The sequence below is a fragment of the Triticum aestivum genome, chromosome 4B, assembly GCF_018294505.1.
Source record: "Triticum aestivum cultivar Chinese Spring chromosome 4B, IWGSC CS RefSeq v2.1, whole genome shotgun sequence".
NCBI lineage: Eukaryota > Viridiplantae > Streptophyta > Magnoliopsida > Poales > Poaceae > Triticum > Triticum aestivum.
Window position 1 is genome coordinate 16,177,108 of NC_057804.1, and position 72,089 is coordinate 16,249,196.

General features: G+C 45.5%; 1 protein-coding gene across 2 annotated transcripts; it reads left to right on the forward strand.

Annotated features, from left to right (window-relative positions):
- Window positions 1-42,766: 42,766 nt before the first annotated feature.
- Window positions 42,767-46,178, forward strand: LOC123094224 (transcription factor NAI1). 2 transcript variants are annotated; one of them, XR_006445773.1, is made up of 4 exons: window positions 42,767-42,961; window positions 43,113-43,728; window positions 43,823-45,037; window positions 45,696-46,178. XR_006445773.1 is itself a non-coding variant. In XM_044516278.1 (3 exons), exons 2-3 carry the CDS (start codon window positions 43,147-43,149, stop codon window positions 44,348-44,350), a joined length of 1,110 nt encoding a protein of 369 aa, XP_044372213.1. In that variant the 5' UTR covers window positions 42,767-42,961; window positions 43,113-43,146; the 3' UTR covers window positions 44,351-46,178. The 2 variants fall into 2 exon arrangements, 1 of the variants encoding a protein (XP_044372213.1); XM_044516278.1 differs by having other exon boundaries at window positions 43,823-46,178.
- The last annotated feature ends 25,911 nt before the right edge of the window (window positions 46,179-72,089 follow it).

Consider the following 72,089-nt stretch of genomic DNA (forward strand, 5'->3'; position numbering starts at 1 on the left):
CAATCCCATATTGACATATTTTTTATGACTCCTCCGTATATCTTTTAAGATCCTCAGTCCGGCTTTTCTTTCCGAACACCGAACTGAGCATCAGGGGCTACTGTCTATGCAGTACTATTTTACATATATCAAAATTCTTACCTCAAAGCCTGTTAGAAGGCTGCTGCAGGCTTCGGTCAGCCCGCTCTTGGCGAGCTGAACCTTCTGAATCACCACACTCATAACAGTGCGGTGTTCCTCTTCGATGGAGGCGCCATTGAGCGCCTCCAGCAAGCTATCCGGCGCCTCCGGTTGGACGGAGGCTATCGGCGTCATGGTCTTGCCCTTCTTACAAAGGGGCCGCCCGCCGGACTCCGGAGCCACTATGGGTTCCGGGGCCGAGTCCGGTGCAAAGTCCGGGAGGTTGTCCTGCGACACCTCCGGGGCCTCCTCCTCCTGGTGGGTCCCATCCCGGGATCCCACTTCGGCATCATCCGCATCACGGGGGGTGGAGGCGGTCGGAAGAGAATCCATATCCGACGCCCCTAAGGACCCGCTCGACGAAGCGGGAAGATCATCCTTGGGCGGACTGCAGGGTTGTATGCGGCATTAGAAAGACATTACGTGGCGAAAAGAAAAACCATGAAGTTATTTGGTAGTCCGGATACTTACGATCTCGCCAAGGGCTTGGCCCTTGGAGGCCAGTCCTCGTCGTCGTCACTGGCGTTGGCAGAGCAGTCCGGGGAAAGAGTTTTTCCCTTCTTGGACCCTTCGGCCTCCCTCGTTGGGGAGGCCTTCCTTTTCCTCCCTCCCCCCGCTGGGGGAGAGGCTTTCTTCTTCTCCTCCTCACCTTTGTGAGAGGAGTCAGCCTCGGAGTCGTCATCCGATAACACCTGAAAACGGGAACTCTTCTGAGTGCCCGTGGCCTTCTTCTTGGCCATCTTCTCTGGCACCACGTGGGGTGCCGGAGCCAGCAGCCCCGTTAGGCGGGCGTCCACTGGGTCCTCTGGTAATGGGCCCGGACAGATAGTCTGTTCGGCCTTCTTCAACCAGCCCTGTCAAAGGAAAGGGAGTTTAGATCCCGCATAGAGTCAAACTATGGAAAACAAGCATCCCGTAAAGGACAAAATCGCTTACCTCGTCAGCCGGACGCTGCGAGCTGAATCCGCGATCTTCAGTAGCGGATGCGGGAGCCTCGGCGCCCTTGAACAGCACCTTCCAGACATCTTCGTACGTAGTGTCGAAGAGCCCGCTCAAAGTCTGGTGCTGCGCTGGATCGAACTCCCACATGTTGAAGCCCCATCGTTGGCACAGGAGGATCCTGCAGATGAGCATGACCTGGACTATGTTGACAAGCTTGAGCTTCTTGTCCACTAGCTTTTGGACGCAGGCTTGGAGTCCGGTCAGCTCCTCCGAATCACCCCATGTCCGGCCGCTCTCTTTCCAGGAGGTGAGCCATGTGGGGATGCCAGATCTGAATTCGGGGGCCGCTGCCCGTTCGGGGTCACACGGCTCGGTGATGTAGAACCACCCCGATTGCCACCCCTTGATGGTTTCCACGAAAGTGCCCTCAAGCCAAGTAACGTTGGACATCCTGCCCACCATGGCGCCTCCGCACTCCGCTTGGCTGCCCTTCACAACCTTCGGCTTGACACTGATGGTCCTGATCCACAAGCCGAAGTGGGGCTGGATGCAGAGGAAGGCCTCACACACAACGATAAACGCCGAGATGTTGAGAATGAAATTCGGGGCCAGATCATAGAAATCTAGGCCGTAGTAGAACATGAGTTCCCGGACAAAGGGATGGAGTGGGAAGCCCAGTCCGCGGAGGAAATGGGGAAGAAATACTACCCTCTCATGGGGCCTGGGGGTGGGAATGAGCTCTCCCTTGTCGGGGAGCCGGTGCGCGATGTTGCTGGACAAATATCCGGCGCTGTGCAGCTTCTGGATCTGCCCCTCCGTGATGAAGGAGGCCATCCACTTGCCTCCCGCTCCGTACATGGTTGGAGGAGGTTGAGGTGAGATGTGCGGAGTTGGGCGCTGGAGCTCGAGTTTGCGGAGATGGATAAGCCAAGGAGGAAGAAGGCGCGGGTAAAAGGGTTGGATCTTTATCCCCTTATATGGGCGGACGGAAACATGCGTCCCCACCGGCCTGCTAAAACTCATTTATCCCCCAAGTGCTGCAATCAATGGCCCGGTTGGGTTACCCACGTCCGTATTGATGGGAATCCCGGAATAAGGGGAACACGATCTCTACTTCGACAAGACGTGCCAAGGAAACCGCTTCGCTAAACACGCTGAGGTGGTACAATAAAAACAATTCGAGTAAAGGCTTGGTAGTGGTGTGACGTCACGCCGCGGAATACGTCAGCAGATTGAACTTGTGTAAATATTATTCTCTATACGGTGGTGTGTGGAATTTATTTTGCAGAGCCGGACACTATCCTGGTGTTCACAATCTTCTATAAATTATTCGGAGGAGGAACCCGCCTTGCAATGCCGAAGACAATATGCGCGCTGGACTCATCGTCATTGAAGCCTGGTTTAGGGGCTACTAAGGGAGTCCTAGACTAGGGGGTGTCCGGATAGCCGAACTATCATCATCGGCCGGACTCCAAGACTATGAAGATACAAGATTGAAGACTTTGTCCCGTGTCCGGATGGGACTTTCCTTAGCGTGGAAGGCAAGCTTGGCGATACGGATATGTAGATCTCCTACCATTGTAACCGACTCTGTGTAACCCTAGCCCTCTCCGGTGTCTATATAAACCGGATGGCTTTAGTCCGTAGGACGAACGACAATCATACCATAGGCTAGCTTCTAGGGTTTAGCCTCCTTGATCTCGTGGTAGATCTACTCTTGTAACACACATCATCAATATTAATCAAGCAGGACGTAGGGTTTTACCTCCAGCAAGAGGGCCCGAACCTGGGTAAAACATCGTGTCCCTTGTCTCCTGTTACCATCCGCCTAGACGCACAGTTCGGGACCCCCTACCCGAGATCCGCCGGTTTTGACACCGACAAACTACTTTCCAATTCGGGAGAAGGTACAATTACCTCATCAAGTTCTACTTTCCTCCCACGCACTTCTTTCGAGAGAAACTCCTTCTCTAGAAAGGATCCACTCTTAGCAATGAATATCTTGCCTTCGGATCTGTGATAGAATCCTTTGATTATCCTATGAAGATGCACTTCTCCAATTTGGGTTCGAGCTTATCAGGTTGAAGCTTTTTCACATAAGCATCGCAGCCCCAAACTTTAAGAAACAACAACTTGGGTTTCTTATCAAACAACAGTTCATATGGCTTCGTCTCAATGGATTTCGATGGTGCCCTATTTAACGTGAATGCAGCCGTCTCTAAAGCATAACCCAAAAAAGATAGCGGTAAATCAGTAAGAGACATCATAGATCGCACCATATCCAATAAAGTACCGTTATGACGTTCGGACACACCATTACGCTGTGGTGTTCCAGGTGGCGTCCATTGTGAAACTATTCCGCATTGTTTCAAATGAAGACCAAACTCGTAACTCAAATATTCTCCTCCTCGATTAGGTCGTAGAAACTTTATTTTCTTGTTATGATGATTTCCACTTCACTCTGACATTCTTTGAACTTTTCAAACGTTCCAGACTTATGTTTCATTAAGTAGATATACCTATATCTGCTCAATTCATCTGTGAAGGCAAGAAAATAATGATACCCGCCACGAGATTCAACACTCATTGGACCGCATACATCTGTATGTATTATTTCCAATAAGTTAGTAGCTCGTTCCATTGTTCCAGAGAATGGAGTTTTAGTCATCTTACCCATGAGGCATGGTTCGCAAGCACCAAGGGATTCATAATCATGTGATTCCAAAAGTCCGTCAGCATGGAGTTTCTTGATGCGCTTTAAACTAATATGACCTAAACGGTAGTGCCACAAATAAGTTGCACTATCATTATCAACTTTGCATCTTTTGGCTTCAATATTATGAACATGTGTATCACCACGATCGAGATTCTACAAAAATACACCACTGAACAAGGGTGCATGACCATAACAGATATTACTCATATAAATAGAACAACCATTATTCTCTGATTTAAATGAATAACTGTCTCGCATCAAACAAGGTCCAGATATAATGTCCATGCTTAACGCTGGCACCAAATAACAATTATTCCGAAGGTAGCGTGCTAACGGCGATCACATCGACCTTGGAACCATTTCCGACACACATCGTTACCTCGCCATTAGCCAATCTTCGCTTGATCCATAGCCCCTGTTTTGAGTTGCAAATATGAGCAGCAGAACCGGTATCAAATACCCAGGCGCTACTGCGAGCATTTGTAAGGTACACATCAATAGCATGTATATCAAAATATACCTTTCACTTTGCCATCCTTCTTATCCGCCAAATACTTGGGCCAATTCCGCTTCTAGTGACCAGTCCCTTTGCAGTAGAGAAGCACTCAGTTCCAGGTTTAGGTCCAGACTTGGGGTTCTTCTCTTGATCAGCAACTTTCTTGCCATCCTTCTTGAAGTTCCCCTTCTTTCCTTTGCCCTTTTCCTAGAAACTAGTGGTCTTGTTGACCATCAACACTTGATGCTCCTTCTTGATTTCTACCTCCGCAGCCTTTAGCATTGCGAAGAGCTCGGGAATTGTCTTGTTCATCCCTTGCATATTATAGTTCATCACGAAGCCTTTATAGCTTGGTGGCAGTGATTGAAGAACTCTATCAATGACACTATCATCAGAAAGATTAACTCCCAGCTGAGTCAAGTGGCTATGGTAGCCAGACATTATGAGTATGTGTTCACTGACAAAACTATTCTCCTCCATTTTGCAGCTATAGAACTTGTTGGAGACTTAATATCTATCAACTTGGGCATTTGCTTGAAATATTAACTTCAACTCTTGGAACATCTCATATGCTCCATGACGTTCAAAACGTCTTTGAAGACCCGATTCTAAGACATAGAGCATGTCACACTAAACTATCGAGTAGTCATCAACACGCGTCTGCCAGGCATTCACGATGTCTGCAGTTGCTGGCGTAGGGGGTACACCTAGCGGTGCTTCCAGGACGTAATTCTTCTGTGCATCAATGAGGATAATCCTCAAGTTATGGAGCCATTCCTGTAATTGCTACCATCATCTTTCAACTTAGCTTTCTCTAGGGACGCATTAAAATTCAAAGGAACAGTAGCACGGGCCATTGATCTACATCAACATAGACATGCAAAAACTATTAGGACTAAGTTCATGATAAATTAAAGTTAAATTAATCATATTACTTAAGAACTCCCACTTGGATAGACATCCCTCTAGTCATCTAAATGATCACGTGATCCAAATCAACTAAACCATGTCTGATCATCACATGAGATGGAGTAGTTTTCAATGGTGAACATCACTATGTTGATCATATCTACTATATGATTCATGTTCGACCTTCAGTCTCAGTGTTCCGAGGCCATATCTGCATATGCTAGGCTCGTCAAGTTTAACCCGAGTATTTTGCACATGCAAAACTGACTTGCACCCATTGTATGTGAACGTAGAGCTTATCACACCCGATCATCACGTGGTGCCTCGGCCCGATGAACTATAGCAATGGTGCATACTCAGGGAGAACACTTATACCTTGAAATTTAGTAAGGGATGATCTTATAATGCTACCGCCATACTAAGCAAAATAGGATGGACAAAAGATAAACATCACATGCAATCAAAATATGTGACACGATATGGCCATCATCATCTTGTGCTCATGATCTCCACCACCGAAGCATCATCATGATATCCATCGTCACTGGCACGACACCTTGATCTCCATCGTAGTATCGTTGTCATCTCGCCAACTATTGCTTCTACGACTATCACTACCGCTTAGTGATAAAATAAAGCAATTACATGGCGATTGCATTTCATACAATAAAGCGACAACCATATGGCTCCTGCCAATTGCCGATAACTTTGTTACAAAACATGATCATCTCATACAGCAATTTATATCACATCATTTCTCGACCATATCACATCACAACAATCCCTGCAAAAACAAGTTAGATGTCCTCTACTTTGTTATTGCAAATTTTACGTGGCTGCTACAGGCTTCTAGCAAGAACCGTTCTTACCTACGCATCAAAACCATAACGATTTTTCATCAAGTGTGCTATTTTAACCTTCAACAAGGACCGGCCGAAGTCAAACGATTCAACTAATGTTGGAGAAATAGACACCCGACAGCCACCTATGTGCAAAGCACGTTGGTAGAACCAGTCTCATGAACGCGGCTATGTAATGTCGGTCCGGGCCGCTTCATCCAACAATACTGCCAAATCAAAGTAAGACATTGGTGGTAAGAAGTACGACTATTATCACCCACAATTCTTTGTGTTCTACTCGTGCATATAACATCTATGCGTAGACCTGGCTCGGATGCCACTGTTGGGTAACATAGTATTTCAAAAATTTCCTACAATCACGCAAGAACTATATAGGTGATGCATAGCAACGAGAGGGGAGAGTTTGTCCATGTACCCTCATAGACTGAAAGCGGAAGTGTTTAGTAACGCAGTTGATGTAGTCGAACGTCTGTGCGATCCAACCGATCCAAGTACCAAACGTATGATACTTTCGCATTCAGAACACGTTCAACTCGATGACGTACCTCGTGCTCTTGAGCCAGTTGAGGACGAGGGTGAGTTCCGTCAGCACGACGGCATGGCAACGGTGATGATGTAGTTACCGGCGCAGGGCTTCGCCTAAGCACTACGACGATATGATTGAGGTGTGTAATTGTGGGGGGGGGGTCACCGCACACGGCTAAGAGAAATTTTGGTGTGTTCTAGGGTGCCCCCTGCCCCCGTATATAAAGGAGGGAGGGGGAGGCCGACCGGCTCGATCTAGGTGCGTCAGGAGAAGGGAGTCCTACTAGGACTCCAAGTCCTAGTAGGATTCCACCTCAAGGAGAAGGTGTAGGACCTTGAAGTATGTCCAGAGGGGGGGTGAGGGAGTCCTGGACTAGGGGGTGTACGGATAGCTGAACTATCATCATCGGCCGGACTCCAAGACTATGAAGATACAAGAATGAAGACTTTGTCCCGTGTCCAGATGGGACTTTCCTTGGCGTGGAAGGCAAGCTTGGCGATACAGATATGTAGATCTCCTACCATTGTAAGCGACTCTGTGTAACCCTAGCCCTCTCCGGTGTCTATATAAACCGGATGGCTTTAGTCCGTAGGATGAACAACAATCATACCATAGGCTAGATTCTAGGGTTTAGCCTCCTTGATCTCGTGGTTGGTCTACTCTTGTAACATACATCATCAATATTAATCAAGCAGGACGTAGGGTTTTACCTCCATCAACAGGGCCCGAACCTGGGTAAAACATCGTGTCCCTTGTCTCCTGTTACCATCCGCCTGGATGCACAGTTCGGGACCCCCTACCCGAGATCCGCCGGTTTTGACACGGACATTGGTGCTTTCATTGACAGTTCCTCTGTGTCGTCACCGATAGGCTCGATGGCTTCTTCGATCATCATCAACGACGCAGTCCAGGGTGAGACCTTTCTCCCCGGACAGATCTTCGTATTCGGCGGCTTTGCACTGCGGGCCAATTCACTCGGCCATCTGGAGCAGATCGAAAGCTACGCCCCTGGCCGTCAGGTCAGATTTGGAAGTTTGAACTTCATGGCTGACATCCGCGGGGACTTGATCTTCGATGGATTCGAGTCACAGCCAAGCGCGCCGCACTGTCACAGTGGGCATGATCTAGCTCTGCAGCCGGACAGTACCCTGGAGGCCGCGCTCGAGCCCGCTCTTATCTTCAATTCGGAGCTGGCTGTGCAGATCGAGGACGGATGGCTAGACACCGCCTCGGGGTTGCAACCTCTGCGGCGATAGAGCCGAACACTAATCTTGTCCCCCATGAAGCCAGTGACTCCAAGGCGCCGGACTCTTTGCCAGACTCCAAACCTCCCGCGCCCCCTCCAATCGAATCCGGTTGGGCGCCGATCATGGAGTTCACCACCGCGGACATCTTTCAACACTCACCTTTCGGCGACATCTTGAGCTCGCTAAAGTATCTCTCATTATAAGGAGGGCCCCCGCCGGACTGCGGTCAGGATGGTTGGGATGCGGACAACGAAGAAATTCAACGCCCACCCACCACCCACCTAGTAGCCATTGTCGACGATCTAACCGACATGCTATACTTCGACTCCGAAGACATTGACGGTATGGACGACGATGCCGGAGACAACCAAGAACCAGCGCCTATAGGGCACTGGAAAGCCACCCCAACTCACGACGTATACATGGTGGGTACACCAAAAGGAAGCGATAATGAGGAACAACGGGACATGGCGAAGGACAACTACCCCAGCAAACAACCAAAACGGCGACGCAAGCACCGCCCGAAGCCCCGCCTCGATAAAAACCGCACCCATACAGACCCGGACCTAGAGCAGGGCAAAGCAGTGGACGGCGAACACACCACCAAGCATTCATCCGAACACGGTGAACTGGACAAGCAACCCATCCCCGGCAAAAACAAGAGCCTAGACGATCTCACGCTGAACACATCACCAGAGCATAAGAACCTTCATAAAAGGCTCGTCGCTACTGCAAGAAGTTTGAAGAAGAAAAAGCAGAAGCTCAAAACAGCAGAGGATGCACTCAGAATGAGATGGAGCAAAGTACTCAATACCGCAGATAAATATGACGCTAGTCGCCAGGCAAAGAGTTACCCGAAGCGTAAGCTATTGCCCGAATTAGACGAGGAGGCCTTAGAGCCCCCGCGGTCAAAAAAGAAGGAGGCCGCCTGGCCGGATAGACGACCAAATGACAGGCTAAGACCAGCAAGGGGCTCCGCATACAAGCTGGCACACGATCAGCATAAAGATCCTTGGAAAAAGGATGACCCGGTCAGCTCTATCTACGGGCCAAAAAAGAAGACTCCAGGAAGCAACACAACCCGCCAAGCGTTTGAAGACAACGGCACACCCAAATATAGGGGCGCCGCACACCCACTATGTTTCACCGACGAGGTACTGGATCATGAATTTCCAGCGGGATTCAAACCCGTAAACATAGAGGCATATGACGGAACAACAGACCCCGGAGTCTGGATTGAAGATTATATCCTACACATACATATGGCCAGAGGAGACGATCTCCATGCCATAAAATACCTACCCCTCAAGCTCAAAGGGCCAGCTCGGCATTGGCTCAAAAGCCTCCAAGAAAATACCATTGGAAGTTGGGAAGAGCTCGAGGATGCGTTTCGAGCAAATTTTCAAGGGACTTATGTCCGCCCTCCGGATGCAGACGATTTAAGTCACATAACTCAACAGCCCGGAGAGTCAGCACGCAAATTCTGGAACAGGTTCCTCACCAAAAAGAACCAAATAGTCGACTGTCCGGACGTCGAAGCCTTAGCAGCCTTTAAACACAACGTCCGAGACGAATGGCTCGCTAGACACCTCGGCCAGGAAAGACCAAGAACAATGGCCGCACTAACAAGCCTCATGACCCTCTTTTGCGCGGGGGAAGACAGCTGGCTGGCTAGATGCAGCACCAGCGACCCGAGTACATCCGAAGTCAGGGATGGAAATGGGAAATCACGACGCAGAAAAGATCAGCGCAGGAATAAGGAAGATGGCCCAAATAGCACGGCGGTCAACGCCGGATTCAAAAGCTCTCGGCCGAATACTAAAACACTGCCCCTCAAGGACAACAGCGACGAGCTATCCAACCTAAACAAAATTCTAGATAGGCTATGTCAAATACATAGTACCTCCGGGAAGCCTGCAAACCATACCCACAGAGATTGTTGGGTCTTCAAACAGTCCGGCCGACTTAACGCCGAACGCAAGGGGCTCGACACACCAAGCGAAGACGACGACGAACCCCACACGCAGCTTGCCGGAAAACAGAAGACTTTCCCACTAGAGGTCAAAACAGTGAACTCACTTCATGTGATAACACGAAAACACAGTGCGGCACCTGCCATACCAGGACACCATCCGCAGAATGGGGATAGACCCTACCAAAATTCGTCGTAGCAGCACTTCCTTCAAAGGAGTGATGCCAGGCCTTTAAGCCAATTGAACATGCTCTGTACCACCAGAGGTTGTGTCTGGTTCATCCGACAACCTCCGTCGCGAAAAGCTCACTCTCCATATCGCCCCATTTCACAGTGGCTTTCAAGCACTATTGGGACGCGAAGCTTTCGCCCGCTTTAACGCAATAACACATTACACGTCTCTTACGCTTAAAATGCCCGGTCCACGCGGCATAATCTCATTAAAGATTAACTCTGAGTGTTCCTAGACCACGGAGAACGTGAGGCCGCCTTGACAGCCACACACTAATCCGACCTTGCAGGTCAAAGCCCCTAAAAACAGGTCATTCAGACCTCGGACATGGTTAGGCGAGTCCGGCGTAAATAAACAAGGGGCTTCCCAGCCGCATACCCCTTTACAAGGGGTTGCACGTATAAACGATGAGATCCAATAAAGCTCAACTTTATTCATCTTCCAAATTATACTTTATTTTCAATACATCCTTTGCACGATATTTCTTCCAAACTAAGTCCTTCTCTTTTATAGATGAAGCACGTGCTACACCGTCCAGGATACAGCACAACGGAGACACAGGCGCACACGTGCAGCAGGGACCCGTTGCAAGGATTCTTTTCAGATTAAGACCCTGCGTAAACCTTTCTTACTGTCTCTTGTTGATACACATCCCCCGGTTTTCTACCATAACCGAGGAGGAGGCTGGCGTTTTGGCATCGGCTGCGTCAGAAGTTCCCGCCTGTACCTGGACACTAGGGGCTTAGGGCATTGTTCTGCCCGATATCATAAAGACCGAACACCTCAGGGAGTGTTCGGCGTCTCGAGTTAGGCCTTATATGCATCAGCTCTGAATCATGTCTTTGGTCAAATGTTGGGTTTGAACGGCTCCTGTGTTTTGCTGCCTTACGTTCCGCTCCTTCGGCTAACGCGGCACTAGGAGAACTACTGCGATTGTGCCCCGGTTCGGCCGGGCGAGCACCTCAGTAGAGAAATCCGAAAACTGACTGTCATGATATAGCGAGAGACTGGTCAACCACTCGATCGACTATTGGAATGTTTAGAATTCCTCCGCTTTGATGAAGGACCGCTTCCCGGTCAGGTACATACGCGCCCCGAGTTCAGAGAGCGCGGTGCCTCTAGGGGCTATATAGTAGCCCCACCTTCGAGCTCCTATGGCTAAGTGAAAGTGATAAAGCATTATAGTCCGGTTGCCTAGTTTGCTATGCTATCACCTCCTTCAAAGGACCAAGACGTTGGATTAAGTGTGAAAAAGCGCTTTTCTTTTTTGCAAACACCCCTGCACCATGTGCGTGGGGGCTGAAGCCAAAGACTGCAACTTTCAGGTTATTCATACATATACGGCCGCACAGGAGATAGTTCAATACTTGAATGCACAAGTATAAAAAGCTATTGCATTATAAACATGATCTCACAAATCATACACGTCATTTGAACATGACATCTTTCGAGCACTGCGACTCTATTAAACGAGCGCCCTGCAGGACTTCCTCAAAATAGTGCTCGGCGGGTACTCGGCTCTTGTCCGAACCCCGGGATGCAACAACGGTGGCATCCATGTCCGCCCAGTACATCTTCACACGGGCGAGAGCCATCCGTGCACCTTCTATGCATGCCGACCGCTTCATTACCTTGATATGCGGCACCGCCCCAAGGAATTGCTGCAACAAGCCAAAATAATTGTTAGGCTTGGGCCTTTCCGGCCACAGATGAGCGACCACATCCGTCATGGCAAGTCCGGACAATCTATTCAGCTCAGCCCACTCAGCCAGCCGATCAGTCAACGGAAGTGGATGCTCCGGACTATGGAATTGAGACCAGTAAAGCTCTTCCATTTCGTGATCCTTCTAGCTTCGGAAGTGCACGACTGCGTCCGCCGCACTCGCCGCCAAATCCAAATAAGGATCCTCCGCACCACACAACTGGCCCAGCTGAGCATACTTCGGATCCGTGAACTTCCTACGCAGAAGAAAGGGCTTTCCATTCACAATGTCTCCGGCTTGACGCAGTTCCTCCTTCATAGCCCGCATCTCACTCCGGGCATCCTTGACTTCGGCGGCGGCCTTCTTCAGGCCCTCTTGCTCCACTTGGCGTTCTCCTTCAAGAACCTCACAACGGTCGGTAGCATCTTTTAATTTCAAGGCCATTCCAGCCAACTCTTCCCTGCTTTGGCAGTGAGCAGCCTTTTCGGCTTTTAGCTCTTCTGCTGCCTTCAAGGCAGCCGCATCACTTATCCTCGCTTGCTCCTTGGCTCGAGCAAGCTATGCTCGAAGATCTTCCACAGCAGCGGCGCCATCTGCATCAAGCATACAAATTGTAAGGAACAGGCACTAGCTCCCTTACTAGGCAACCGCGGAGCAACCACCTACCTTGCGACTCTTTAAGTCGTTTATTGACCAGCGCGATGTCCGCATCCTCAACATCAAGTTGCCTCTTCAATTCGGCAACTCCATCAGTCCGGCTGGCCACCGAATGCTCCGTCACCTGCATAGGAAAGGCGACATTCTATAACTGAGATTATGATCCTTGGCACGCTATCGCTTTCAACAGCATACCAAGTCTCAGGGGCTACTATCTATACAGGGCACACTTCATGTGCAAAACTGTCAAAAGGTATGTCATTTTTTGCGTACCCCAAACCCCGTCAGCAAGCTTCCGACGGCCTCATACAACCCGCTCTCGGCGGATGAGATCCTTTCAATCACCGTACTCATTAATGTGCGGTGATCTTCTGAGATAGACGCCCTCTTGAGCAAATCCTGCAGGGCTGATTCCTATGGGGAGACTATGCAACCGGGGCTCTTCCCGGCACAGGACCTTCCGGTGCCGATTTCTTTCCCCGCTTTGAGGCCTTGGCCTCCGGGTCTTCAGAAGCAGTCCTCTTCTCCCCCTGAAAGGAGGGACTCTCGACTCCCCCCTTACTAAAAGCCTCCTTGGCGGAGGTGGTAGTTTCCCTGTGCCCCCTTCGCTCTCCTCCGAAGGAGCAAACTCCAACATTTTCACTAACACAGGATCTGGCGTGGTCTCAGGGAGGGGGGCCGGACACCCTATCAGTTTTGCTTGCGCTATCCACTCCTGTCCAAGGGATAGCTGGTTAAAAGGCAAACCCATGATAAATAAATGGACAATATGTCCGGACATAGGGCTACTTACTTGAGTATCCGGGCGATTGCAGCTTAGGCCGGCGTCCTCGGTCAACTCCGGACGCATCTCTTGCGATCCGAAGAATAGTTTGTACATCTCCGTGGGTGTCAAACCCATGAAGTGTTGGAGAGCTCGTGGCCCCTCTGGATTAAATTCCCACAGGCGGAGGGGGCGACATTTGCAGGGCAGAAGGCGCCGGATCAGCATAACCTGTGCCACTGCGACCAGATTAATCTCCCTTTCTTGGACGCCTCGAATCCCGTCCTGCAACAGGGGTACGTCTTTAGACGGCCCCTAGTTAAGCCCCTTGTTGACCCATGACATCAGCCGTTGTGGAGGGCCCGAGCGGAAGACGGGTGGCGGCTTCTGCCTGCTGCCCCTTGGAGCGATGATATAGAACCACTCTTGTTTCCACAAGCCGAGCTCCTCCTGAAAAGAGCCCTCGGGCCATGGAGCATCGGCCCTCTTGCTTATAACCGCCCCGCCGCACTCTGCCTGACACCCCTCAATCATCTTCGGCTCCACGTTGAAGGTTTTGAGCCACAAGCCAAAGTGAGGGGTAGTGCGGAGGAAGGCTTCGCAAATGACAATGAATGATGAGATGTGGAGGATGGACTCTGGAGCCAAGTCATGGAATTCCAGCCCATAGTAAAACATGAGCCCCCTCACGAAGGGATCCATCGGGAAGCCTAAACCCCGACGGAGGTGAGACACGAACACGACGCTCTCGCCGGGCTCGGGAGTAGGAATAACTTGCCCTCGGGCAGGCAACCTGTGCGAAATTTCGTAGGTCAAGTACCTGGCGTCTCTCAGCTTTAGCACGTCTTCTTCCGTGACGGAGGGGGGCATCCACCGGCCTCATAGGTCGGAGCTGGACATTGTCGAAGGTCGAAGGTACCCGAATCTGTAGCCCTGGGTGTTGGAACTCGGGAGCGAGGGGCGGATTCGATTGAGGATTGAAGAAAAAGAACAGGCCTTGGTCTCATTATAAAGAGGAGGAATACCAAGAGCCATCCCCGTGACCGTTTGGAACCCGCCTTCGATGGAGGGGGCGTGGCAACGGGCACGGTTGGGTTACCCACGTCCGTATTGATGGGAATCCCGGAATAAGGGGAACACGATCTCTGCTTCGACAAGACGTGCCAAGGAAACCGCCTTGCTAAACGCGCTGAGGTGGTACAATAAAAACAATTCGAGTAAAGACTTGGTAGTGGTGTGACGTCACGCCACGAAATACGTCAGCAGATTGAACTTGTGTAAATATTATTCTCTCTCTACGGTGGTATGTGGAAATTATTTTTGAGAGCCGGACACTATCCTGGTGTTCACAATCTTCTATAAATTATACGGAGGAGGAACCCGCCTTGCAATGCCGAAGACAATATGCGCGCCGGACTCGTCGTCATTGCAGCCTGGTTCAGGGGCTACTGAGGGCGTCCTGGACTACGGGGTGTCCGGATAGCCGAACTATCATCATCGGCCGGACTCCAAGACTATGAAGATACAAGATTGAAGACTTCGTCCCGTGTCCGGATGGGACTTTCCTTGGCGTGGAAGGCAAGCTTGGCGATACGGATATGTAGATCTCCTACCATTTGTAACCGACTCTGTGTAACCCTAGCCCTCTCCGGTGTCTATATAAACCAGATGACTTTAGTCCGTAGGACGAACAACAATCATACCATAGGCTAGCTTCTAGGGTTTAGCCTCCTTGATCTCGTGGTAGGTCTACTCTTGTAACACACATCATCAATATTAATCAAGCAGGACGTAGGGTTTTACCTCCATCAAGAGGGCCCGAACCTGGGTAAAACATCGTGTCCCTTGTCTCCTGTTACCATCCGCATAGACGCACAGTTCGGGACCCCCTACCCGAGATCCGCCGGTTTTGACACCGACAGGGGGTAATTAGACTACTTGACCAATAAAAAAACTTAACATTTTCCCAATTTTAGAGTTTGGCAGATTTTAACAATCTTTGGACAAGTCAAGCAATCATCACATAAATCAAGCAAGCATGCAAAGAGTATATAGGCAGCGGAAATTAAAGCATGCAACTTGCAAGAAAGTAAAGGGAAGGGTTTGGAGGATTCAAATGCAGTTGGAGACACGGATGTTTTTGGCGTGGTTCTGATAGATGGTGCTATCGTACATCCACGTTGACGGAGACTTCAACCCACGAAGGGTAACGGTTGCGCGAGTCCACGGAGGGCTCCACCCAAGAAGGGTCCACGAAGAAGCAACCTTGACTATCCCACCATGGCCGTCGCCCACGAAGGACTTGCCTCACTAGCGGTAGATCTTGACGAAGTAGGCGATCTCCTTGCCCTTACAAACTCCTTGGTTCAACTCCACAATCTTTGTCGGAGGCTCCCAAGTGACACCTAGCCAATCTAGGAGACACCACTCTCCAAGAAGTAACAAATGGTGCGTTGATGATGAACTCCTTGCTCTTGTGCTTCAAATGATAGTCTCCCCAACACTCAACTCTCTCTCATAGGATTTGGATCTGGTGGAAAGAAGATTTGAGTGGAAAGCAACTTGGGGAAGGCTAGAGATCAAGATTCATATGGTAGGAATGGAATATCTTGGCCTCAACCTCATGAGTAGGTGGTTCTCTCTCAGAACATGTAAGTTGGAAGTGTAGGTTTGTTCTGATGGCTCTCTCCACGAATGAAGAGGAGGTGGAGGGGTATATATAGCCTCCACACAAAATCTAACCGTTACACACAATTTACCAATCTCGGTGGGACCGAATCAACAAACTCGGTCACACCGATTTAGTAAACCTAGTGACCGTTAGGATTTTTGGTGGGACTGAAATGCAACTCGGTAGGACCGATATGGTTAGGGTTAGGGCATAACGTAATCTCGGTAAGACCGATTACACAAACTCGGTAAGACCGATTTTGGTAATTAGCTAACCAGAGAGTTGGTCAGGTAAACTCGGTGGGACCGATTTTCTCTTTTCGGTGAGACCGAAATGTTACAAAAGGGAAACAGAGAGTTTACATTTCAATCTCGGTGGGACCGATCGCTCACTTCGGTTAGACCGAAACGTTACGAAGGGAAACAGAGAAATTACAATCCCATCTCGGTGAGACCGATTTGCCTAGGGTTTGTGGCAGTGGCTATGAGATTTGAACTCGGTGGCGCCAGATAGAAAGAATCGGTGTGACCGGTTTTGGCTTTAGCTTTAGGTCATATGTGGATGTGATAAAGTAGTTGAGGGTTTTGGAGCATATCACTAAGCACATGAAGCAAGAGGCTCATTAAGCAACACCTCATGCCTCCTTGATAGTATTGGCTTTTCCTATAGACTCAATGTGATCTTGGATCACTGAAATATAAAATGAAGAGTCTTGAGCTTTTGAGCTTGAGCCAATCCTTTGTCCTTGACATTTTGAGGGATCCACTTTCATCATCCATGCCATGCCATTCATTGAGCTTCCTGAAATAATAGTCTTGGAATAGCATTAGCTCAATGAGCTATATGTTGTTATGAATTACCAAAACCACCTAGGGATAGTTGCACTTTCAATCTCCCCCTTTTTGGTAATTGATGACAACATATAGATCATAGCTTCGACAAATGATAATAAGATTGAAAAACATCGTCGCTTTGAGAAGTATGTGATAAGAAAGAGCTCCCCCTAAATTTGTGCATATTTTAAGATTTGCTTTGGACTGCAAATGCACAAGGAATTAGGCTCATGGGTTACTCTTCCATGTCACATACATCTTGGTGGAGCGCTCAAAATAATAAAGATTAAATACATGCACTCATCACCAAGAAAAGTGAAGAGTCATATAAGGATAGGTAAGATAATAACATATAATCAAGCATAAGTGTAGCTTATGATCAAACACATGATCATCAATGTCTCACAGGTAATGCATTGTATCTCAAGTAATCAAAAGCAAACACGTTTAACCAAGAAGACAAGAGAGAACAAAAAACAGCAAATCTCTCTCTTGAAGCCTATGATCTATACATTTTTCTCCCCCTTTGGCAACAAGTTACCAAAAAGTTCATAGAAATGCATAGGAACATATTGTCTCTCAGGCTTGGTCTTTCGGTGGTGGTGGTGTAGAGATGGCTCCTTGGACGAAGACTTCAGTTGATGTAGACGGAGCTGGAGGAGTTGGTGCTGGAGCTGGTTGCACTAGAGTTGTAGCTGGTGCAGATGATGTGGCTCTTGTGTCTGTTACAGGCACTGCAGCTGACCTCTGAGCTCTAGGCACTCTGGCAAATGCATTTGTAGTTGTCTTGCCCTTCCTCTCCTGCATGTCATCCTGAAGTTGTTCCACAACAGACTAAATCTCAGTTACTTTGACATCAAGATCATAGAATTTTTGTTCCATGATCCTTTGCAGGCTCTCCGGGTTTTGAGTTAGGGTGGCCAACCCCTTCTCAATCCTCAATGTTGATGCTATCAAGTGACCAAGCTGCTCCTGTTTGTTCTTCAAGAAATACTCAGATGCCTCCTCTTGATTTGGCATCTTGGCAGCCTTCTCTTTCCTTGCTTTCTCCTTCTTCTCTTGAGCTGCACTGATGATGGATCATTCTCATTCATGACAACTTGATTGTCCTCAAAGACTGGATAGAGAGCAAAATGTTCCTTATCCAATTGATACTTTCCTATGCCCATCTTTGAGTTAATCAACTCCTGAACCTCTGGGGCATATCCACAACTTCTCTTCTGATCTGCTGCAGTCATCTTAATGGTTTCAACCATAAGGCTCATGACTTTGAATTTCTGGGGCACATCAAAAATGTGAAGCAAGTTAATTGCATGCCCTCTTATCATGTTGTGGTCACCTGATTTGGGAAAAAGAGTGTGCCTTAAGATCCAGTTGAATGTAGGCAGCCCTGACAGAAGAAAATGGACTGACCCAAATGAGAAAGTCTCAAGGGCTTTGTCTGGGATCTCTTTGTACATATGTGACATAGTATTGTGTCCCATCTTCTTCTTGGCATATACATCCAAGTCATCTTCACTCTCCTTTGGGGCTTTGATCAGACTTTCCCATTCCTCAATGGTTGATTGATATCTCGTTCCTTCAGACATCCAAACTATCCTGCCATCTGGATAGAAGTGTGTTGTGGAGTAGAATTGCATAATGAGTTCATCATTGCAGTTGGTGAGCTTCTGCCCAACAAAATCTGCAACTCCACAAGCAATGAAACTGTCTTGCACTCTAGGATAGTGTTCTTCATTTTCCTTCATGTAGGTCCAGTCGACCCACCTCATATCACACACTATGGGCTTCTTGTCCAACAAGATTGTCTCATAGAAGTCCTGCTGTTCCTTGGTGTGGAACCTATAATCTACAATAGTCCTTCTCCTGGTGGCATATGGATCTGACTCTCTCCATAGCCTCAACCCTGAGTCTTTCCTGATCTTCATGTTCTCAGCCACGGGATGAGCATCATTGTGGTCTGGAATCTTGGGTTTGAGCTTCCTTAAGATCTGCCCTTCTTCATCTTCCTCAGCAGCAACCTCAGGTATTGGGGCCTTGTTCTTCTCAGCTGCTGGTATACTCCTGGTATTTCTCTTTGGTGCAATCTTGGTCTTGGAGGCAGCTTTGGGTGCTTCTTTGGGCTTTGATGTTGCAGCCCCTGACTTTATAGCATCACCCATTAGCTTTTGTGCCTTTGGTGCTGGTTCAGCAACCTCTTCTTCCTCTTCCATCATGGAAGGTTGACCAACAACTCTAGCCATGGTCTTCTTGACGCTTTCCTTCCTTTTATTTCCTTCTGCAGCTGGGTCTTTGGGATCAGGCTTTTCAGATACTTGAGTTGATCCTCTGGCTTTGGACATTGGTTGTCTTCCTGCTGGCCTTTTGACTTTCATGTCTGGCTTTACTGCAGTTGAACTGAGCACCTTCTTGAGCACTACCTTCTTGGAAGTAGCTTCATCTTCTGCTGCCACATAGTCCTCATCCTCTGAGTCTGAGGTTCTCTTCATTCTAGCTCTTGTGGATGCTTTGGTCAAATTGCTTGGAGTGCTTCTGCTCCCTTCGTCTGAAGTACTTGAGGTACTAGTGCCCTCACTTGTGTGAATTTGCTCTGCTGACTTGTTCTGACTATCACTTTGGTCTGACATGCTGCAAATCACTGACTGCCGACCCTGTGAATAGTTATAGATGAGAGAGAGTGGATGAGCATCACAAAATGCAGAGATTTTTGCAAAAGAATGATTCAAAAACTTAGTTTTAGTTTCCGCAGGAAGCATTTCGGATCTACCGATTTTCAGACTCGGTGATACCGAAGCAGTTTTGGAACCTAAACTAGTGAACTCAGTCAGACCGAGTCACAGTTCGGTGGCACCGAGTCTGCTAGGGTTTCACAAAGTTCTAAAATCGGTCACACCGATTTGTAATTCTTGGTCAGACCGAGACTTACTAGTGCAATGGCGTTAGCCAAATTGGTGGGACCGAGTTTTTCAACCCGGTGGGTCCGAGATGGTTTTGGCGGAAACCTAACCCTAAATTTTCGAATCGCATCTATTCTAAGGATCACATTGACTGAATAGGAGTGTCTCAATCGTGGCAAGATGCATTACGAACACAAGGTGCTGAGAATCATATGAGGAAAGCACTGTGATCGAATTCATACCCTAGTTCGGTGGTGAACTCCCTATGGCGGCAACGGCGGAGAAGAAATCCGTTGACGGCGGCGGAGACCAGCGACAGGAGGCGGCTGGCGACGAAGTCGATGATTCGTAGACCTAGTAGGCAGAGCGAGCTACACGCAGGGAAGGGTTTTGGAGGAATTTCAAAATTTTTGCCCGTGACTATATATAGCCCGACACTGTCGGTATGACCGAGTTGAACAACTCGGTGGCACCGAGATGCATAACTGTTAACAGTTACAACAACTCAGTGTGACTGAAAAGTTCATATCGGTTGCATCGAGATTGAAAACCTAGATCGACTTAGTGATCTCGGTGGGACCGAAATGGAGGAATCGGTCAGACCGAGAATCACAAAGAAGTTTTGGAAGTTTAAGTCTCTGACGAATCGGGGACTCCGAGTGCTCCTCACACAGAGTGGTTCGAATCTGACTTGACCAAATTTTGTGATGTAGCATGAATAGAGTTTGAGACGAGATAAGCATAGATAGCTAGAGAAAGTTCTTAGGCATTCTTGTCCATCCACTTGGCCAAAGAAAAGGAAAGCAATCAATCAAAACAACAGGTGGATGTCCTCGAATGAGTAAAATATGCAACCAGCATGCTCACACAATAAAGTGACAAATGAAATATGTGGCAAAGCATGCACAACCAATTCTAGCATCTATCAAACAATTGGCGATGACTAGGTCATCTATATATTAGTATATTGACTTAGGACTCAAATGAGAACATTTGATCATAGGTCATACTCATCGTTAAAGCTCAAGTGGGGTTACCACTTTTATATAATGCATTGATGTGTTCACACCATTAGAGTTGATTTGACTCAATTCTTAGAGTTAATCTCCCCCTAGATATGAGATCCCCCCTTAGAGGGATGAACTAACCTTGGGTTTTGTCGATGATGACTTCATGTAGGTGTTGAAGATGTGAATGCTCAAAGTTGATGTATATCATTTGGAGCGATCTTTTGGAGTGAGCTGCACTTTCAACATACCTACATGGGTTAGTCCCACAAGGAACAAAACAAGAATATCCATAGACATAGAGTGATGCACACACAAGATGATCTCCATGAAATCATTTGGTTACCTTGTCCCTTGCCTTACCAACATGAGGGTTTGTGACTACTTAAACTAGTGCAAGATGTGGAAGTTGATTGCACTTGCTCTTGTCGTAATGATATGAGTGAAGAATGTTGGCGGAGTCACCCTCAAGAACTCTCTAGTTCTTATTCTTCGGGATCCACATCATCTTGATGGGAATCCTTGGAGTTGTGGTTGTACTTGATGAAGTAGAACTTGACGTAGTCTTGGGAACCCACTTGACCAAGGCCTTAGGTGCTTCTTCAAATGCATCAATCTCCTCTTGAAGCTTGTCCTTGCCTTTATGGTCTTGTGGTGGAAGATCATCTTGAGCTTGTGTTCCCTTGAAAGAAGTAAGATCATACTTCTCTTGTTGAGTAACAAACTTCGTCTTGGGGTATTGATATTCTTCCCACTCAACTCCATTGGCATTGAACTTTCTTTCAAAACCAACACCTTCATTCTTCCGGTGCCTTCCTTGCTTGCGTACAATTTCCTCGAATTGCTTACTCCCGGCAAGGCTCTTGTATACACCTTTCTCTATAATTCCCTTAAATAAGCTATTTTCTTGCTCAAGTGTAACTTGGCTAAGAGAATCATTAGTGGAATCAAGAGAACTACTAGAAGCAACAATATTGGATTTAGCATTGTTATTGCTACTACTAGAGGAAGAATCTTTCATGTTCTTGTTACTAGACTTGACTTGAGGCATGTAAGTAGATAAGAGTAAATGCTTGGCAATGTAAGAAGAACTTTTCTTGCGAAGATCATCATTGATTGCCTTTAAGAACTCATGCTCTTGCTCAAGATTGAGCTTTTCAAAGTGTAACTTCTCATGAGCTCTTAAAAGTTCTTGATGATTTTCGAAGATAGTTTCATGAGCTAACTTAAGAGTGTTTAGTTCTTTAGTTAGAAGCTCAATCTTCTCCTTATCATTGTCATTCGTTTTATCTTGTTTAGCATGATTAATTGACGTTGCATCATAGTATTCATCACTAGAGTTGTCAACAAGTAAATCATCATCACCTAGCAATTCATCTTCATCACTATTGAAATCAACATACTCGGGATGTGTTACCTTTGGACCTTTGGCCATGAAGCATCTTCCAATTCCTTCATTTGGTGAGTCAAATATGTCATAGGAGTTGGTTGACACAAGTGCTAGACCGGCAACACCTTCATCTTGAGTATGTTCAGAGTCGGAGTGATAGCTTCTCTCAGAGTGATGTTCAGAGTCAGAACCGGATACCCATTCACCAACATGAGCTTGATGTCTTCGTTTTGTGTACCTCTTTGATGACTTCTCCTTCCTTTCCGAATCTTTGCTTCTCCGTGAGGGTCTTCGTTCATAACGATCATCTCTACTCCTTCTCTCCTTGGCGGTGATTCTTCTCTTCTACTTCTTCTTTTTGGAAAATCTTCTCTTCTTTTGTAGGGTGTCATACACTCATTGGAATAGTGTCCGGGTCTCCCACAATTGTAGCAATTGCACTCTCGACTGGAAGATATTTTGTCATTGTAGGACCTTGACTTAGAGCTTCTTTCTTTGCTTCTACTCTTGTAGAATTTGTTGAAATTCTTCACCATTAAGCACAATTCTTCATTGAAGGTTTGTTTCTCACTTGATGATGTGGGGGCTTCACATGAGGCTTTGTAAGCACCACTTGACTTGTTGTGAAGTTCCTCCTTATCCTTGAGTGACATCTCATGAGCAACAATTCTACCAATGACCTCTGTTGGCTTGAGATTCTTGTAATTGGGCATCATTTGAATCAATGTGCACACGGTATCATATTTTCCATCCAATGCTCTTAGGATCTTCTTGATGATGAATCTGTCAGTCATCTCTTCACTCCCTAAGCCGGCAATCTCATTTGTGATAAGAGCAAGCCTAGAGTACATTTCAGCGACACCTTCACCATCCTTCATTTTGAACTTGTAAAGCTGACTTTGGAGCACATCCAACTTCGATTCCTTGACGGAGTCGGTACCTTCATGCATATCAATCAAAGTGTCCCAAATTTCCTTTGCATTCTCAAGACGGCTGATTTTGTTGAATTCTTCGGGGCACAATCCGTTGAAGATGATATCACAAGCTTGAGCGTTGTATTGCAGCATCTTCAATTCTTCCGCATTAGCTTCACGGTTCGGCACTCTCCCATCATAGAATTCACCTTGCAAGCCAATACAAATAATAGCCCAAACGGCGGGGTTATGTCCGAGAATATTCATTTTCATCTTATGCTTCCAACTAGCAAAATTAGTTCCATCAAAGTAAGGACCTCTACGGTGATAATTTCCCTCGCTAGACGCCATACTCTCCTAGGTTGTGAAACCAAGGCTACGACCACCAAAAGCTATGGAAATCAAAGAAAATGGAGACCAAGGCTCTGATACCACTTGTAGGACCTTGAAGTATGTCTAGAGGGGGGTGATTAGACTACTTGACCAATTAAAAACTTAACCTTTTCCCAATTTTAGAGTTTGGCAGATTTTAATAATCTTTGGACAAGTCAAGCAATCATCACATAAATCAAGCAAGCATGCAAAGAGTATATAGGCAGCGGAAATTAAAGCATGCAACTTGCAAGAAAGTAAAGGGAAGGGTTTGGAGGATTCAAACGCAGTTGGAGACACGGATGTTTTTGGCGTGGTTCCGGTAGGTGGTGCTATCGTACATCCACGTTGATGGAGACTTCAACCCACGAAGGGTAACGGTTGCGCGAGTCCACGGAGGGCTCCACCAAAGAAGGGTCCACGAAGAAGCAACCTTGTCTATCCCACCATGGCCATCGCCAATGAATGACTTGCCTCACTAGCGGTAGATCTTCACGAAGGAGGCGATCTCCTTGCCCTTACAAACTCCTTGGTTCAACTCCACAATATTTGTCAGAGGCTCCCAAGTGACACATAGCCAATCTAGGAGACACCACTCTCCAAGAAGTAACAAATGGTGCGTTGATGATGAACTCCTTGCTCTTGTGCTTCAAATGATAGTCTCCCCAACACTCAACTCTCTCACATAGGATTTGGATCTGGTGGAAAGAAGATTTGAGTGGAAAGCAACTTGGGGAAGGCTAGAGATCAAGATTCATATAGTAGAAATGGAATATCTTGGCCTCAACACATGAGTAGGTGGTTCTCTCTTAGAACAGGTAAGTTGGAAGTGTAGGTTTGTTCTGATGGCTCTCTCCACGAATGAAGAGGAGGTGGAGGGGTATATATAGCCTCCACACAAAATCCAACCGTTACACACAATTTACAAATCTCGGTGGGACCGAATCAACAAACTCGGTCAGACCGATTTAGTAAACCTAGTGACCGTTAGGATTTTCGGTGGGACCGAAATGCAACTCGGTAGGACCGATATGGTTAGGGTTAAGGCATAATGTAATATCGGTGAGACCGATTACACAAACTCGGTAAGACCTATTCTGGTAATTAGCTAACCAGAGAGTTGGTCAGGTAAACTCGGTGGGACCGATTTGCTCTTTTTGGTGAGACCGAAATGTTACAAAAGGGAAACAGAGAGTTTACATTGCAATCTCGGTGGGACCGATCGCTGACTTCGGTTAGACCGAAACATTACGAAGGGAAACAGAGATATTACAATCCCATCTCGGTGAGACTGAGATCCCTATCGGTGAGACCGATTTGCCTAGGGTTTGTGGCAGTGGCTATGAGATTTTAACTCGGTGGCGCCGGATAGAAAGAATCGGTGTGACCGATTTTGGCTTTAGGTTTAGGTCATATGTGGATGTGATAAAGTAGTTGAGGGTTTTGGAGCATATCACTAAGCACATGAAGCAAGAGGATCATTAAGCAACACCTCATCCCTCCTTGATAGTATTGGCTTTTCCTATAGACTCAATGTGATCTTGGATCACTGAAATATAAAATGAAGAGTCTTGAGCTTTTCAGATTGAGCCAATCCTTTGTCCTTGATATTTTGAGGGATCCACTTTCATCATCCATGCCATGCCATTCATTGAGCTTCCTGAAATAATAGTCTTGGAATAGCATTAGCTCAATGAGCTATATGTTGTTATGAATTACCAAAACCACCTAGGGATAGTTGCACTTTCAGAAGGGGCGAGGAAGGGAGAGGGGAGGCCGCACCACCAACCCCTTGTCCAATTTGGACTGGGCTTGGGGGGGCAACTCCTGGCCGCTGCCTCCCTTTCCCACTAAAGCCCACTAAGGCCCAACAACTCCCCGGGGGGTTCCGGTAACCTCCCGGTACTCCGGAAAATACCTGAACTTCTCCAAAACCATTCTGATGTCCGAATATAGCCTTCCAATATATCAATCATTATGTGTCGACCATTTCAAGACTCCTCGTCACGTCCGTGATCTTATTCGAGACTCCGAACATACTTTGGTCATCAAAACACATAACTCATAATAGAAATCTTCATCGAACGTTAAGCGTACGGACCCTACGGGTTCGATAACTATGTAGACATGATCGAGACACATCTCCGATCAATAACTAGCGGAACCTGGATGCTATATTGGCTCCTACATATTCTATGAAGATCTTTATCGGTCAAACCGCATAACAACATAAGTTGTTCCCTTTATCATCGGTATGTTACTTGAACGAGATTCGATCGTCGGTATCTTCATACCTAGTATAATCTCGTTACCGGCAAGTTTCTTTACTCGTTTTGTAATGCTTCATCCCGCAACTAACTCATTAGTCACATTGCTTGCAAGGCTTATAGTGATGAGCATTAGCGAGAAGGCCCGGAGATACCTCTCCGATACACGGAGTGACAAATCCTAATCTCGATCTATGCCAACCCAACAAACACCTTCGGAGACACCTGTAGAGCATCTTTATAATCACCAGTTATGTTGTGATGTTTGATAGCACACAAGGTGTTCCTCCGGTATTCGGGAGTTGCATAATCTCATAGTCAGAGGAACATGTATAAGTCATGAATAAAGCAATAGCAATAAACTTAATGATCATTATTCTAAGCTAACGGATGGGTCATGTCCATAACATCATTCTCTAATGATGTGATCCCGTTCATCAAATGACAACACATGTCAATGGTTAGGAAACATAACCATCTTTGATTAACGAGCTAGTCAAGTAGAGGCATGCTAGGGACCATATGTTTTGTCTATGTATTCACACATGTACTAAGTTTCCGGTTAATACAATTCTAGAATCAATAATAAAAATTTATCATGATATAAGGAAATATAAATAACAACTTTATTATTGCCTCTAGGGCATATTTCCTTCAGTGGGAAGCACATCTGATTTCTGTCGCAAGGGGAAAGGCCACACATAGTGAGAGCAATCATCTAGAATGACAAGATAATAGAGATAGCCCGTATTATTTGCGACACGAGAGGTCCACACATCACTATGAATCAACTGAAAAGGACGTGATGCAATGGTGGTAGAATTATTGAAAGGAAGTCTAACATGTTTGCCAACACGACACGCATGACAAGTGCGATCCTCAATCTTGTTACAACTGAAATCAAAACTCTTAAGAATATGGTGAAGAGTTACCGGGTTGGGATGGCCCAAGCGAGCATTCCAAAGATCTATGCTAGCGGAGAATGCAACGGGACCGGAGGCGGTGGAGGAAGGCGGATGCACCAGGTAGAGCTCACCAGAGCTGTCACATCAGTAGAGTACCATCCTCGTTCGAGTGTCTTTGACACAAAAACCAAGATCGTCAAACTCAATAGTAACCGGATTTTCACGAGTGAAACATCGTATAGAAATAAAAAAATTAACAAGTGCTGGCAAAACAAGGATGCTAGACAAAGATAGAGTCATGGAATTAGAAGGAAAATTAGTGTGCCCAACATGTGTGATAGTGAAAGCAAAAGTGCTCCCTGGCTGATTTTGGTAATTAATGTCAACATATTTCTCATTGTAATAATATTTTTATCTAGTGTATTTCAGATAAGTTCAACATTGGAGTGGCATGGACAAGAGGATGTGGAACCCCTCCAAGATGCTAAGGACAAACATTAGCAGAAGCTCAAGACTCTACATTTTCATTTTAGTGATCCAAGATCACATTGAGTCCATAGGAAAGCCAATACTATTAAAAGGGGATGAGGTGTTCCTTAATGGCTTGCTTGCTCAAAGTGCTTAGTGATATGCTCCAAAGCCCTCGACCACTTTCTCATTTCCACATATGACCTAAACCTCAAAGTCAAACTCGGCCCCACCAATTTGATCTATCCGGCGCTACCAAGTTCATTTGACATAGCCATTGCCACAAACCTTAATCATTTCATTCTCACCGATGGGATCTCAGTCTCACCGAGATGGGCTTGCAAACTCTCTGTTGCCTGTTGCAATAATTTCGGTCCGACCGAGATATGCAATCGGTCCCACCGAGTTTGCTTGACCAACTCTCCGTTTTGCTTATTACCAAAATTGGTTTCACCGAGTTTGTGTAATTGGTCAAACTGAGATGAGGTTTTACCCTAACCCTAGCACATCGGTTCCACCGAGTTGATCTTGTCGGTCCCACCGAAAATCCTAACGTTCACATTTTTAACTGAATCGGTCTGACCGAGTTTCATGATTTGGTCTCACCGAGTTTGGGAATCTGTGTGTAACAGTTAGATTTTGCGTGGAGGCTATATATACCCCTCCACCCACTCTTCATTCATGGAGAAAGCCATCAGAACGAACCTACACTTCCACTACTCATTTTCTAAGAGAGAACCACCTACTCATGTGTTGAGACCAAGGTATTCCAATCCAACCATATGAATCTTGATCTCTAGCCTTTCCCAACTTGCTTTCCACTCAAATCATCTTTCCACCATAGCCAAATTTTTGAGAGAGAGTTGAGTGTTGGGGAGACTATCATTTGAAGCACAAGAGCAAGGAGTTCATCATCAACACACCATCTATTACCTTTTGGAGAGTGGTGTCTCCTAGATTGGTTAGGTGTCGCTTGGGAGCCTCCATAAGAATTGTGGAGTTGAACCAAGAAGTTTGTAAGGGCAAGGAGATCGCCTACTTCGTGAAGATCTACCCAAGTGAGGCAAGTCCTTCGTGGGCGATGGCCATGGTGGGATAGACAAGGTTGCTTCTTTGTGGACCCTTCGTGGACTCACACAGCCATTACCCTTCGTGGGTTGAAGTATCCATCAACGTGGATGTACTAATAGCACCACCTATTGGAACCACGCCAAAAATCTCCGTGTCTCCAATTGCGTTTGCACACTCCAATCCCATCCCTTTACTTTCTTGCAAGTTGCATGCTTTACTTTCCGCTGCTCATATACACTTTTCATGCTTGCTTGAATTATATTGTGTATGATTGAAATTATGATAATTTCCAACCTCAACTTGAAGAAGTTAAAAATGCCAACTTTACTTGCTGAGGTTCTAATCACCCCCCCCTCTAGACACCTCTTCTCGATCCTTCCAATTGGTATCAGACCTTTGGTCTCCATTGCTTTGGTTTAATCACCATTGGAGGAAGATGGATGAGTCTACGTTGGGGAGTATTACATGTAGAGTGCCTATGCTTGATGGAGAACTCTTTAGTGAGTGGGAAAATGGGATGCTTGGAATTTTTCACGAATATCACTTGTGAACCCCTTGTTGATCCCTTCCATCCTACCCCTGATGAGTATATTGACATGTTTCGCAACCTTAGAACTATCAATCTTATCACTAGAGGTTTGCCAAGAAATTTGATTAGACAATTTCCAACTCTTGATTGTGCTTATACTATATGGAGATTTCTTTAGGAATGATTTCCGGACTATTCCTTGAAAAACTTAGATGATATTCTTCACAAGTCTATTGCTTTGAATAAGATGAATCCCAATGATTCTAAGTTTGGAGATTGTTTATTTGAGCTTGCAAATCTTATGCGTGCGAAAGGAGATGTTGGAATTATTAGCAATATCATTTCCGAAGCTATTAGAATTCATAGATATGAACATTGTCAAAATCATATATCTAATGAATTCCTCTCTCTAGGAAATGATTACATGCAATACAATGTTAAACATGGATACTATGACGAGTATGATGATAATGACTTTGATCTTGATGAGTCTATGAGACACTTTGGTATTTTGGCTAACCTTCGCGGCTACATGGCTAGAGGAAAGGAGTGGGTCCTTGATAGTGGATGTATCGATCACATGACCAGGGAAAAAGATATGTTTCATGAGCTTGCTGAAAACAACAGCCCTCGAAAGTATGTCACTTTTGATGATAACTCAAAGGATAAGGTGGTTGGCCTTGGTAAGGTGGCCTTCGTTGAATCCCTTGGCTATATTTTACTTTCTGTATCTAGATTAGGTGACTTTGGATTTAATGTCCTATTTACCAAAGTAGATTGCCAAGTGTTTCGAAGAGATAATCATAAAATGCTCTTTACCGGCATACGTAAAGGTGATCTATAGATTGTTGATTTCACTAAAAAGGCTCAACCTAGAACTGGTTTAATTGCTAAATCTTCCAAAGGTTGGTTGTGGCATAGACGGTTAGGCCATGTGGGCATGCGAAATCTTGACAAGCTTATTAAAGGTGATCATATACTTGGTGTTAAAGATGTTATATTTGACAAGGATAGACTTTGTAGTGCTTGCCAAGCAGGAAAACAGGTTGGAGGAAGTCATCCCATGAAGAACATCATGACCACGAGAAGACCACTTGAGCTACTTCACATGGATCTTTTCGGTCCCAACGCCTACACGAGTCTCGGTGGTAACTCATTTGGATTGGTCATTGTTGATGAGTTTTCAAGATTTACGTGGGTGCTCTTTCTTGATGATAAATCACAGGTCCAAAAGATCTTCAAAAACTTCGTCAGGAAGGCCCAAAACCAATTTGAAGTGAAGATCAAGAAGGTTCGCAGCGACAACGGAACAGAGTTCAAGAACACCAATGTGGACACCTTTCTTGACTAAGAAGGAATCTCACATGAGTTCTTGGCTACGTACACACCTCAACAAAGTGGAGTTGTTGAGAGGAAGAACTAGACGATCATCGAAATGGCGAGAACGATGTTTGACGAGTACAAGACACCAAAACACTTTTGGGCGGAAGCGGTTGAGACAGCTTGCCATGCAAAGAAAGGTCTATATCTTCACAAGCTACTCGGTAAGACGACATATGAGCTTCTCACCGGTAACAAACCCCAAGTTGGATACTTTCGGGTATTCGGCTCAAATTGCTACATTCTTGATAAGCATCATCGTTCAAAGTTTGCTCCTAAATCTCATGAAGGTTTCCTACTAGGTTATGGTTCAAACTCTCAAACATACCATGTCTACAACGATTTCACCCAAAAGTTTTAAGAGATGGTAGATGTGAAGTTTGATGAATCTAATGGCTCGCAAGTAGAGCAACTGCCAATTGATGTAGGTGACAAAGATCCTTCGAAAGCAATCCAATACTTGTCTATAGGCAAGATTCGTCCAACGGAGGTGAAGGAGATTACCTCGTCCATCCAACTGGAAGCCTCAACTTCACGCCAAGGTGAACCACAAGTTGACTTGGAGGCATCCACGAGTGGGACACATCAAGATGATGAAAACAAGGATGTACAACAAGATGAACCTCGACGACCTCCTTCTCCACCTCCACGGGAGAACAACAATGCCAACGACAACGAATAAAGACAAGAAGAAGAGCAAAACGATGACGAGGATGTTCCACCCCGACCCAAACAAAAGCTCTCATGAGTTCGAGCAAGAGTCTCAAGAGATCATCCCGTTGAACAAATCTTTGATCATATTCAAAATGGGAGAATTACTCGCTCTAAAACTCATTTGGCTAATTTCTGTGAACATTACTCATTCATCTCTAGTAATGAACCTATGAAGGTTGAAGAAGGCCTGGATGATCCGGAATGGGTGAACGCCATGCATGAAGAGCTACACAACTTTGAGAGAAACCAAGTGTGGACATTAGTTGAAAAGCCCGATGACAAGCACAATGTCACTGGAACCAAATGGGTGTTCAAGAACAAGCAATATGAAGATGGCAAAGTTGTACGCAACAAGGCTCGTCTCGTTGCTCAAGGCTACACTTAAGTCGAAGGTATGGACTATGGTGAGACATATGCCCCCGTTGCTAGACTTGAATCCATTCTCATCTTACTTGCTTATGCCAATCATCATGATATCACTTTATATCAAATGGACATCAAAAGTGCTTTTCTTAATGGTGAAATTGAGGAGGAAGTTTATGTTAAACAACCTCCAGGCTTTGTTAATCCTAAGAAACCCGACCATGTTTACAAATTCCACAAAGCTCTTTATGGTCTTAAAAAAGTTCCTAGAGTATGGTATAAATGCTTGACAAAGTTCCTTATTGAGAAAGGCTTTGAAATTGGTAAAATTGATTCTACACTTTTTACAAAAAGGGTTAATGGAGAATTATTTGTGTGCCAAATTTATCTTGATGATATCATATTTGGTTCAACAAACCCTCATTTTAGTGAAAAGTTTGTAAAGCTAATGTCGGAGAAGTTTGAGATGTCTATGATGAGTGAACTCAAGGTCTTTCTTGGTTTGGAAATCAAGCAAACTAAGGAGGGAACCTTTATCTCTCAAACAAAGTACACTAAGGACTTATTCAAGAAGTTCAACATGCAAGAATGCAATTGTATGAATACCCCCATGCCTACTAGTGGACATCTTGACTTGACAAAGGATGGCGAAACGATTGACCAAAAGGTTTACCGCTCTATGATTGGTTCATTGTTATATCTATGTGTCTCCCAACCTGATATATGCTAAGTGTGTGCATGCGTGCACGATATCAAGCGGCTCCCAAAGAATGCCATCTTAAGGTTGTGAAAAGGATAGTGAGATACTTAATTCATACACCAAATTTTGGCATTTGGTATCCTAAGAGGTCTTCTTTTAATCTTGTTGGCTACTCTGACTCAGACTATGTTGGGGACAAGGTTGATAGAAAGTCCACTTCTGGTACTTGTCAATTTCTTGGTAGATCTCTTGTGTCTTGGTCCTCCAAGAAACAAAACTCGGTATCCTTATCCACCACCGAAGCGGAATACATTGCCGTTGGTTCATGTTGTGCTCAATTACTTTGGATGACCCAAACTCTTAAAGACTATGGGACTTATGTGAAACATGTTCCTTTGCTTTGTGACAATGAGAGTGCAATTAAGATTGCTCATAATCCCGTGCAACATTTTGGAACTAAGCATATTGAAGTTCGTCATCATTTCATTCGACATCATGTTGTCAAGGGGGGTATTAATCTTTAGCATGTTCGTACCAACAAGCAATTGGCGGATATATATAACAAACCACTTGATGAGAAAGTTTTTTTCCTTTTAACATGTGAATTGAACATCATTGATGCCTCAAACTTGGAGTAGAAACTCCATGTGGATGCATGCAAGGCATGTGCCTTTATATGACTAATCTATGATACTTCTCTTATGATGATGATCATAGGTCTTGGATATATTTGTACTCTTGCATGCTATCTAACCCTTGTACGTACTTGGGTGAGCCCAACTCTATGAGGTTGCAACTGAATCACACTCTAAGCAATCTCTACATCTCCAAGTCTCTACAATATGGTGGTTGAAGACAGGGAAGCATGAATCCTTTCAATATATCCTTTGACAATTTCTCTTATATCAAATTTGATGATAGTCATTTGGATACACGAGTGCTCTTCCTTGCAAGACTAACCCATGTAGGAAGATGAACTTCAACTACAAGTGGTGCTTCCAACTCTTGATGGACTACATCAACTTTGAGTACCCTACACAAGTTCAACTACATGATCACCACCACCACCAAGGTATGTCATTCCATCTTAGAGAAGTTATACCCCAAGACATGGGTCAAAGCAGCTCAACAAGATGAGAATACATCAAAATGCTTAAACAAAAAATGGCAACCCCATTTTGAGCTTAAATGATGAGTATGACCTATGATCAAGTGACTTCACTTGACTCCTAAGTCAATATGCTCTAATATAGGTGACTTTGTCCCCAACCAATTTTAGACGAAGTTCTTTGCTATTTCTCTGTGTTCTTGCATTTCTTTCTTCCTTGCTTTTCCCCTTTCAAAAAAAAACTTGATCTAGAATTTAAATTTTTTTTGTTCTGCATTCCCTGCATCCAATTCATTGGAAATCCTTCAGTTAATTCCTTGTAAATCTTTGTGAGATCTTATCTCTCTAAGTGAGCTGAGGTGACAATTGTTTCTCTCTGGGTTGAACTTGGCCCCCGATTTATTTCATTCGGTTAAACTGAACCATCTCAGTGCCACCTAAAACAATAACTCGATGATACCGATTTCAATGCTGAGAAAAATATTTTGTTATTTGCATCCTGCACATTTGTTCCAGCTCCATTCTTTGTTAATTGTCCTCTACTAGCATCATATTACATATTGCTTTGTAATGTGACTCAAGGACCACACTTTCTTGACTCATGCTCCAGAAGTCCCTTCTTGGAAATTGATGTCAAAGGGGGGGAGAGAGCACATCAAAGCTTATTACATGGGAGAGAGTGCACATCAAAGCTTCTCCTGATGCTTCTTAACCTTTAGAGGGAAGTTGTCTCATGTCTTCAAGAGGGGAAAGACATGATATTATATGTTGTGGTTATTTTGTTGTGAGTTTCTTGTTTGCTCTGATTTTCTATTACCCTATCTTCTCCCATTATCCAATGTCAGATTTAGGGGGAGTAACACATCTAAGGGAAGAAAATCTCTGGAATTCATTGCATATCTTTATGCTTGGGTATATGTCTATAACCAAACAGGGTACTTATTACTCACTCTCGACATGTCATCCCAGTCTTGGTATTCTTGTAATCTCCTTTTCTTGCTCTGTCTAGTAGATGTTCTTGTGTTATCTAACCTTGTTTACTCAGGTTCATCTCTTCCAAAGACAGTTCAAGACGACAAGGTAAGTATATGAATCACACTCATGTGCATGAGGATCTCTTGCTGATGTACATATTGTTTGCAAAAGAAATTCATAAACATGAAGGTATATTTCTAGCATCTACACACATCTCCTCTGATGAACGGATTCTTGCTCTGATGCATATAGCCAGGACACATGTAACTCATTGCTTGCTCTGTCATGCTTATGCATTATCATGCTCTCATAACCCGTAATCACATGATTGCGTACATATAGGGGGAGCTAATGAAATGTTACATGTCTTTCCAAAGCTTTACTTGATATCTCTTTATATCCTTATCTAAAGCTTTGATGTATGTTGTCATGAATTACAAAAAAGGGGGGAGATTGAAAGCACAAGTGCTCCCTGGGTGATTTTGGTAATTAATGTCAACATATCTCTTGTTGGACTAATATTTTTATCTATTGTATTTCAGATAAGTTCAAAATTGGAGTGGCATGGACAAGAGGATGTGGAACCCCTTCAATATGCTAGACAAACATTTGCAGAAGCTCAAGACCCTACATTTTCATTTTAGTGATCCAAGATCACATTGAGTCCATAGGAAAACCAATACTATTAAAAGGGGATGATGTGTTGCTTAATGGCTTGCTTGCTCAAAGTGCTTAGTGATATGCTCCAAAGCCCTCAACCACTTTCTCATTTCCACATATGTCCTAACCCTAAAAGTCAAACTCGGCCCCACTGATTTGATCTATCTGGCGCCACCGAGTTCATTTGACGTAGCCACTACCACAAACCCTAATCATTTTGGTCTCATATTTGGTGTCTCGGTCTCACCGAGATGGGCTTGCAAACTCTCTGTTGCCTGTTGAAATAATTTTGGTCCCACCGAGATATGCAATTGGTCCCACCGAGTTTGCTTGACCAACTCTCTATTTTGCTTATTACCAAAATTGGTTTCACCGAGTTTGTGTAATCGGTCAAACTGAGATGAGGTTTTACCCTAACCCTAGAACATTGGTCCCACCGAGTTGATCTTGTCAGTCCCACCAAAAATCCCAACGTTCACATTTTTAACTGAATCAGTCTGACCGAGTTTCGTGATTCGGTCTCACCGAGTTTGGGAATCTATGTGTAATGGTTAGCTTTTGTGTGGAGGCTATATATACCCCTCCACCCACTCTTCATTTATGGAGAAAGCCATCATAACGAACCTACACTTCCACTACTCATTTTCTAAGAGAGAACCACCTTCTTGTGTGTTGAGACCAAGATATTCCAATCCAACCATATGAATCTTGATCTCTAGCCTTTTCCAAGTTGCTTTCCACTCAAATCATCTTCCCACCATAGCCAAATCTATGAGAGATAGTTGAGTGTTGGGGAGACTATAATTTGAAGCACAAGAGCAAGGAGTTCATCATCAACACACCATCTATTACCTGTTGGAGAGTGGTGTCTCCTAGATTGGTTAGGTGTCGCTTGGGAGCCTCCGTCAAGATTGTGGAGTTAAACCAAGAAGTTTGTAAGGGCAAGGAGATCGCCTGCTTGGTGAAGATCTACCCAAGTGAGGCAAGTCCTTCGTGGGCGATCGCCATGGTGGGATAGACAAGGTTGCTTCTTCATGGACCCTTCGTGGGTGGAGCCCTCCGTGGACTCGCACAGTCGTTACCCTTCGTGGGTTGAAGTTTCCATCAACGTGGATGTACGATAGCACCACCTATCGGAACCACGCCAAAAATCTCCGTGTCTCTAATTGCGTTTGCACACTCCAGTCCCATCCCTTTACTTTCTTGCAAGTTGCCTGGTTTACTTTCCGCTGCTCATATACTCTTTGCATGCTTGCTTGAATTGTATTGTGTATGATTGAAATTGTGATAATTTCCAACCTCAACTTGAAGAACTTAAAAACTGCCAACTTTACTTGTTGAGGGTCTAATCACCCCCCCCCCCTCTAGACACCTCTTCTCGATCCTTTCAGATAGGAAGAGTGGAACCATCCCCAACAGTGATGTGAGTGGCAGTGGTGATGGGATGAAAGGAATTGGGATTACCAGGATGAGTTAACATGTGAGCAGTAGTTCTGGTGTCCATGTACCAGTCACCACCGCCGGTGTAGGTGTTGGGTGAAAGGGCCGTATGCAGCGCGACGAGGAAGGTGGGATCCCACGGTACTGGCGATAAGGATGGAGGTGCCATGGTGTAGTCGCCGACCTGTGGTGGTGGAGGAGGGAAGTACCCTTCGGGCTGTGGCGGTGCATACCCTCCATATGGTTGTGGCACAACGTGATGAGCCGGGGGGCATAAGACTCGGAAGCGTTAGTCCTGGCGCCCAAGGGACTGGCATGGTGTAGGCATGGACCACGCCCGACCATGGCGGCGTCGGCTGGTGCTGGAGAGGAGCGCCACCACCGGGCTGCTGCTGCTTGCGGCCGCCACGCCTGCTGCCCCGACAGAGATCGGTGGGAGCCGCACATGGCTGTGGTGGAGCCGACTGCTAGTAGGGTGCCTGCTGGTAGGGTGCCTGGAACAGTGGATGCGGCGGCCCCTGGTACTGCTGCAGCTGCGGCGGTGGGTGGGGCGTAGGAGCCCGCGGCTGAGAGGAGCCAGGCGGCGGCTGGGGAGTGGTGCAAGTGGCGAGGGCATGGCCCGTGTCTTCACTTGCTTCATCCGGTGTTCCTCCAACCAAAGATAAGCAACGAACTTGGCGAAGGAGGGCTCACGGATGAAGGTGAGGTTCGCTCCGGCGTTGCCAAAATCCTCGTTGAGGCCAGCAGTGAGCATGTTGAGAAGGAGATCATCATCGATCTTGGCACCAATGTCGCCGAGCTCGTTAGGAAACGTCTTGAGGCGGCGGCAATAATCATCCATGGAGGAGTCATCTTGATGACACCCGAAAACCTCTTGTTGCAAGAAGACACGCCGTTGGAGATGATTGTTGGTGAAGAGTCCATTGAGTTTGGTCCAGACGGTGTGGGCATCATCTCCGTCTTGCACGACCGTATGAAACAAGTCCATTGAGATGGTGAGGAAGAACCATCGGATGAGCGTGGCATCAATGGCCGACCACTCATGATCCACGGGCACGAGGCTCGAGTCAACAGAACCATCCACGTGATCGATGAGGTTGTACTCCAAAACACAAGGGAGAAGTAGGTCTTCCAGGAGGAATCCATTTGAGCAAGATGAACCGGAACCCGTTCGTAGATGTTGAGGTTGCGGATGTCGGCGGCGTCAGGAGGATTGGCACCGACAAATGGGTTGGTGGCTCCGGACACCGAGGAGTGGGTGGAAGACATGGTGATGGGGGGTGGTGGCAGAGGACAGCAGCGGCGGCGTCGGGATGGGAGGGGCGCGGCGGCGGTAGTGGGATGGTGCGGCGGCGGCGGGGAGGAGGATCACAACAGCGGCATGAGGTTGCAGCGGCAGCGGGTAGGAGGAGCGCGGTGACGGTAGGAGGAGCGTGGCGGCTGCAGAAGTGCGGTGGCGGTGCGGGGGCGGAAGGTAGGGTTTGGAACCTGGAAACTGATACTGTGTAGAGTTATGGATTTTTTTACATCAATACGTACGCAAGCGCTCATACATACGCGCATACACTCATCCCTATGAATGCACACACCCATACCCTGCCCCTATGAGCACCTCTAAGAGACCGGGCTAGCATGTCATCTTGAAATTATGAAGTCACGGTAGGTACCTCGTCCTCGACGGGAACGTCTCCTCGCACTGAAAGCGTATTGCCGGAAATCCTGAAATAAATCTAGAAATAATGCGATCATCAGGACTTGAACCCTGATGGGTTAGGGATACCACTATCCCTCTAACCATCCAACCACAGGTTAGCTCGTGTAGACTTATGGAATTGCACAATGTGTCATGTGCTATGTGCATGGCATATATGATGTACATGGTGGGTCTCTATCTCAATCTATACAAGCAAATTACAGAGGTGGGCCGATATACAAAAGACAATATATGTGCAATACAATCGTGCTCAACAATATCACAATGTTTTTCGGTTGGTTGCATGGGTTACACAAAACATACTTTTAAAGATAAAAAGCACACAATTCACTACACTCCCCACCAATCGTTTTCACCTTTTCAGCCAACGTAAGACACAATTACTGTATATCAAATGCCGCACCAAGCAAGTGCTCTTCCTAAAGATGCTGCGCCCATGGAGCATAATTAACCTGTTCGCTGTCATGCATGTGCAGCCAATAACAATACAAATAACAGCAAAAAGAAAAGAGAGTAAAAGATCGATAAAAAAGGAGCAGGGAAAATGTCTCAATCAGATCAATCAGATCAATGTGCCCATGCAACTATGCTTGCAACCGCTATTTTGACAGGTCAAATATTTTAATTTCGTGCGAGGATCATTGCCAGATCAAGGTATCAGGGGGTTACACTCATCAACCAATGTTATTTATTTATTTGGCTACTAATCAAAGATTATTTCATCGGTTTAGCCATAGGAAGAGTGCCGAGATGTTTCAACTCTAGTTTTAGTGGATTTGACGAGATACGCTGGTGGTTATGCTTATTTTTGTATGTATACATTATTTAGACATAGACAGGACACTTCATCAGTTTCGTAATATCTGATCATGACCCAAAGTCTCTGTTCTGAAGTATTTTTTCATTTGTTCAAACTTAGATTTGCTGTTTTCTTGGTATGTACATTTGACCGACACAAACATGACGTTTGAAATGAGAAAATTTGCGAGCAGATAGATGAATCAACCTATATCTGCCGTCCTGTAGATATCCATATCTTTTTGGAAATTGATGTTTTTTTGTTGCGGGAATTTGGGAATTTATGTTACCCCCAAAAGTTTCTTCTTTTGAGTTATATTCGAGTAGGTCATTTTACAAATACTAAACCAAAAGGTTAACCATTTTCATCTTTGTCTAAAGATTTGTGATGTCAAATCTGAATTTAAAATTGCTTGGAACAACAGATTGATCATGTGTTATGGCTTTCTTGTTTTTTGGTGGAAAACTAACGTCTCGCTGCGGCGACTAGTCCCACAAATAAATAAATTCGGAATGACTGTGCACACGATACTTTTCTGCCTGATGGTGCAGACGGCACTCTAATCAATCAGTGGCAGTGCCACGGGTTAGTTGTGTAGTCAACTGACTACACAATATTTTGGCTTGCACCAATAGACATCAGACAAAACCCAGTACAAATGTCATGCAAGCATGTGTATTTGACATCACAACTTTGAACTCCTGGCTTAGCCATAAAACGTCATGCATCATCAAGCATTGCTCAAATAAAAAAAAAACTTGTGCCTGCTAAAGAAAAAAAATAGCCCTGCACGTCGAGTACGCTGTCAAAGTAATAATGACAACAATAAATTTATGGTGAAAGAATAGAGGCACGGGCGAAACGTTGCCCTTTGTGAACGCACCTCGTGGCAGCAAAGGAGGGGCTGTATAATTACAGCACGAACTGACCGGCCTCGGATTCTTACTGGACGGCCGCAATTTGCACAGCGCGCTGTGTACAGAGCACGTGATGCATGCTGTAAACTTGTCGAGGATACTTAGATACTACCAGTCTACTACATGCACGCGTGAGAGCAGAATTGACGTGGGTGCGGCCGCGCGGTACTATCGCTAGGTAGCGACCGATGCGTATATTAGCCGGCGTTTAGTTTCGTGTTGGACCATCCGGACAAAAAATGGCGCGTCGCTTTACCCCAAAAGATCGTCGATTCGACGGTCTGGTTGGTTGATGTCTACAAGTTGACATCCAATAATTGAGTTACCCATGTGTCATATGTCTTAACTAGATGATACCTGTCGCGGGAATGAATTGCAATGCATGTTGATTAGGTTTGGTTGTTTGGAATTTGGATATAGAAATGGAAGCTGAAAACACATATTATGATTTATCATATATGATTATTATATACTTGTAAGTATCTATAGAATATAAGTAGCATTTCACGTGCATTTTTTTGGGAAAATGATCCAGATCATTACCAAAGTTCACCAGAAGTACAAAGCACCCAAAGCATAATAATAAAAATGCATCGAGATTTCGAGACCATCGAACGACCACTACCATCGTCTGAACGAGCTGTTGTCGCCACTTACCTACGGGAGCCAACTTGACCTTGTCGATAATAGTTGGGAAGTCTTCGTGTACCTGCCCCTAAGAACCAGCGCCCTGGAGCCGTAATCGTCATCGTCGAACCCTTGAATAGATTTGAAGCACCTGATACCAAATCTCCCCACATGACGAGAAACCCTAACCTCACTGCCCAAGGAGACATCAGGAATCTACACAGGAGCTCCGTCGACTACATCCAGATGGATGAACTCGAGGAAGATCGAAGCCCAGAGGACAAACTCAAAGAAGAAGCGTTGCCATCCGCCTGAGCACCACACCTATAAGGACTAAAAAAAATCCTAGTCTAAACTATTAACCAAAGCAGAGGCACCGAAATTCCCCTCCCCGGAAGCAGCCGCGGGAACGGCAGGTCGAGGGGAAGCGAATCCCCAGGCTTACCGGCGAAGCTTGGAGGGGAGAGTTTACATGCACCGTGAGAGAAATAGTTAGTGGAGTATTAAACTCGCATGCGTGCATATTTAGAGAAATAGAAGTAGTGGAGATTAACTATTTAACTATATATATACTAGATGGTACCCTGCTTATTGCTACATGAATGTTTTGCCTATAGTACTAATTAAAGAATTGCAAGCGGTCCCTCAGAGAATTCCGGCTATACTCGTAATATTCAAAGCGGTTGGGAACTATCCAATGGGGTTTTAGAACCGGGTCTGTCTAGGACACATCTTGATGTGACATAGTTATGTCACAACTAAGCTGATGTACATTCTATTTGTGGTCTTCTTTTGTCCTAATTTTTTCTTGTTTCTTGTTGCTGCATTATGTATTTGTGGGAGTTTAGATGTGACATCCTTAAAAAATATCTAGATATGAATTAGACAAACTGTTTAAAACCGCCTCCAGTACTAAAAGTATTACCAACTATTCTCTAGAAATGGAACTCAAAATGCCCTTTCTGTGGTAGTTTTTTTTTTAAACGGAAAGTGCCCTTTCTGTGGTAGTTTTTTTTTTTTTGAAACGGAAAGTGTTTCCTTTTTTCTTATCCACCGAGCTTTGTGTGTTTACGTCTCTCTCTTTTGGTGCATGCAGTTGTTGTACCTTGGGACAAGATATTTTACCTTTGTTCCTTGATACAGAGCCACGACTATCTCTGGCCAAGTCTTCACAGGACTAGGAGAAGGAGTCTAACAAGCTACCCAACAAATTCAATTTCCCTTGTAGGTAACAGATAGTTGGTACTATATGGCATGTGGGTTCTATGTTCGCGCACACATGGACGAGCTTGTCCACCACGACAATTTGCATTACAATGAAAAATACTTACACAAATTGCTAGTGAGAACTATGGCCATGCCAAAGCCAGATATGTGTGCATATTTCCTCAACAATGACATCGCACGGACACCTGACATGCGGCCCTTCTCGGAGTCTTGTCGAAACTCATTAAAGCTCTAATATTCTATAAAATAACTATATTTCATCACATATTTGAATAAATGATGTGAAACTTGTCTTACATTTCATTTATTAATACTAAGTTTTTTATGTCAAATATTACTTTGTCCTACATCTTGACTTAATACGTGGATGGATTCATTTGAAATTATTTGTCTTCATCAATCTTCTCTACTACTTAAAAAGAATGTAAGGTCTCTTACATAAAAAAAAGAATGTAAGATTTCATGTTTCACTTTTGTTCCCACCATCCCTTGGTCCAACCTTTTCTGTATATGATAATCAATCACCTTAATTTACTTACTTTCCAAACCAATTTCACTTTCATTTACTTACCTAATTTCTCAACAAACTATAAGGTAATCAAGATTTGATAAATATTCATTTACACAGTCATATTAATATGGTAGGTAATCACAAGCTAGCATACTAATACAATATTTATACCGCGTTGCAAGGCACGGGCATTGTGCTAGCTTAACTGAAAACCTACTCCCACCATCATTCATTTCTCTGACAAGTATTTATGGACGAAGGGAGTACAAGTTATGTCTTCCCATCCATTCTAACTTGTAAAGGTTGCAAGTAGTCCTGGCCATCTCAGGCCCGGCCCTGTCGGCCCACCCAGGCCTGACCTTAAAATCCAGGGCCTAGGCCCGATGGGCTTGCTCGTGGGCCGGGCTTGTGCCTAAGTTTTGAGCCCACCAGCAGGGCCTGGACGGGCTTGGGCTTGGCATATTGGCATTTCAAGGAAGAGGCCCGACCCACGGCCCTAAGCCCTAAGGGCTTTTTACCTGATGGGCCGGGCTTGGGCTTGAAAAATAGGCACGATGGTAGGGCCTGGGCCTCAGTTTTCCGACGTGGGCTTTTTTAGGCCCGGCCCGGCCCATGGCCAGATATAGTTGCAAGTGCTTAGCGATAAAGACCAAGTTATGCATATTAATTATTAGTGGCTCCACATTGCACTTAATTTGGAAGATTAGTTGGTGGAGTTGCAGATGAAGATAAAATACTCAGCACAGTACGAATAAGACATCAGCATCGAGCCATCGACTACATACTTAATCAATTTTCACCGCAATTGACTAATTAAATTAAGGCATCCAAAGATCTTTCATACTTCCTTGTCTGCTCCTTTTATCGAAGTGTCACCCTGAAGTGAAAGATATTGTGTGTGATATTGATCAGGGACGAATTAGCACGAAAAATGTTGCTCCGGAGATAAATGAGCTAGGTCAAATCAACACATCATGCATGGACATCAGCTCTTGTACTCTAGTTTAATTACCTAGCGTATTGTAGGGGGTGTAAAATATCGTTTTCACCTGATTTAGGCGACATAACCAGATTTGGTTGAAAGGATTGTTTTCTCCCATGCATTATTGGCCCTCTCAATGGGAGCGGCCATTCAGAGGCCTGGCTAGCATGAGCGATCATTGCAGCGGCTGTCACCGCCCTATATCTATATAAGGCAAGACCTCTCCGTTGCTTCTTTGGGTAGCCCTGCTCACTAAATAATTTGGAGGGGACTTGCTAATCATAGTGTGTCTTCTGCAAGCTCAGGAAAGATTTGAGGTAATTAAGTCTTAAGTAGTTTTGAGTTTGGATAAGCTTCCTCTTCTTATTATACGTAGTAACGTACATACATGGATCTCTTTCTTCTCCTGTATTACATTCAATTTGGTTTAGAAGGTTCTCATAAACTTTTCATCTATTTGCGTCCAAGGTTCCTCCCCATTATTTGCATCCATCCAGACAATATGGACGACTCGGCCCTGTTCATGGAATGGGCAATGGACACGTTGGAGCAGGAGCACCCGGACCCAGTGGTGGTCGTCAACGGCGAGGCAGCATTCCCCTCGCTTCAGGCACTCCGTGAACAGCGTCTTGTCTTCGAAGAGCTGATTACGGGAGCCAATCCGGCAAGCAGCGGGAGCTCCGGCGAAACAACCGACGGCAGCGGGGGCAATTTCTCGTCCCCAGCGGCCATGGAGCACGGCATCTGGCCCCCGTCCCCGAACTCGGCCAGGTGCGCTCCAAGACTTTCCAGGAACGGTGGAGGCACCAACCTTCCGGTCACAAGCTGGAATTTCTGCGCCGCTTCCGCGCTGCCGGCCAGTGACGGCACACTGGACAGCGGCAGCGCCGGGTCTGTCGTCCCGGAAATGGTGTACGGGTCCCAGCCGACGAGGAGGTCCGCCGCAAGGAGCCCCACCGGTACCGGACCCGTGTCGTCGGGGCCGCCGTACGCGCAGGACCATATCATGGCGGAGCGCAAGCGCCGCGAGAAGATTAACCAGCGCTTCATCGAGCTCTCTACCATCATCCCCGGCCTCAAGAAGGTGCGCGCTCCACTTTGAACACCTGCACTTATGTTAGTTCTTCCCCATGAAAACAAATCATCTCAGTGTAGATCCATATATATGATTGATTCAGATGGACAAGGCGACGATCCTTTCCGACACGACGAGGCACGTCAAGGAGCTGCAGGAGAAGATCAAGGCCCTCGAGGCAGCCACCGGGTGCCGCAACGCCGTGGTGCTCGTCAAGAAGCCGCGCCACGCCGACGCCGCCGTTTCAGACCAGAGCCAGAACGGTTCGTCCTCGTCGGCGTCGTCGGGGGCGCCTTCTGCGGGGAATAACCCGCTGCCGGAGATCGAGGTGCGGTTCTTGGAGACCGGCGTGATGGTGAGGGTCCTCTGCCACGACGTCAAGGGGGTGGTGGTGAGGGTGCTGTCGGAGGTGGAAGAGGGGCTCCACCTCACCGTCACCCACGCCAATGTCATGCCGTTCACGGCCTGCACTGTCATCATAACCATCACGGCCAAGGCAGGTTTTCCTTTCTTGCAGATTTCACATTTCAGGTTTTCCTATCAACCGAATATATATGATATTATTATAAGATGTTTTGGATATTTCAATATGGACTATATACAAACTGAAATGAGTGAGCAAACACACTAAAACGCGTTTATATACATTTGAATTAGAAAAAAGGTTAGAACATCTAGTTAACATACGGAGGGAGTATACTTCCATTGATAATCACCGATTGTTACACTCGCTTCATAATGAGGTATTCTCAATATAGTAATTACAATTATTTTGAATACAGTTGCAGGGCATGAAATTTCTACACTCGCTTCTACATGTATCTCAACATGTGGACATCAGACGGCTTAGAGCATCGACTTAGAAATAGGACAATCTCAAATGACTTAGATTTAGCTAAACCTAAATGATTAGCAACTTGGGCCATCTGAAAGGCATTCATGTCTCGAAGACAATGTGATTTCAATGCCAGAAAGTTTTGTTTTAAACTGGGCTGTTTACACTAAAACCTATATTCATTGTTTTAAACTGGCTAGTTGGAACCATTCAACAAAATACAAAATTGGCCCCGGCAAAAATTAAAAATTGAATATCATACCGTCATAGTTGTACTATGATGGCATTAACTAATGTTCCGTACAAAATACATAATCTATCCCGCATTATGAGGAAGCTTCATAGTTTGCAAGACATGGTCAACGTGCATAGAAAATTCCACAAGCATACTATCGTAGATCCTATTCCTACATATATATTTGATGACGAGTAAAACTACATTTACAGGGAATTTCTTATGGACTTTACGGACGAGCGGATATGGTGAGATTTGGTTGGAGAATTTAATATTGGGGGTGGGGGGGAGCGTATTTAATATTGAGTTTGGAAGGATCCGTAGAATGTGTGTAAGGCTGGTCATAGTAGAGAGTAACATATACTAGTATCATGCATATGATACTAGTGTATAATACTACATTCATAGTGCATAGTATCATAAAGTAGTACTCCCTCCGTCCGGAATTACTTGTCGAAGAAATCGATAAAAATGGATGTATCTAGAACTAACATATGTCTAGATACATCCATTTCTTTGACAAGTATTTCCGGACGAGGGAGTATCATAGATGGTCTCATTTATTGTTATGCATGACACATAGCAACATAACATTTATTATGATACGGTATCTACCTATGTTACTATGACCCTCTTTTCTTTTTAATTGCCTGCCATGTAAGCATGTTTGCGAGTCTCAAATACATGATGCTAGTTATGTTATCCCTACTATGGCCAACCTAAATAGTTCAGCACTTATGTTTGATGACCAGTTTTATTGAACAGAAACATAATTCTCAATCTAGCCAATCATGCATGTTCCCCCGGGGAAAAAAGCTAATAATGTTTGCTCATAAGTATTATATTCATCTGAACGAAGTAGGGAATACAATGCTGGTCAATAGCTAGTTCGCATTTTGTTTTCAGGTGGATGAGGGCTTCACCGTCACAGCAGAGGAGATCGTAGGAAGACTCAACTATGTGTTGGAATTGTATAGCAGCTGCACTTCTACCGAAGAAAACTGAAACAAGAAAATATTACATGTCATATGTATAGTACGGAACATATTATCCTGTATAATTATATTTGGAAGTGGTGAGAGGGAGTGCATGCAGGCATGCATGTTTCCGACGAGAATGTCTAGCCGAACAATACATTCGCATGCTTCTGTTGGTGCAACGACAGCAACGGCAAAAGCTTGTTGAAAGATCAAGCCAAGTGGATGATTCCAAACGAAAATGACTGGCGTCTGGCTGCACGCAAACTGTGGATATTGCTGTCTGAATATTCTGGTAATAATATCCATTCATCACCCGTGTACTATATATGTACACACTACAAGGAATCCTAGTTTTCCGGTCAGTCCACAGAGTTGGTTTTGAGCGAGAAATTCAGCCAACACAAATAATTATAAAGGTCATCTGTGTAGGATCTATAGGAAAACCGACTCAAAGAGTTCTTTCTTTTGGTTTGCTTGAAGAAACCAACTCAATAAATATTTAATTGCAAATTGTAGAAAAAACTTGAGTGGTTTCTTATCCAACCATCTAGGATAATCCATGCCCAAAAAGCCAAACTATGAGGAAACCAATCATCCTCCCTCTCAAATCAGAACCCTAGTGTCATCTTCTCCCCTCCTATCTCCCCCACGACACAAACGAGCCCCCATGCCTCCGCATCAGGGATCCCATGCGTCCGCCATTGAACCTCCATATGAAGTAAATTTGGGCCTCCAACAAGATAATGTCCAGAATTTTTCAATACATCAAAGATGCATGCATGGAACAAAATGGATGTTTTAAAGGGACAAAAGTACATGACACCAAAATGCCATGCTGGAGCGAGCAATGGCACGTACCAAGGCATTACCATCAACCACCGCCCTTGACAACGCCAAACTACGACAAATGTTATCCTACCACTTAAGTTCGGATGAAGGATTTTTACCATGAAGAGAAAGTCTGAACATTCTCCAACTAATGTCTTCAACAAGGAATTCATCCCTATGGCTTATCACCTTGGAATTCGATACCTAGTACTCAAGAGCACAACCTAAGCCGCGAAGTAACAATGTGTTGTCGCCACCACTTATCAAACACTAGTAGAAAAGAGGGCTTTGGTCCACCTCGGGTTAGCCCATTAGTCCGGGTTCAGTCTAGAACCGGGACTAATGGGGGCATTAGTCTCGGTTCGTGTGCCCAGGGGCCACGTGGGCCATTTGTCCCGGTTGGTCTGGACCTTTTAGTCCCGGTTGGTGCCACGAACCGGGACTAAAGGGTGCGATATCCATTAGTCCCGGTTCGTGGCACCAACCGGGACTAAAGGGTTAGACCTTTAGTACCGGATCGTGCCACCAACCGGTACTAATGGGGTTTGAGGCATTAGTACCGGTTCATGGCACGAACCGGTACTAAAGGTCCCATTTTCAAACTCTACCCCCCGGATCGCCATTTCAGTTTAAAAAAAATAAAAGAAAATGATGAAAATGTCAAAAAAAATAAAAGAAAATAAGTTTCCCATGTGATATGTGGTCTAGTTGTTGGGAAAATTTGCAAATATGAATTTTGACTTTATTTGCAAAATCTCTCGAGAATTTGTAAAAATGGGCATAACTTTTGCATACTAACTCGGATGAAAAAGTTTTTTATATGAAAAATCATCTACTCGAAAAGTTACATCCAAATTTAATCGGGGGAACCCCGTTAAACATTTTCAAAATCCTCAAAAACCTAACAGAAAAAAAGTTACGGGGCTTTTTAGATCTAGAGTGGAAAAATCCAAAAAAATTCAAACTGTGGTCAAACAATGGTCAAACTAATTATTCTACAATATTAGTGTTACTAAATAATTATTTCAATTATTTTGAATTTTGGTCAAATTTGGTCAAACTGTGGTCAAAGAATGGTCAAATTGTGGTCAAACAATGGTCAAACAATGGTCAAACTAATTATTCAAGAAATATTAGTGTTACTAAATAATTATTATCTTTTAAAACAATAGTTTCAAACTCAAACAGTGAAATGTGTCACTTCATGCTCAAGCAAAATTCTTGAAGGTTAATAGGATTGACATCTTACTATTGTTAGGAAAACAACAAGTGCAGACTTGGAAACGAGGGAGAATAGACCCGGAAGTTAAGCGTGCTCAGGCTGGGGGAGTGGGAGGATGGGTGACCGTTTGGGAAGTTAGATGATTTGGAATGATGAGGGGTGATTAGAGATTAGAGGATAAATTGAGCAGTGATGAGGGGTGGTGATTAGAGATTAGAGGTTAAAATATATCAGAAATTTGAAAATAAAAAAAATTCAAAAAAAAATTCAAAAAAAATCGTAAAATTTCCTTTAGTCTGGATTGGTGTTACCAACCGGGACTAAAGGTGGAGCTCCACGTGGCCGCGGCCTTTAGTCCCGGTTCGTTTAAGAACCGGGACTAAAGGGGAGAGGCATTAGTAACGACCCTTTAGTCCCGGTTCAAAAACTGGGACTAAAGGGCCTTACCAACCGGGACAAAAGCCCCTTTATCTACTAGTGAAACAAGCCGTTGTTGCATAGATGAACACCTACACGCCACATATACGATATCCGGAAACTCTGACCCCACGCATGGCATAAGCACAAGAGACAACAACTCACAAGCACAATCGTGTTGTGGGCATTGCCGAGCTTTGTCGGCATAAATGTGATATTGAGTTGCAATGCGCGATATCCGCCTACCGATAACTTCGATGCCATCCATCACATTGTCAAACCAACATTAAAGTGCCTTGCGCCATGACTGCATGTAAATCACTGAGGAATTTCCCAGAGCCCCACCACCAACATCAGTCACAAGGGCTTTGCCCGACAATATCGTTTGGTAGTGACTTGAATGAGAGCAGAGGGGAAGGCATGTATGAAGAACACCAAATATTCTCGTGTCGCCCATAATTTTGCCGTCTCATGCTAAAAGGTTGTCACAGTTTAGTTGACAATATTTTCATTTTTTATTGTTCTCTTGGTTCACCTTTGCAGCCTAAGTTTTGGTTTCATACTAGGTTCGTAGTTTCTCCGCTACAGTCCTATGTGTTACGTGAACGAACTACGACAACCATCATTAGGGCATGTACAACAATATAGACAATGTTTGTCTATAAAGCCTCTCAATTTCATTTTTTGTACAATAATTTGTCCGCAAATTGTATATTTTTAGCCATAACTGATTGTGAGAGATGAATTACAGATAGCATTTGTTCAACAACAAATTCATGATCCATAAGCTGATGCTAAATCCTATGGATTGTGTGTAGATCTACAAACAACCTCTTTCTCTCCTCCACATCAACAAAAAAATTCTTATGTAGCAACACATAGTTTTATATGCGCTTAAAACTGAATACAACATAGCAAATGACCTAATCCAGATGGAAAAAAGGGGCAAATTCAATTGATCCGGCAGATCTAGCACACCGTTTTTGTCGTGTCCCTATGGGATACACTCTCATGTGCTGGGTTTCTTCGTTTATTCATTGCGCCTGTCTAGCCCTATTGATTTATATCACCATATGCGATGCTCCTCTCATGATGGGCACTTTGTCCGATCCACTTGATGCGCTATTGTTGCCGTCGTTGCTCTGCTCACCCCCCCCCCTTTGCAGTCGTCGCGACTAGAGAGGCCATGGTACATGTTGCCCCACAATGCACACAACCACATCAGAGCCAGAATCCAAGATTCTCCATCGTGTCGATGGCGAGCAAAATACCTAGGGGGTGGGTCTGACGTCGACGTGGACCTGGTGAACTGGATTCGATTCCAACAAGCCCTAGTAGTGAGGTTGGCTCCTTACAAAAATGGAAGGTTAATGACTTTCCGGATTTTTAAGTTGCATACGCTCGCGTGTGTTTTGGTGCAAACACACAGGCAGTGTGTTGTAGCGACTCTGGGGTGTCTTCAAGAAGTTCGTTAGAGCAAACAATTCAAAAAATATGACGTGGCATATGAATATCACAAGGCTCAGGCTTATGAAGACAAACCTGTTGAACAGCATACTGCAAGTCGGGCCTGGTGAGTGTCAAGTACCGAAGTGCACCGACAATGGAATGATAGAAAGAGGCATATGATGCTGGTAACCCTTCCTGAGAGGAGAGCTCGGCCTTCGTATCAACACGCGTAGAAACGGGCTTGCAATTAAGCATGCCATCACGCTCAAGTAGCTCGTGGGCGTACTTCTGTTGATGTAGGAAGAACCCATGAACAAGACGGACCACCTCAATCCTGAGAAAATAGTGCAACGGAACCAAGTCCTTGATGCAAATTCATCTCGGAGACGAGCAGTGAGTTGCTGAAGAAGCTCAACTGAGGACACTGTCAGGATGATATCATCAACATATAGCAGTAGGTACGTGGTCGCCTCTCCATGGTGATACACGAACAAAGAGGTGTTGGAGCGTGTAGCACTGAATCCAAGCTACTGAAGAAAACTGGCAATCCACTGGTACCGCGCACGAGGTGCTTGCTTGAGCCCATAAAGAGAGAACGAAAACAAACACACATGATCAGGGCGGGTGGCATCAACGAAACATGTGGGATGCTGACAGTAGACCTTCTCATCAAGATGGCCATGCAGAAAGGCATTAGAGACGTCCATGTGATGCACCGGCCACGCGCGAGACACTGCAAGCTGAAGCATCATGCGGATCATGCCCGGTTTGACAACCAGAGCAAAAGTGTCGGTGAAGTCAATGCCAGTATGCTACCAAAAACCGCAAACAACCCAGCGAGCCTTGTAACGCTTGAGACTACCATCAGGGCGTCAGGCCTAGTCTTGTGACGAAAGACCCACTTGTTGCTAATGACGTTATGTTGTGGGACGCGCTAATTTCAAAAAAAAATCCTACAATCATGGAAGATCTATCTAGGAGATGCATAGCAACGAGTGGGGAGAGTGTGTCCACGTACCCTCATAGACCGAAAGCGGAAGCGTCTAGCAACGCGGTTGATGTAGTCAAACTTCTTTGCGATCCAACCGATCAAGTACCGAACGTACGGCACCTCCGCATTCAGCACACGTTCAGCTCGATGACATCCTCGTACTCTTGATCCAGTTGAGGACGAGGGTGAGTTCTGTCTGCACGACGGCGTGGCGACGGTGATGATGATGCTACCGGCGCAGGTCTTCGCCTGAGCTCCGCAATGGTATGATCGACGTGTGTAACTATGGCGGGGGGCACCGCACACGGCTAAAAGATTAACTTGCGTCTTTGGGTTGCCCACTGCTCCCGTATATAAAGGAGGGAGGGAGAGAGGCCGGCCCCCTAGGGGCGCGCCAAGTGTATGGAGTCCTACTAGGACTTCCAAGTCCTAGTAGGAATCCTTTCCCTTTTAGGAGTAGGAGAGAAGGAAAGAGAGAGGGAGTAGGAAAGGGCAAGGGGGGCGCCGCCCCATTCCCCTAGTCCAATTCGGACCCATGGGGGCGACACCTCCCCTTTGGCCTGCCTCCTCCTATCCCGTATGGCCCAGTAAGGCCCATTACTTCTCCCGGTTAATTCCCGTAACTCCCTGGTACTTCAAAAAACACCCGAATCACTCAGAACCTTTTCGGTGTCCGAATATAGCCTTCCAATATTTGAATATTTATGTCTTGACCATTTTGAGACTCTTTGTCATGTCCGTGATCTCATCCGGGACTCCGAACAAACTTCGGTCATCAAAACACATAACTCATAATACATACCGTCATCGAACGTTAAGTGTGCGGATCCTACGAGATCGAGAACTATGTAGACATGATCGAGACACATCTCCGATCAATAACCAATAGCAGAACCTGGATGCTCATATTGGCTCCTACATATTCTATTAAGATCTTTATCGGTCAAACTGCATAACAACATATGTTGTTCTCTTTGTCATCGGTATGTTACTTGCCCGAGATTCGATCGTGGTATCATCATACCTAGTTCAATCTCGTTACGGCAAGTCTCTTTATTCATTCAGTAATGCTTCATCCCGCAACTAACACATTAGTTACAGTGCTTGCAAGGCTTATATTGATGAGCATTACCGAGAGGGCCCAGAGATACCTCTCCGAAACACGGAGTGACAAATCCTAATCTCGATCTATGCCAACCCAACAAACACCTTCGGGGACACCTATAGAGCATCTTTATAATCACCCATTTACGTTGTGAAGTTTGATAGCACACAAGGTGTTCCTCCGGTATTCGGGAGTTGCATAATCTCATACTCCGAGGAACATTTATAAGTGATGAAGAAAGCAGTAGAAATGAAACTGTAACGGTCATAATGCTAAGCTAATGGATGGTCATGTCCATCACATCATTCTCCTAATGATGTGATCCCGTTCATCAAATGACAACACATGTCTATGGTTAGGAAACATAACCATCTTTGATTAACGAGCTAGTCAAGTAGAGGCATACTAGGGACACTATGGTTTGTCTATGTATTCACACATGTACTAAGTTTCTGGTTAATACAATTCTAGCATGAATAATAAACATTTATCATGATATAAGGAAATAAATAATAACTTTATTATTTCCTCTAGGGCATATTTCCTTCACGTTAGCATGCCGAGGTCGAGGGACAAGCTGCCATGTCCGGTTGCGCTGAAGAGCGTCAAATTCCTCTTGCATTGCAGCGAGCCAGTGAGGGTCACGAAGAGCCACTCGAGCTGGTGATGGAAGAGGCGATGTCGAGGGTACGTCGGCAGCAAGGAGATACTCAGTAGCCGAGTACCGCATGTTGGGGCGATGAACGTCGGCCTGAGCATGAGTCGCCATGCGGGGAACCGGTGCAACGGGGGTAGTGGTCGGTGAAGATCCAGATGCGACCGAATCATCAGAGGTCCCCTTCGAGGTAGGGGCGGGGAGGCCACTGGCGAAGAGGTGGCCTTGGTCGAGGGAGAGGCCATCGGAGATGGAGGCGAAGGGGCGACCGAGACGGCCGAGGGCGTCCAACGCGCTCCAAACCCAGGGGCGGACCATGAACGGCTCGCGAGCGCCCCTGAACTGGTGGTGACGAGGGGCCACCGATGTCCACCTGTGAAGGAGGTCCCTGATGAAACAAAAAAATTATCATCAAAGTAAATGTGCCGGGAGGTGAACACACGTTGAGAGACTGGATCATAGCATCGATAACCTTTGGTGTTAGCGGGATAGCCGGTGAAGATGCATGCAAGAGAGGGCGGTGCAAGTTTATAAGGAGTAGTATCAACAATGACAGGATAGCATAAACACCCAAAAATACGCAAACCATCATAAGAAGGTGGCGTACCGAAAAGCAAGTGGTGAGGTGCAGTTCCAGCATGGCCGACATGGCCAGAGATTAAGAAGAAGAGTGGCGGTGGCATGAGCATCCGGCCAAAATCGAGGTGGCATGTTAGCATGAAACAGGAGCATGTGAACACAGTCATTAAGAGTACAAAGGTCGCGTTCAGCTCGACTATTTTATTGCGAAGTGAGACGAAAGACAGTACCATGCTGGAAGAGCAAGTTATGGATGGCTAGATTGTCGAACTCTTTTCCATTGTCAGTTTGAAGAGCATGAATGGGACTCCCAAACTACATAGTGACATAGGAATAGAAATCCATCAAAGTGGGAAGCACATCTGATTTGTGCTGCAAGGGGGAAAGGCCACACATAGTGAGAGTAATCGTTTAGAATGACAAGATAATAGAGATAGCCTGTATTACTTGCAACAAGAGAGGTCCACACATTGCTTTGAATCAACTGGAAAGGATGTGATGCAATGGTTGTAGAATTATTGAATGGAAGTATAACATGTTTGCCAACATGACATGCATGAAAGTGTGATCCTCAATTTATTACAACTGAAACCGAAACTCTTAAGAATATGATGAAGAGTAATGGGGTTGGGATGGCCCAAGCGAGCATGCCAAAGATCTACGCTGGTGGAGAATGCAATGGGAGCGGAGGTGGTGGAGGAAGGTGGATGCACCAGGTAGAGCTCATCAGAGCTGTCACATCGGTCGAGTACCATCCTGGCTCGAGCGTCCTTGACACAAAAACCAAGATCGTCAAACTCAACAGTAACCGCATTTTCACAAGTGAAACATCGTATTGAAAAAGATTTTTAATAAGTCCTGGCAAAACAAGGATGTTAGAAAAAGATAGAGGCATGGAATTAGAAGGAAAATTAGTGTGCCCAACATGTGCGATAGGAAGAGTGGAACCATCCCTAACAGTAATGTGAGTGGCGGTGGTGACGGGATGAAAGGTGTTGGGATTACTAGGATGAGCGAACATGTGAGCAGTAGTTCCGGTGTCCATGTACCAGTCACCACCGCCGGTGTAGGTGTCGGGCGAAGGGGCCATATGCATCGCAGAGAGGAAGGCGGGATCCCATGGTACCGACGATAAGGATGGAGGTGCCATGGTGTAGTCGCCGACCTGTGGCAGTGGAGGAGGGAAGTACCCTTCGGGTTGTGGCAGCGCATAGCGTCCATATGGTTGTGGCGCAACGTGATGAGCCGGGGGCATAAGACTCGGAAGCGTCAGTGCCAGCGCCCAAGGGACCAACATGGTGTAGGGATGGACAAGCTCGACCACGGGTTGTAGCCTCCCAACCACGGCGGCGTTGGCTGGTGCTGGAAAGGAGCGCCACCACCGGGCTGCTGCTGCTTGCGGCTGCCACGCCTGCCGCCCCGGCGGATATCGGTGGGAACCGCAGGTGGTTGTAGCGGAGCCGGCTGCTGGTAGGGCGCCTAGAACGATGGTTGCAGCGGCCCCTGGTGCTGCTGCATCTGTGGCGGTGGGTGGGGCGTAGGAACCAGGCGACGGCTGGGGAGGGCCGCCGCGAGTGATGCCAGCGGCGAGGGCATGGCCCGTGTCTTGACCTTCTTCATCTGGTGTTCCTCCAACCAAAGATAAGCAACAAACTTGGCGAAGGAGGGCTCGCAGATCAATGTGAGGTTCGTTGCGGCATTGCCAAAATCCTCACTGAGACCGGTGGTGAGCATGCTGAGAAGGAGATCATCATCGATCTTGGCACCAATGTCGTCGAGCTTGTCAGCAAGCGTCTTGAGGCGGCGACAATAATCATCCATGGAGGAGTCATCTTGATGACACCTGAAAAACTCTTGCTGCAAGAAGACACGCTGTTGGAGACGATTGTTGGTGAAGAGTCCATTGAGTTTGGTCTAGACGGTGTGGGCATCATCACCGTCTTGCACGACCGTATGAAACAAGTCCATCGAGATGGTGAGGAAGAACCATTGGACGGGCGTGGCGTTAATGGTGGACCACTCGTGATCCATGATACGTCTCCAACGTATCTACTTTTCCAAACACTTTTGCCCTTGTTTTGGACTCTAACTTGCATGATTTGAATGAAACTAACCCGTACTGACACTGTTTTCAGCAGAACTACCATGATGTTGTTTTATGTGTAGAAAAGAAAAGTTCTCGGAATGTCCTGGAAATCCACGGAGGCACTTTTTGGAATTAATAAGAATTTTTGGCGAAAGAATTAATGTCAGGGGGCCCACAGCCTGTCCACGAGACAGGGGGCGCGCCCCCCAGGGCGCGGCCTCCTATCTCGTGGGCCCCCTGGACCTCCACTGACATCAACTCCAACTCTATATCTTCCGTCTTGCGGAGAAAAAAATTAGAGAGAAAGTTTTATCGCGTTTTACGACACGGAGCCGCCGCCCAGCCCTAATCTCTCTCGAGAGGGCTGATCTGGAGTCCGTTCGGGGCTCCGGAGAGGGGGATTCATCGCCGTCGTCATCATCAACCATCCTCCATCACCAATTTCATGATGCTCACCGCCGTGCGTGAGTAATTCCATCGTAGGCTTGCTGGACGGTGATGGGTTGGATGAGATTTACCATGTAATCAAGTTAGTTTTGTTAGGGTTTGATCCCTAGTATCCACTATGTTCTGAGATTGATGTTGCTATGACTTTGCTATGCTTAATGCTTGTCACTAGGGCCCGAGTGCCATGATTTTAGATCTGAACCTATTATGTTTTCATGAATATATGTGTGTTCTTGATCCTATCTTGCAAGTCTATAGTCACCTATTATGTGTTATGATCCGACAACCCCGAAGTGACAATAATCGGGATACTTCTCGATGATGACCATAGTTTGAGGAGTTCATGTATTCACTATGTGTTAATGCTTTGGTCCGGTTCTCTATTAAAAGGAGGCCTTAATATCCCTTAGTTTCCATTAGGACCCCGCTGCCATGGGAGGGTAGGACAAAAGACGCCATACAAGTTCTTTTCCATAAGCACGTATGACTATTTACGGAATACATGCCTACATTACATTGATGAATTGGAGCTAGTTCTGTGTCACCCTATGTTATAGCTATTACATGAGGAATCACATCCGGCATAATTATCCATCATTGATCCATTGCCTACGAGCTTTTCATATATTGTTCTCCGCGTATTTACTTTTCCGTTGCTACTGTTACAACTAGTACAAAAACCCAAAAGCATTTATCTTTACTTTTGCCACTGTTACCATTATTATCATACTACTTTGCTACTAAATACTTCGTTGCAGATACTAAGTTATCCAGGTGTGGTTGAATTGACAACTCAACTGCTAATAGTCAAGAATATTCTTTGGCTCCCCTTGTGTCGAATCAATAAATTTGGGTTGTACTTCACCCTCGAAAGCTGTTGCGATCCCCTACACTTGTGGGTTACAAAGACTAATTTCTGGCGCCGTTGCCGGGGAGCATAGCTCTATTCTCTGAGTCACTTGGGATTTTTATCTATTGATCACTATGAAGAACTTGAAAGACGCTAAGACCATGATTTTGCCCTCAACTACGAGGGGAGGTAAGGAACTGCCATCTAGCTCTGCACTAGATTCTCCTTCCGTTATTAGTAGGCTTGCGACACCTAAACCTGCTAATGCTATGAATTCTGATATGTCGCATGTTATTCTGATGCCACTTCTGCTATGCATGATGAAACTACTTCTGTGTGTGATACTACTTTGCCATTAGGTGAATTTCTTGATGAACAACTTGCTAGAGTTATGGGGAATGAAAATATTGAAGAACCTATTATTGATGATAGTGATGATGAACGTTCCCCCAATGATTATGTATTACCTATTGTTCCTAAGGGTTATGTTATGAATGAAGCAGCTGCTATGGAAATTCTCGCTTGCAATGATAGAAATGATCTTAAGAAATTATTAGCTAAATGGAAGCAACAGTCTCTTGATGCTAGAATGAAACCCGATCCTGCTTTTGCTACTTCAACTATCTGTGTTACTGATAAGGATTATGAATTCTCTGTTGATCCTGATATTATTACTTTAGTTGAATCTGATCCTTTTTATGGCCTTGAAACTGAAACTGTTGTGGCACATCTTACCAAGTTGAATGATATAGCCACCCTGTTCACTCATGATGAGAAGTCTTGCTATTTATATATCCTTAAGATATTTCAGTTCTCATTAAAGGGTGATGGTAAGACTTGGTATAATTCTCTTGCTCCTGGTTGTGTGCGTACTCCCCAGGATATGACTTATTACTTCTCTGCTCAATATTTCCCTGCTCATAAGAAACAAGCTGCCTTGCGGGAAATATATAATTTTGTGCAAATCAAAGAAGAGAGTCTCCCACAAGCTTGGGGGAGGCTTCTCCGGTCACTTAATGCTTTGCCCGATCATCCTCTTAAGAAAAATGAAATACTTGATATCTTTTTGTAATGGACTAACCGATGCTTCCAAGAACTACTTGGATAGTTGTGTTGGTTGTGTTTTCAGGGAAAGAACAGTCGACGAAGCTGAAATCTTATTGAATGATATGTTGACTAATGAAAATAATTGGACTCTTCCTGAGCCAGTTCCTGAAGTAATTCCTGAACCAATTGAGCCAATTCCTGAGCCTATTCCTAAACCCACTCCGAAGAAGAGAGGTGTTTTATTTCTCAGTCCTGAAGATATGCAAGAGGCAAAGAAATCAATGAAAGAAAAAGGTATTAAAGCTGAAGATGTCAAGAATTTACCACCTATTGAAGAAATACATGGTCTTAATTTACCGCGTGAAGAACCACATTTTCATCGTCGGCGCGGCGGCCGAACAGGCGGTCATCAAAAAACTGCCTAGCCGGAGAGTTTGGCCGACAGCCAAAGCTCCTTTAGCAACAGCGCCGTCTTTAAAGACGGGGTGCGGCATCCTTCCTGACGGTGACGACACAGAGGAACTCTCAATGATAGAACCAATGTCGGTGTCAAAACCGGCGGATCTCGGGTAGGGTGTCCCAAACTATGCGTCTAGGCGGATGGTAACATGAGACAAGGGACACGATGTTTTTACCCAGGTTTGGGCCCTCTCGATGGAGGTAAAACCCTACTCCTGCTTGATTAATATTGATGATATGGGTAGTACAAGACTTGATCTACCACGAGATCAAAGAGGCTAAACCCTAGAAGCTAGCCTATGGTATGATTATTGTTTTTCCTACGGACTAAAACTCTCCAGTTTATATAGACGTCGGAGAGGGCTAGGGTTACACAGAGTCGGTTACAATGGGAGGAGATCTTCATATCATATCGCCAAGCTTGCCTTCCACACCAAGGAAAGTCCTATCCAGACACGGGACAAAGTCTTCAATCTTGTATCTTCATAGTCCGGGAGTCCGGCCAAAGGTCATAGTCCGGCCATCCGGACACCCCATAATCGAGGACTCCCTCAGTAGCCCCTGAACCAGGCTTCAATAACGACGAGTCCGGCGCGCAAATTTTCTTTGGCATTGCAAGGCGGGTTCTTCTCCAGATTCCATGTACCTATCGGATAGTGTCCAGCTTCTAGTGCGTGCTGCTCTCCTCAGCTTCTGTGCCCAATAATGACCATCTTCCACGTGTCAAACGAATGCGAAAAGCCAGGGTTTTTTTTCATTTACCCCCCGGCCGCATAAATGAGCCGCCCATAAAAGAGACGGGGATATAGATCCAATTCACACCACCTTCCCTCAGTGAGTATTCATCTGAGCGCTTTTGACAGAGATCCATTATGGCCGGTCGAAGCAGCTCCTCCTCTCGCCTCTCCAGCCCTCAGCCCGGAGATTGGGAGCGGTGTTCCGTCCCGCATAGCAAGCTAGTAGTGCTTCAATCCAAGGGGCTCCTCCCCCCAGCATATATGGTCCCAGTTCGAGCCGGGATTGCCACCTATAGCGGCGGAGAGCAGGCGGAGAGCGTCCCCAATCCCTCTCAAGGAGAGAGGGTATGCCTAGTCCCTTATTTAATAAGATGACTCGGATTTCCAATTCATCCGTTTCTTCGAGGGCTACTGGAGTTTTATGGCCTTCAGCTACACAACCACATGCCTGCCTCCGTACTGCACATTGCGGGCTTCGTGGCCCTCTGTGAGCTGTTTTTGGGCATCGAGGCCCATTTCGCGCTGTGGAAGAGGTTGTTCTGCCTTGTGCCCCGCTCTCAGGAGGGGTCAATTTATCGCCGGGACCGGATATTTATCCGGAAGCCCAAAGAAGGCGTCCGAGGACTGGCCTTCGGAATGGTTTTATATGGACGACGTCCCCCTACCGGACCCTGTATGGATCGGCCTCCCTGAGTTCAATAACGCTCCATTAAAGAAACGCCTGAGCTGGCGCCCACGGAACCCTCAGAGGGAAACTGACAGGGACGTCCTTTACCTGATGAGCCGGATAAGGTTGTTGGCTCATTCCGGAGTGACCATGAACAAGGTCATGGCCACATGCATTATGCGGGGGGTGCAGCCGCTTCAGTACAGAGGCCGCCCCATGTGGGATTTCAATGGGGAGGACGACGCCACCCGATGCGGTCGCAAGGGGCCGGATTCGGCTGCCACTCTAACAAAGACCTTATCCGCTTTGTACAAGGAAGAAGAAGAGGAATTCCTCTGTGTCAACCCACGGGGCGGATTCTCCATGTACAATCCTCCAAGCTGGGTGAGCGAACATTTTCACTTGCCTACCTGTTTTCAAATTCCCATAATTGAGTACTTAGTCTAGCAATTTTAACGCAGAAGCTGCGCCAGACTATGAAGGAGATAAACAACCCTCCTCCACAACCCGAGGACCCAGAACGGTCCCTCGATCCGGACTCCCAAGAGGACCCGGTGAATGAAATATGCCCTAGAGGCAATAATAAAGTTATTATTTATTTCCTTATTTCATGATAAATGTTTATTATTCATGCCAGAATTGTATTAACCGGAAACATGATACATGTGTGAATACATAGACAAACATATAGTCACTAGTATGCATCTACTTGACTAGCTCATTAATCAAAGATGGTTATGTTTCCTAACCATAGACATGTGTTGTCATTTGATTAATGGGATCACATCATTAGGAGAATGATGTGATTGACTTGACCCATTCCGTTAGCTTAGCACTTGATCGTTTAGTATGTTGTTGTTGCTTTCTTCATGACTTATACATGTTCCTGTAACTATGAGATTATGCAACTCCCGTTTACCGGAGGAACACTTTGGGTGCTACCAAACGTCACAACGTAACTGGGTGATTATAAAGGAGTACTACAGGTGTCTCGAAAGGTACATGTTGGGTTGGCGTATTTCGAGATTAGGTTTTGTCACTCTGATTGTCGGAGAGGTATCTCTGGGCCCTCTCGGTAATGCACATCACTATAAGCCTTGCAAGCAATGTAGCTAATGAGTTAGTTACGGAATGATGCATTACGTAACGAGTAAAGAGACTTGCCGGTAACGAGATTGAACTAGGTATTAGATACCGGCGATCGAATCTCGGGCAAGTAACATACCGATGACAAAGGGAACAAAGTATGTTGTTATGCGGTTTGACCGATAAAGATCTTCGTAGAATATGTAGGAGCCAATATGGGCATCCAGGTTCCGCTATTGGTTATTGACCAAGAATAGTTCTAGGTCATGTCTACATTGTTCTCGAACCCGTAGGGTCCGCACGCTTAAGGTTTCGATGACAGTTATATTATGAGTTTATGAGTTTTGATGTACCGAAGGAGTTCGGAGTCCCGGATGAGATCAGGGACATGACGAGGAGTCTCGAAATGGTCGAGACGTAAAGATCGATATATTGGACGACTATATTCGGAGTTCGGAAAGGTTCCGAGTGATTCGGGTATTTTTCGGAGTACCAGAGAGTTACCGGAATTCGCCGGGGAGTATATGGGCCTTATTGGGCTATACGGGAATAGAGGAGAGAGGCCAAAAGGAAAGAGCCCTGCGCCCCCCCTCTGGTCCGAATTGGACAAGGGGGGCAGCCCCCTTTTCCTTTTCGCTCTCCCCCTCTTTCCACTTCTCCTACTCCAACAAGGAAGGAGGGAGTCCTACTCCTGGTGGGAGTAGGACTCCCCTTGGCGCGCCCCCTCCTAGGCCGGACGCACCTCCCCCCTTCCTCCTTTATATACGGGGGCAGGGGGCACCCCATGACACAAGTTGATCTACGGATCGTTCCTTAGCCGTGTGCGGTGCCCCCCTCCACCATATTCCACCTCGGTCATATCGTCGCGGAGTCCTGCGCCGGTAGAACATCATCATCGTTACCATGCCGTCGTGCTGACGGAACTCATCCCCGACACCCTGCTGGATTGGAGTCCGGGGATCGTCATCGAGCTGAACATGTGCTGAACTCGGAGGTGCCGTACGTTCGATGCTTGGATCGGTCGGATCGTGAAGACGTACGACTACATCAACCGCATTGTCATAACGCTTCCGCTTACGGTCTACGAGGGTATGTGGACAACACTCTCCCCTCTCGTTGCTATGTCATCACCATGATCTTGCGTGTACGTAGGAAATTTTTGAAATTACTACGTTCCCCAACAGTGGCATCCGAGCCTAGGTTTTATGCGTTGATGTTATATGCACGAGTAGAACACAAGTGAGTTGTGGGCGATACAAGTCATACTGCTTACCAGCATGTCATACTTTGGTTCGGCGGTATTGTTGGATGAAGCGGCCCGGACCGACATTACGCGTACGCTTACGCGAGACTGGTTTTACCGACGTGCTTTGCACACAGGTGGCTGGCGGGTGTCAGTTTCTCCAACTTTAGTTGAACCGAGTGTGGCTACGCCCGGTTCTTGAGAGGTTAAAATAGCACCAATTTGACGAACTATCGTTGTGGTTTTGATGCGTAGGTAAGAACGGTTCTTGCTAAGCCCGTAGCAGCCACGTAAAATTTGCAACAACAATGTAGAGGACGTCTAACTTGTTTTTGCAGGGCATGTTGTGATGTGATATGGTCAAGACGTGATGAGATATAAGTTGTTGTATGAGATGATCATGTTTTGTTGAAGTTATCGGCAACTGGCAGAAGCCCTATGGTTGTCTCTTTGTTGCATAAGATGCAAGTGCCAAATAATTGCTTTACTTTATCGCTATGCGATAGCAATAGTTGCAAGAGCAATAGTTGGCGAGACGACCATGTGACGACACATTGATATAGATCAAGATGATGGAGATCATGGTGTCATGCTGGTAACGATAGAGATCATGACAGTACTTTGGAGATGGAGATCAAAAGCGCAAGATGATCATGGCCATATCATGTCACATATTTTGATTGCATATGATGGTTATCTGTTATACATCTTATTCTGTTTTGTTTGACGGTAGCATTTTAAGATGATCTCTCACTAAATTATCAAGAAGTGTTCTCCCTGAGTATGCACCGTTGCCAAAGTTCGTCGTGCCCAGACACCACGTGATGATCGGGTGTGATGAGCTCTACGTCCATCTACAACAAGTGCAAGCCAGTTTTTGCACACGCAGAATACTCAGGTTAAACTTGACGAGCCTAGCATATGCAGATATGGCCTCGAAACACAGAGACCGAAAGGTTGAGCGTGAATCATATAGTAGATATGATCAACATAGTGATGTTCACCATTGAAAACTACTCCATCTCACGTGATGATCGGTTATGGTTTAGTTGATTTGGATCACGTGATCACTTAGATGACTAGAGACATGTCTGTCTAAGTGGGAGTTCTTAAGTAATATGATTAATTGAACTTAAATTTATCATGAACTTAGTCCTGGTAGTATTTTGCAAATTATGTTGTAGATCAATAGCTTGCGTTGTTGCTTTCATATGCTTATTTTGATATGTTCCTAGAGAAAATTGTGTTGAAAGATGTTAGTAGCAATGATGCGGATTGGATCCGTGATCTGAGGTTTATCCTCATAGCTGCACAGAGGAATTATGTCCTTAATGCACCGCTAGGTGACAAACCTATTGCAGGAGCAGATGCAGACGTTATGAACGTTTGCCTAGCTCAATATGATGACTACTTGATAGTTTAGTGCACCATGCTTAACGGCTTAGAATCGGGACTTCAAAGACGTTTTGAACGCCATGGACCATATGAGATGTTCCAGGAGTTGAATTTAATATTTCAAGCAAATACCCGAGTTGAGAGATATGAAGTCTCCAACAAGTTCTATAGCTAAAAGATGGCAGAGAATCGCTCAACTAGTGAGCATGTGCTCAGATTGTCTAGGTACTACAATCACTTCAATCAAGTGGGAGTTAATCTTCCAGATAAGATAGTGATTGACAGTATTCTCTAGTCACCACCACCAAGTCAGTAGAACTTCATGATGAACTATAATGCAAGGGATGACGAAAAGGATTCCCGAGCTCTTCGTGATGCTGAAATCGACGAAGGTAAAAATCAAGAAAGAGCATCAAGTGTTGATGATTGACAAGACCACTAGTTTCAAGAAAAGGGCAAAGGGAAAGAAAGGGAACTTCAAGCAGAATGGCAAGCAAGTTGTCACTCCCGCGAAGAAGCCCAAAGCTGGACCAAAGCCTGAAACTGAGTGATTGTACTGCAAAGGAAATGGTCACTAGAAGCGGAAATGCCTTGAATATTTGGTGGATAAGAAGGATGGCAAAGTGAACAAGGGTATATTTGATATACATGTTATTGATGTGTACCTTACTAGTGTTTATAGTAACCCCTGAGTATTTGATACTTGTTCGGTTGCTAAGATTAGTAACTCGAAACAGGAGTTACAGAATAAACAGAAACTAGTTGAGGGTGAAGTGATGATGTGTGTTGGAAGTGGTTCCAAGATTGATATGATCATCGTCGCACACTCCCTATACTTTCGGGATTAGTGTTGAACCTAAATAAATGTTATTAGTTGTTTGCGTTGAGCATGAATATGATTTGATCATGTTTATTGCAATACAGTTATTCATTTAAAATCAGAGAATAATTGTTGTTCTATTTAAATGAATAAAACCTTTGATGGTCATACACCCAATGAAAATAGTTTGTTGGATCTCGGTCGTAGTGATACACATATTCATAATATTGATGCCAAAAGATGCAAAGTTGATATTGATAAGTGCAACTTATTTGTGGCACTGCCGTTTGGGTCATATCGGTGTAAAGCGCATGAAGAAACTCCATAAAGATGGATTTTCGGAATCACTTGGTTATGAATCATTTGATGCTTGCGAACCGTGCCTTTTGGGCAAGATGACTAAAACTTCGTTCTCCAGAACAATGGAACAAGCTACTGACTTATTGGAAATAATACATAACGATGTATGCAATCCAATGAGTGTTGATGCTCGTGGCAAGTATCGTTATTTTTTGACCTTCACGAAATGATTTGAGCAGATATGGGTATATCTACTTGATGAAACATAAGTCTGAAATAGTTGAAAGGTTCAAAGAATTTCAGAGTGAAGTGGAATATCATCGTAACAAGAAAATAAAGTTTCTCTGATCTGATCGTGGAGATGAATATTTGAGTTACGAGTTTGGTCTTCAATTAAAACAATGTGGAATAGTTTCACAAACTCACGCCACCTAGAACACCACAATGTAATGGTGTGTCCGAAAGTCGTAATCGTACTTTACTAGATATGGTGCAATCTATGATATCTCTTATCAATTTACCACTATCGTTTTGGGGTTATGCATTAGAGACAGCTGCATTCACGTTTAATAGGGCACCATCTAAATCCGTTGAGACGACACCGTATGAACTATGGTTTAGCAGTAAACCTAAGCTGTTGTTTCTTAAAATTTGGAGTTGCGATGCTTATATGAAAAAGATTTTCAGCTTGATAAGCTCGAACCCAAATCGGAGAAGTGCGTCTTCATAGAATACCCAAAGGAAACTGTTGGGTACACCTTCTATCACAGATCCGAAGGAAAAACATTCGTTGCCAAGAATGGATCCTTTCTAGAGAAGAAGTTGTTCTCGAAAGAAGTGAGTGGGAGGAAAGTAGAACTTGATGAGGTAACTGTACTTGCTCCCTTATTGGAAATTAGTTCATCACAGAAATCTGTTCCTGTGACTACTACACCAATTAGTGAGGAAGTTAATGATGATGATCATGAAACTTCAGATTAAGTTACTACAGAATCTCGTAGGTCTTACAGAGTAAGATCCGCACCAGAGTGGTACGGTAATCCTATTCTGGAAGTTATGTTACTAGACCATGACGAACCTACGAACTATGAAGAAGCGATGGTGAGCCCAGATTCCGCAAAATGGCTTGAGGCCATGAGATCTGAGATAAGATCCATGTATGAAAACAAAGTATGGACTTTGATTGACTTGCCCAATGATCGCGAGACATTGAGATTAAATGGATCTTCAAGAGGAAGACGGACGCTGATAGTGTTACTATCTACAAAGCTAGAATTGTCGCAAAAGGTTTTCGACAAAATTCAAGATGTTGACTACGATGAGAGTTTTTCACTCGTATCTATGCTTAAGTCTGTCTGAATCATGTTAGCAATTGCCGCATTTTATGAAATCTGGCAAATGGATAAACAAAAATGCATTCCTTAATGGTTTTCTTAAAGAAGAGTTGTATATGATGCAACCAGAAGGTTTTGTCAATCCTAAAGGTGCTAAAAAATTGTGCAAGCTCCAGCGATCCATCTATGGACTGGTGCAAGCATCTCGGAGTTGGAATATATGATTTGATGAGTTGATCAAAGCATATGGTTTTATACAGACTTTTGAAGAAGCCTGTATTTACAAGAAAGTGAGTGGGAGCTCTGTAGCATTTCTAATATTATATGTGGATGACATATTGTTAATTGGAAATGATATGGAAATTCTGGATAGCATGAAAGGATACTTGAATAAGAGTTTTTCAAAGCAAGACCTCGGTGAAGCTGCTTACACATTGAGCATCAAGATCTATATAGATAGATCAAGACGCTTGATAAGATTTTTCAATGAGTACATACCTTGATAAATTTTTGAAATAGTTCAAAATGGAACAGTCAAAGAAGGAGTTCTTGCCTATGTTACAAGGTGTGAAGTTGAGTAAGACTCAAGACCCGACCATTGCAGAAAATAGAAAGAGAATGAAAAGTCATTCCCTATGCCTCAGTCATAGGTTCTATAAAGTATGCTATGCTGTGAAACAGACCTATTGTATACTCTGCCCTGTTTTGGCAAGGAAGTACAATAATGATCTAATAGTAGATCACTGGACAGCGGTCAAGAATATCCTTAGTGAGGACTAAGGAGATGTTTCTCGATTATGGAGGTGATAAAAGAGCTCGTCGTAAAAGTTACATCGGTGCAAACTTTTACACTGATCCAGATGACTCTAAGTCGCAATCTGGATACATATTGAAAGTGGGAGCAATTAGCTAGAGTATCTCCATGCAGAGCATTGTAGACATAGAATATTTGCAAAATACATACGGCTCTGTATGTGACAGACCCGTTGACTAAACTTCTCTCACGAGCAAAACATGATCATACCTTAGTACTCTTTGGGTGTTAATCACATAGCGATGTGAACTAGATTATTGACTCTAGTAAACCCTTTGGGTGTTGATCACATGACGATGTGAACTATGGGTGTTAATCATATACAGATATGAATATTGGTGTTAAATCACATGATGATGTGAACTAGATTATTGACTCTAGTGCAAGTGAGAGACTAAAGGAAATATGCCCTAGAGGCAATAATAAAGTTATTATTTATTTCCTTATTTCATGATAAATGTTTATTATTCATGCTAGAATTGTATTAACCGGAAACATGATACATGTGTGAATACATAGACAAACATATAGTCACTAGTATGCATCTACTTGACTAGCTCATTAATCAAAGATGGTTATGTTTCCTAACCATAGACATGTGTTGTCATTTGATTAATGGGATAACATCATTAGGAGAATGATGTGATTGACTTGACCCATTCCGTTAGCTTAGCACTTGATCGTTTAGTATGTTGCTGTTGCTTTCTTCATGACTTATACATGTTCCTGTAACTATGAGATTATGCAACTCCCGTTTACCGGAGGAACACTTTGGGTGCTACCAAACGTCACAACGTAATTGGGTGATTATAAAGGAGTACTACAGGTGTCTCAAAAGGTACATGTTGGGTTGGCGTATTTCGAGATTAGGTTTTGTCACTCCGATTGTCGGAGAGGTATCTCTGGGCCCTCTCGGTAATGCACATCACTATAAGCCTTGCAAGCAATGTAGCTAATGAGTTAGTTACGGAATGATGCATTACGTAACGAGTAAAGAGACTTGTCGGTAACGAGATTGAACTAGGTATTAGATACCGGCGATCGAATCTCGGGCAAGTAACATATCGATGACAAAGGGAACAAAGTATGTTGTTATGCGGTTTGACCGATAAAGATCTTCGTAGAATATGTAGGAGCCAATATGGGCATCCAGGTTCCGCAATTGGTTATTGACCAAGAATAGTTCTAGGTCATGTCTACATCATTCTCGAACCCGTAGGGTCCGCACGCTTAAGGTTTCGATGACAGTTATATTATGAGTTTATGAGTTTTGATGTACCGAAGGAGTTCGGAGTCCCGGATGAGATCAGGGACATGACGAGGAGTCTCCAAATGGTTGAGACGTAAAGATCGATATATTGGACGACTATATTCGGAGTTCGGAAAGGTTCCGAGTGATTCGGGTATTTTTCGGAGTACCGGAGAGTTACTGGAATTCGCCGGGGAGTATATGGGCCTTATTGGGCGGGAATAGAGGAGAGAGGCCAAAAGGAAAGAGGCCTGCGCCCCCCCCCCCTCTGGTCCGAATTGGACAAGGGGGGCAGCCCCCTTTTCCTTTTCCCTCCCCCCCTCTTTCCACTTCTCCTACTCCAACAAGGAAGGAGGGAGTCCTACTCCCACCGGGAGTAGGACTCCCCTTGGCGCGCCCCCTCCTAGGCCGGCCGCACCTCCCCCCTCCCTCCTTTATATACGGGGGCAGGGGGGCACCCCATGACACAAGTTGATCTACGGATCGTTCCTTAGCCGTGTGCGATGCCCCCCTCCACCATATTCCACCTCGATCATATCATCGCGGAGTTTAGGCGAAGCCCTGCACCGGTAGAACATCATCATCGTCACCACGCCGTCGTGCTGACGGAACTCATCCCTGACACCCTGCTGGATCGGAGTCCGGGGATCTTCATTGAGCTGAACGTGTGCTGAACTCGGAGGTGCCGTACGTTCGGTGCTTGGATCGGTCGGACCGTGAAGACGTACGACTACATCAACCACGTTGTCATAACGCTTCCGCTTACGGTCTACGAGGGTACGTGGACAACACTCTCCCCTCTTGTTGATATGTCATCACCATGATCTTGCGTGTACGTAGGAAATTTTTGAAATTACTATGTTCCCCAACACCCGGACTTATGTGTGGAGCTAATTGATGGGGTGTTTCATCAATTGAGTAAGGACAATACCTTAGTGGCCATTACGGCCGACTATCCTGGACTACTTTCGACCTCAAAGGTAACCGAGAGCGAAGTCCCAGTAATTTCAAGAGGATCCATCCATGCCTTATTTTGATTGCCGTAAACCAATAATGTTTCGTTTTGCAGGGGAAATCCTTGAGGCGGAGGGCCGAGCCCGCGGTGGGTAGCCAACAAGGGCCGTTGAAGCCAGGCGGGCTAAAAAGAAGTGCGGACCAGATCGAAATTCCAGTGCAACGGTATGGCGTGCAATTTTAACGCCTAGGGTTTATGCCCTCAAGTCAAACTAACGCTCATGCTTTCCTCAGGAAGAAGAGAGCCCGCCGGACTATATCCACCGGCCAGGCTTCAAGGTCGGGTCCGGAAGCGGAGGCGAACACGGGGCGCGCACCGGACGTTCCTCTGACAGAGGACGCGGACGGGCTATCTGCCACCAATTCAGAGGTGGGGAGCGCCATGAACCACAGGCGTTGCCGGACTGTTCTTCGTGACGCAAGTTTTTTCCAAGAGGCGTTGGACGCCTTTAATACGGGAGATACGTACCTCCGTGACGCTCAAAATGGTCTAGCCAGAGCCACAGAGCAGTATGTGAAAGACATACGGGTGAGTAAATCTGATGGTTATATATGTCAGTAGCCCCGGAGACTTGAAACAGTTAAGATAACTGATTTAAGGATCATACATTATGCAGGATCTTACAAAAAAGAATACGCAACTGTCGCAGGAGCTGGAAGGGTGCAAGGCCCAATTTGAGGCCGCACTGGCCGCTTCAGAGAATGCCAAGGGGACCCCCTCGGGTAATATATGCTTCGAGAGATAATTCTGTTGTGAAGTGCGGCATGTGTGCAATTCTGACAATAACAGTGCAAATGGGGCCGGAGTGAATCCGGACAAGCAACAAATCCTACGCCAGTTAAAGGCCGGCGAGAGCGTGCTGACAAGGGTGAGGCAAGAGAAGAACAAGCTTCAAGACGCCAATACCCACCTGGGCGAAGAACTAAAGGATGTTCGTGCTCAGCTGTCTGATTCCGTAAAGCAGAATCGGTGACTTCGACGCGTCATTTTCAGTAAGTGCTTGAACGAATCTTCGAAAAAAGAGTTCGGCGAGGAAGTCGATTGACAGAGCTATGTATGTAGATATGCTGGCAGGTCGTCCTGCGGAGGAAATGCCCGGTTCAGCGGGTGACCTTCTTCCCAAGCTGTTGCAACTGCACGAACGAGTTCGGCAGGTGATGCAAGGCGTCGTCCAGGCTATGTGGCCATCCCTCTCCATGCCCGAAGGCCTTGGAGAGCTTGCAGAGAAGCTGAAGGGAGTGCGGCAGCGCTTCCGGTTATGGAAGATATCGGCATGCCGTCAAGGTGCCAGGGGGGCCTGGGCCATGGTGAAGATTCGGTACACGAAGGCTGACCCGAACCACATGGCCGAGGTCAGCCCTATGGGGCCCGATGGGAAGGAGATCCCTGTCAGTTTAGTGTATGGCCAGGTAGAGCTGGCTGCCAAGTATTCCCAACAGGACTGTAAATTAGACAGCCTGTTGGATGGTATTGAAGAATAATGTACCTAGTCAAATTGGCTATGTAATTTAAAATGACATGTAAAATGCCTTCTAGCCGGATTGTAGATCGTTTGTCATTGCGGACCTTTTCGCTTCAACCTCTGGACCCGATAGTCCGGAGTGTGTCCGAATACCCTCTCGGTTATGTAAGAACCGGGGCATGCATGGAGATCAGGCGTAGGGGTCATAAGTGCTTTAGTAGACAAGTGCCCGACTAGTTATGTTATATTACATGATTAGTAAGAAACATCTTCCAGGGAGAATAGTTCCGTTAGGGATTCCTTTCCCTGAGAGGCATGCCCTAAAGTGCATGTCCGGACTGCGAAAAGAAAGCAGAAAAGCATCTGGGGGCAGATAAATAAATAAGTGAAATATCATCTTTTAGTTCACCGACCGAATATTCCCTTAAGAACGCTAGCTTTCGGCTTCACCCAGTCTGAGGTACACATCCGGCTGACCCGGCGGTAACAATCATAGAGGTGCTCCCTTTACCACCTAGCCAAACAAACGGGGGAACGTAGGGGTAAGCACAGGAGCCAGGCAACCCAGCTTGGCCAAAACTTAAGTCATATCGATGCATATAATGGTGTATAAAAGGTTCATGCGGAAGTGTCACACATGTTTTGGGCATGAGGCCCGTTTATATAAACTTCTGATAAAGAAGCCCCCAGGTATGATGAGAGCGGGTGGCGCGTCAAGTATGTGCGAACAACGCGCAGGCAAGCCCGTAAAGGCTTGGGAGAAAAAGGGAGGGAGAAGGAGAGAAATACAAGGCAGCTAATTTGAAAAAATAGAAAAAAGGGACAGAGGAAGGAGACGAACACAGAGTCTGGCGCTAGGCGTAGAATCTTCGTAGGCGTTCTGCGTTCCATGGGTTCGGCTCGAGTCGGTTGTCCGATGCGTTTCGCAGACGGTATGCTCCACCAGTGAGGACTTGGTTGATTATGAAGGGACCCTCCCATTTGGGCTTTAGTTTGTCCTTTTTCTTCTCCAGCAGGCGTAGAACTAGTTCGCCAACGTTATAAGTTTTGGCCCGTACTTCTCTGCTTTGATATCTTCGAGCCTGCTGTTGATAGAATGTGGAACGGGCTTTTGCCACGTTGCGCTCCTCCTCCAATGCGTCTAAGCTGTCCTGCCGATCGAGCTCGGCTTCTCTTTCTTCGTACATGCGCACACGAGGTGAGTCATGAATTATGTCACAGGGCAGGACTGCCTCTGCGCCGTATACCATAAAAATAGTGTGAATCCGGTAGTGCGATTCGGCATGGTCCACAGCCCCCAGAGTACGGAGTCAAGCTCCTCTACCCAGTGCGTGTTAGATTCCTTGAGGGATTGCACTAGTCTGGGTTGGATGCCGCTCATGATGAGACCATTGGCTCGCTCGACTTGACTGTTAGTTTGTGGGTGGTAGACTGAAGCGTAGTCGAGCTTAATGCCCATGTTTTTGCACTAGAGTTTAACTTCGTCGGCCGTGAAGTTTGTGTCGTTGTCAGTGATGATGCTGTGGGGGACGCCGTAACAGTGCACAACCCCGGATATGAAGTCTATCACCGGTCCGGATTCGGCCATCTTTACAGGCTTGGCCTCTATCCATTTGGTGAATTTGTCCACCATGACCAGTATATATTTTTTCTTGTGGGTTCCACCTTTAAGGGGTCCAACCATGTCAAGCCCCCAGACCGCAAAAGGCCAGGTGATGGGTATGGTTTGTAGGGCAGTAGGCGGCATGTGCCTTTTATTAGCGAATAATTCGCAATCGACGCATCGCTGGACTAAGTCCTGAGCGTCTGCCTGGGCCGTCGGCCAATAAAATCCGGTACGGAAGGCCTTGCTTACAAGGGCTCGGGCTGCGGCGTCGTGCCCACCGAGTCCGCCGTGAATTTCCGCCAGAAGGTTCCGCCCTTCCTCTTCGGAGATACACCTTTGAAGGACTCTGTTGGTGCTTTTCTTATAAAGCTCTCCTTTGTGGACTTTATAGGCTTTAGATCGCCACACTATGCAGCGTGCCTCATTTTGGTCCTCGGGGAGTTCCTGCCTAGTTAAG

Excerpts from the sequence above, each read along its gene's own strand:
- LOC123094224 (XM_044516278.1), top strand. The coding sequence starts at position 43,147 with ATGGACGACTCGGCCCTGTTCATGGAATGGGCAATGGACACGTTGGAG. Across the intron at positions 43,729-43,822 it reads TCATCCCCGGCCTCAAGAAG|ATGGACAAGGCGACGATCCT; the intron begins GTGCGCGCTCCA and ends TGATTGATTCAG.